General features: G+C 44.9%; 2 protein-coding genes and 1 pseudogene across 3 annotated transcripts; 1 reads left to right on the top strand and 2 right to left on the bottom strand.

Annotated features, from left to right (window-relative positions):
• Window positions 1-2336: 2336 nt before the first annotated feature.
• On the bottom strand, window positions 2337-9437 carry LOC136535779 (very-long-chain aldehyde decarbonylase GL1-5-like). The gene is made up of 9 exons (XM_066528181.1): window positions 9301-9437; window positions 8305-8761; window positions 5341-5560; window positions 4812-5187; window positions 4573-4680; window positions 3397-3597; window positions 3207-3305; window positions 2913-3089; window positions 2337-2828 (listed from the first exon to the last, which is right to left on the bottom strand). The coding sequence occupies exons 1-9, from the start codon at window positions 9358-9360 to the stop codon at window positions 2667-2669; spliced, it is 1860 nt and encodes a 619-aa protein (XP_066384278.1). The 5' UTR covers window positions 9361-9437; the 3' UTR covers window positions 2337-2666.
• A 42951-nt stretch (window positions 9438-52388) lies between these two features.
• Window positions 52389-55296, top strand: LOC136486641 (cyanate hydratase-like; annotated as a pseudogene).
• Window positions 55297-57151: 1855 nt separating this feature from the next.
• Window positions 57152-67535, bottom strand: LOC136535748 (DExH-box ATP-dependent RNA helicase DExH1-like). 2 transcript variants are annotated; one of them, XM_066528132.1, is made up of 16 exons: window positions 67204-67535; window positions 66396-66541; window positions 66078-66177; window positions 65789-65992; window positions 65601-65696; window positions 64869-65144; window positions 63878-64081; window positions 63635-63787; window positions 63306-63398; window positions 62462-62676; window positions 61500-61659; window positions 61137-61410; window positions 60846-61038; window positions 58895-59081; window positions 57973-58341; window positions 57152-57446 (listed from the first exon to the last, which is right to left on the bottom strand). In XM_066528132.1, exons 1-16 carry the CDS (start codon window positions 67507-67509, stop codon window positions 57315-57317), a joined length of 3108 nt encoding a protein of 1035 aa, XP_066384229.1. In that variant the 5' UTR covers window positions 67510-67535; the 3' UTR covers window positions 57152-57314. The 2 variants fall into 2 exon arrangements, with proteins under 2 accessions (XP_066384229.1, XP_066384239.1); XM_066528142.1 differs by having other exon boundaries at window positions 66078-66181; window positions 67204-67340.
• Window positions 67536-72089: the final 4554 nt, after the last annotated feature.

The following is a 72089-nucleotide window of genomic DNA, read 5'->3' as shown; positions in this document are numbered from 1 at the left end:
TCAATAACACTAACCTTGTGTTGAATGATACTACCATTTTGATTCCTACGCTCTTAGGAATTTAGGCATTTTTATGTTTAATTTAATCTAGAAAATCCATAACATATTGGTGACAACATGTATGTGCATGTGTGTGATATTACATACAAATCATAGTGGAAAAGATATTTAATTTAACAAATTCAAGAATAGAATTATACCCAACGAAGGGACCCATGCTCAAGACATCGGCGGCTCCACACGCACTAGTCGACATAGTGTGTTGCTCAATGTCACGGACCACAGTCGATGCAGGATAATGTTCGCAGTGTAGTCCCTCAAACGTCCACCAAGAAGAGGGAATGTGATTGGAAGGAGGAGATAGGGGATGTGAGTAGGTGGAGCGCCGCCTGATCCACCCGTCGCGGCCGGTCACGCTTGCCAAGCGGGAGCGGAGCGGAGTGTCGCTGTGTTGGCGTCGAGCACTCGAGCGTGAGTCATTCCCGGGAGTGGAGCGGAGCGAGCACGCGAGCGACGAGCGTGAGTCGTTCCCGACCACGAGTGGAGATGCGCGAGACCCACACAGTTTGAGGGGGGATTGAGTTGGATTCGCTCCCATCCACGTCTTTCCAAATGCAAATTTTATATTCAAGCCTTGTTTGAATACATGTGTATCTACTTCAATCCACACGTGGAAAGTGAAATGGAATCAATTTCACTAAATTCCATGCATCCCCTTGTGTGGGTTGCCCACCCGGCGTGGATCGGATCCACCGGTGGCGGGGTTTGGCCCCCGAATCCACGTTAATCCCGCCCTATCCAAACGAAGCCTTAAGGCCCGTTCGTTTCACGAGGAATGGCTCTCAGGAAAAATTCCCGCCGGAATTGCTAGTTAATTTATACAAGCTTTGATTAGCTGGAAAAATTCGTGGCCTCATCCACCCCTAACCGAACGAGCCCTTAGGCCTTCCACAGCGTGTGGCCAGAGTGGTGTCTAAAACAGAGAGAGAAAGATGAAGCACCACTCAGCACACTGCAACTACCGATGCCAGCACGGGAAAAGAGGGGAGCGGTGAATGTAGTTACACCGGTGCTATCTCCGTTTTTTAATGGAAGAAAGAGAGAGAGACTGCACTACGGGAAGGAAGAGAAGGAACCGACACTGGCTTTGGTTTTTTAATTAGGCCCATCCCAACCACCGCAACGCATGCTGGATGAGCTCAAGGGCTCTTGATTTGACTGCTATGCAGGGGTTGTTGTACCTCTAGTGATGCTTACACGTTGTAGGATATGCAAAGCGATGCCAAATACTTTGTGTGGGGCCTGTTTTTTATTTAGCACCGCTCCACCATTGTAGAGAGCCTTAGTAGTACGAGTCTCCATAATCTGAGCCGCCCAATGATGATCCAACGTCTCACGTGGACGGAATAGGACGTCACGTGCGTGCACGCGCACACATCCGGGCCCTCTCGACCGAAAGCAGCCCGGGCCAGGCCCGGCGGCCGCTGGCGGCGGCCACCGTGGAGGAGGGGAGATGCCGTGCATCGACAGTTGCCCTCCTCGGCTTCCGTTTCCGGCATCTAGGGCGCCGCTCGTGGAATCCTTCGAGCCGTCTGCGCGGCCTTGCCTGCTCCGCCCGTCGCTGCCGTACACAGTGAGATGTTTTCGCTCTCGGCATTCTCTGTTTTTTTCCCCTGCTATTAGCGAGTTTGTTTGGTCTACTCCTATTAGCTTCACTTCCTCCTTATGAGAAAACCCGAGAAGTACAGCAAGTTCCGATTCAGAAATTTGCTGTGGCAAGGAGAACAGAAAATGACGAAAATTTTAATGTGGAATTTGACAAGGATGAAACGGTAGGGATTTGGAGTTACTATCAGTGACCACCTTCGCAGTACAGTTATTATGTGTTGAAAACCAAAATTAGATGGATGTACTGGCAAGCAGTTGATAAATGGCTAGGATTACAACACTGTGATATGGTTTTCGAAGTTCCCCATTTCAACAAAATCTTATTTGTACGATAAGATATCATAAATCCTTCGTTTCAATGATTACTATGCAGTGCTACAGTATCTTATAGGTTCTACAAGAGCTTATGCGATTCTACTCCATTTCTGTGTCAGCAGAGCATATGTTGGTCATGGTTTATTGCATTTTGTCTTGGGCAATATGGGGTCACTATTTCTGAATATTTATGTGAAAAGGTTGCTACATGCCATCTCTACTTTCTCTGGATCATGAACAAAATGAAGCATTGAACCGGATCTTTCATCTGCATCTCTACATGGAGAGTGAACAACATTTCCCATACCTGTTTCTTGTTGAAATATGCATTGATGCATGGAGAAATACAGATGCAGAATTAATTCATCATTGGTCTTTGAGAGTAGGGTGTGAATAAAGCAGTAAACAGCTAGCAGTAGATCAGAACACTTATAACACTTATATGCTACATCCCATCCCTGCTTATCATTATAGAGATGCAATTTTTTATCCTGCTTCCACAGAATGCTTTTACACTAAAGGAGTTCATCTTAAATTTTAGATAGCGAAGGTCTCAAGTGATAAGAGGCAGAGCATGGGGAATAGAACATCAACATACTACTATGTCTGTAGCATAGTTCTCGTGAGCATATGACATAACTTTCAAGAACTTATTGCGCTGCCTTCCAATTGCAACCGGAGAATCAAACTTGAGCCACAGGGCGGAATCCATGCACAAGAGCACCAGACCACACTTTCTCCATGTCTAGCACGATGTCCCCACACTCATGCTCGTTCCATCCCTCCAATGCATGAACCATTCCAGCAATGCGCCATGCACTCATGACCCTCCTTGGCAGCCAATTCTGCAAAGTTTTCAAATTGGTAGACTCAATGAGATCATGCATTAAAGTGCCTGCAGAGTTACAGTTCAGTGGGACCTCATTTACCTCACAGGAGTGCACATTCTGTAGTGTTTTAGGCACAGCCATTGCAGGAGTTAGCGAGTAGGTGCAGGTGTCCTTGCGTGCCATTCTTGGTGGAAACTGTGAATATGGGATAAACTGGGTCCCTTTCTGTGCCTTAAACTGCTCAGAAGCATCTAGACCTTCCCCAATTAACCACACCTACAAAATTTGAGGCCAACAGGTGATGTTATTTGACAATTGGATTTGATGGCCTTTTATATGACATCTCCTATCCATTTCTTAAGGAAATGTATGACAGTCAGAAGTCTCTTTAACCTTTGCAGTAGTTGTCTTTGAAAACAAAAGGTTCTCAGCTGCATCTTCTGCCATGTTGGGCTTAAGGAAATGATAATCCTGCTTGTTGGTCATTACTACCTGAGCAATATGCGTTGGGATTACATATTAGTGCAAAGTTTATTTATGCAGGTGATTAGCATGAAGCAAATGCGCAATTTTTATTTCTTACCTTGATGTTCTTCCTACATAACGCTGCAGCAACAGCACGAGCAACTTTTGAAATATTTCCTGCGAGAACAACTTGATCTGTGCCTTGAGGAACACTATTCATAACCACTGCAGCAGCTAAGCTGGTGCCATCTACGAGTCTTACCCCCAACTTTGGGTACTTCTGAAGATAAAGTTTTCCATTTCCATTGAGGTTATGTGCCTGTCGACAAATATAATATTGTTAATTATTATTTCTATTCTGCAGTCTGTTGCTAATATAACTCACTACTTGCCTTGCATGTGGATGTTTATTACACTGAATGAGCACTATCATGAGCAAGTGAACAAATGAGAAGAGATTTCATGAGTTTGTGACTCAGATGAATGTTTGTTTAGACTTGAGATAACTATGAGACCATGCTATGGTATTTCTATATAGTTCATTAGCATGTAAGCACCATTGGAACAAGTGCCTATTGCCACCTTTCTGATAATTTTCTTATGGAAAATCATATGGCGCCCATGGGGGCTGGCGCCCTCGTTAGCTAAAGGACTAAAATACCATGTTACAACGTTTCAAAAATCAGGGACGAAGCTAAGAAAAAATTTAGGAGGGGCTAAACAACGACAATTAGCAAGAAAAGAGGTTTAGCAAATCTCAGCCCCTCATATCTGTACATCTACAGCTGAAATTTCAGACGGCGGCTCTACAGGGCTTCACTTGCTCGCGAGCGGTAGGGGGGGCTGGAGCCCCCCTAGCCCCACTGCTGGCTGTAGTACACCTAAAGTTAAGTGTAGCTGCAACAATTCAGATTCAGAAGTGTCAGTGTCAGCACATGATGAACAATGCCTTGTTCATTCCTTGTCTATTTTGTTTCTTGGCATCTAAGATGAATTTCAAACTGAATTGTTGCGGCAATACTTAACTTTATGTACTCTACATACATGATTTTTGAAACATTGCAACATGGTATTTTAGCTAACGAGTTGCAACCTGGGCTCCAAATCTGCACTCTTTTCTTACTGTTAGGTTTTTGCCTATTTCAGCGCATACAACTAAACCATTTTTGTCCAGTTACACTAATAATTTCTTTCCATACTTCCAGATTAATAATGCATATTCATGCGACTTTCATATAAATGAAGGATCATCTTTTTGAGCTGTCTACTTCTAATAACCGAATAAATGGCATACCTGATTAAAGAGTCCGAGGCTAACAACTTTAGCTCCTTGCTTGTCAGCTTCACATATCGCCTTCTCAACCAGGCTATTGATTGCTTCCTTCTCCCAAGTGAATCCATACTGCAGAACAGAGAAAGTTGCTGTTAGATTCTTTTCTGAAACAAGATGATTTTGTTGGCACTGGAGATCCCACTCATTGTTATGAAAAATATCAAGCAGATATCGTATATTGCGTTAACCATGATTCTTACATGGAAATTGTATCTTGGGATGGCCCATGATTGCATTTTGAGTTTCTTCATGACGGTCCTCTCAACAGTAAATGAAGAACCATATGTCCATGTCAGAACCATGGAAAGCCATGACATGGGCCACATCATCCGCACGTACCACCTGGAAGCGTAAGGTCTAGAAGCGTATTCTGCAAACCCGGGCCTCATATGATAGATGGAGTGCAGGCTAGTAAGATGGGTAAGATGAACCACATCTACTGTTTCTTCTTTGCCCTTGAGTGACTTCTCATACAACGTATCTGATGACTTGTCCATGGTGTTATATATGTAGTCATAGAATGGCATGAACAGGGAGTAGTTTGTCCTGAACTGAGTGTGGTGAAGAGAATGAAACCTAAGTCGCAAAAGTTTATTTATATACTCAGAACAACATATGGAATTATGGAAATAACTCAATTTACAAAATATAATTTATTGAGTCAACCCCGCTGCATTGGTTAACAAATCATATCAATTGTGGAGAACAACAGTTATATGAGATACTTACGAGGGTGTGTACATGAGATACTTGAGAGGAGGGAACCATTTGAAGAGCCAATTGGGTACCAATTCAAAGTTGCAGTGACCCATGTTGTTCATGAAGTCGATGTAGATCACGTAGATCTCAAATGCAAGAATGGAAGCAGTTCCATTCAAGGTGCACACAATCAATGGGATCCCGAACAGTAGTTCATATGCCACGAGCTCAGCAAATGGATGGATGACGGCTGCAAAAAAGAACAATATTTGATCTTAATATGCCCTAGTTGCTCCAAAGGGAATAAAAAAGCACCATTAGATGTGCATAAGAGGGCTGTCTGATAATTCTTGTAAGGAATTGATCTGTGATATATGATAATGTTTCAATGTTTAAGTTATCCTTATTGTTGCAGTCTTTCTGCTTTCTAAGGTCAGGGATTATGTATCTTGCTTGGAGAAGGATCATGAACCAGGTTAGGTATATTCCCTCAGAAATCTGTCGATCTCTAAGTCTGACAATGTTTTTATTTGCCATGTGGATCGCTCTAGTCTCCTGTTTGTATGCTGCAGACGTATCTCTCTGTTTTTACATTTCTTTGAGGTGTAGATGCATGCTGTAAGTATGACCTTGTTTGAATTACAGCTTTTCTGTATCAGTTTATCTTAGTGCTTATGGAAACCAATGGAGATAGGAAGAAGAAAAACAGGCTAATATTCATTATTATCTAATAGACTGTGAGTTCTTGTGACATCATTTCCATGGCTAAGGCATGTCTAGTGCAAGTACTTTTCTCTGTTTTTGCACCTTTGAATGAGTGCCATAATAATAGTTTGCAAAACAACTCTGCCATTAATTCTGGTTTACCTACAGTTTCCCTTCAAAGCTTCATCTCTGATAGTTTGAACTACTCAGAAATCAGAACTCAGAAGTACTATTATTTAGGCACTTCTTTTTAAAGAATCATCTTTATTCAGGTGCTCTCACTATGCTGGTTACAAAGACCAACATGAGTTCTCCAATCAGAGCTCCTGTACATATGGTTGAACTCACTACTATGCTTACAGCTGCTGAAGCCTAGCTGCATGCAGAGCTCTGCCACTATACTGAAGGTACACACAACACTCCCAGCTCAACCATCGCCCCGTTCGTTTGAGCTTGTTTGGCTAATAAGCTATGGCTGAAAGTACCGTTGGCTGGTTTGGTGTGAGAGAAAAATACCGTTCGTTGGTTGATAAGCCATGACTTATAAGCCAAATACGACCAAGCGAACATGCTGCATATGTACGCTCTATATTTCTAGATTTTACATGAGAACTAAGAAGTTTCTCTTATATTTCATTTTTTTTAAAAAGAAATGAACTCCTATTTTACAAGTGAGGATATTGTTTTACATTCTTTTTTATTGGAATCAAGACTGACAATTACACCAGAAAGCGATGGTGTCCCTAGAACAGCTTTTAAGAATATTGGTTTCCTTGCTGACAATCTAGAAATGCTATCCACGTACGGATTGTAGAACTGTACTCTTGGGGTTCTATCTGTCCGATGGAGATAGTGATTCGGTGGTAATACGTACATGTACGTGGTGATCGGCACTGCACGCGATCATGTTTCGATACTGTTCGGTTATGGAAGCTGGCATGCAGCAACTGTGCAGCATGGCTTTCGCATGGTCCCGGATTTGCTCGTCCTTAATCGGCCACTGGTCGCTCTCCAGGGCTCAAATTCGGCTTCAAGACGACAGGAGACGTGATGTCGATTGGCAGTACCGTCTCTGGTCAGTAAAAGTTCTTTGACAGGGAAAGCGCATGTTTTTACTGTCCTTTATTTGGAAAGGTCTTTGTTCCAAGCAGGCACCAGACTGGAATGTGACAGTGATGAAAGAAAGAACCAACTTACATGCATGCAACTCTGGATGTCGATGTCCGGGAGGACCGGGACCATGCCAAAGCCATGTTAAGCTCCTAGAACTAGACTCTTTAAAAAATTGTCTACAGGACAGTGATTTTTCATAAAATGTTCTTTAGGACAGGAAAAAAAACTCTTTGTTGTAGTAAAAATGTTCCTATACTTGCTACTCCCTCCGTACTAAAAATAATACAATTCTAACATAGTACTAAGTTAAATCATTATATTATAAATTTGAGTAAGTTTATATTTATGAAAAAAGTATCATTAGATTTATCATGTAATATATTTTAATAGCATATTTATTTATTTGATGTTATAAGGAGCTATTTTATGTTAAAATGAAATAGCTTCACACGAACAGGCCTCCAGCCTAGTTGTTGGTTTGATCTCCTCGGTAGCACCCTAGCATGTCATGTTCGAATCCTCGTGGAGACGAATTTCTGGGTTGGGATAAAAAATAAAAAAAGGTAGGGAGCTCCCTTGCCAACGGTTTAAAAAATAGCTTCACCTAAGGAGCTTTTTAAAACATGTTCTCACAAGGGTGGATGAAAAATGTTTTTCAGCTCTCACTCCCTCTAGTGGACCTTGCGCGGGTTTCTGTGAGAGCATGTTTTAAGAAGCTATAGACATGTAGATCAGTTGTTCTACTAAATGTTAGCTTCAGCTTCACCGGTAGAGTTGCTCGTGGAGTTGAAGGAAGAAAAAAACGACTTCACTAGTGAAGTGGAGATGTGTCAAATAGGGCTAAGTATTGGTGCTCTTTTATATAAAATTTATTGAAACTTCTGATGTTTGACTAAGGATGCATCCTTTTCAGGATGGAGGTAGTATAAAGTTTGTAAGTCAAAATAGAATGATTTTAACCTTCTTTGTTTCGTTCAGAATGTGTGTACTACTCGTCTTGGAGCAAGTTGGAGCAGGAGCTCGCTCTACCAAGGAACCTAGAGACGAAATCCAGGCAGAGTCTGCCACCAGCAAATTTGCCAACTTGCATATGCATGATTATATTACTGGCATCAAATTTGCCGGCGTATTGAAATTTGAAAGTGAGGGGGCGGCTGGCTTGTAGTTGTAGCTTACAGGTGATTGGCTCGGTGACGATGGAGGCGTGGTGGTGGGAGTGGTAGCGGGTGTAGAGGAAGTGGTGGTGCAGCGCGCGGTGGAACAAGTAGTAGATGAGCTCGACGGGGCCGGCGTGCAGCAGCGCGATGAGCACGGCGCCGTCCGCGCGCCACAGCGGCAGGTGCTGCCCGCCGGGCAGGTACATGGCGCCCAGGTACAGGAGGATGCCGCTGAGGAGGATCTGGTCGTCCCAGTTGCGCTCGCGGTCCACCTGCTCGAACTCGATGCCGCGGTCCACGATCTGCCGCCGGCTGCGCGCGTTCTGGAGCCGCGAGACGGTGATCCACACCTGGTTGTGGAGCATCCGGAGGAGCAGCAACGGGAAGATGGCGATGTACCCCAGGTCGGCCGCCTTCCACCCCTTGGTTGCCGCGAGGTAGACGCCGTGCGCCACCCACGGCGCCAGCAGCAGGTACTGCATGCACCAGCAGCGTCAACAACGTGCATGATGCACAAACAAGCGTCAGCCATGACACTGCTCGATCTCGATATTAGTTAACTGTATTCCTTGAAGTAAAGAAAAAGACATAGTATATAGAAAACGAGGCACTCCTTAATGAAATACGCGTGAAGTCGTGTTCTGAAAGAAAAAAAAAGGAAAGAAAACGAAACGCGTCTTTGGATGATATAGCGGCTTCGATGCTCATGAGTCGGCCGGAACATGAGACGCACCGCAGCATAAAACTGTAGGATGCATGGTCTCACAGGTGCATGTATAGCAAGTCCACGCATGCATGTTCCGACACAGTGCATGAACATGGCCATGCATGAACCTGGCTTGGCACTCCGGTGAACAGAGAATGAACTGAACTAGTACTTGCTAATTTAATTTGCTTGAGCTGCCGCTGTGTGCGACTGTGCCATCCATGCACACATCAGCCGAGGACGTTTGCTTGAGCTGGCTGCGGGAGTACGTGAACCGTAGGCAGGATGGAGATGAGGCCGGGGAGCTACCTTGAAGTTGCCGAGCTTCTTCCATGGCCACTCGGTGAAGAGGCCGGGGTTCGTCGCCATTGCGAGCTACCACTGCTTCCTTGTGATTTGTGAACTCCCAGCCACCAGTGAACTGAACTGTCGTCCTTGGACAAGCTCAATTTATAGAGCTGCACGCGCTTGTGAGGGGTTGTTTGGTTCTTTAGTCGTTCCAAAAATTCATGTCACATCGAATGTTTAAATACTAATAAGGAGCATTAAATATAGATTAATTACAAAACCAATTACATAAATAGAGGCTAATTTTCGAAACGAATTTTTTTAAGCCTAATTAATCTGTCATTAGCATATGTTTACTGTAGCATCACGTTGTCAAATCATGGACTAATTAGGCTTGAAAGATTGGTCTCACAAATTAGTCGTAAGTTATGCAATTAGTTTCGTAATTAGTCTATATTTAATACTCCATGCATGTGTCCAAATATTCGATGTGACAGGAATTTTAGGCGTCCCTGTACAAACCAAACACCCCCTGAATGTGGGGAGGGAGAGAACAGTGCCCCTCTGGAAAGTACAATAACTACTACCGCACCCTCATAAACTTCGGCTCATCAATTCTCTCTTGCAAGCCCTTCAGAAAGAATTCGGGGGGAAAAACGCGCCCACACTCAGAATTCAGTCTTATCGTATCAGTACAATCATTCGACTTCATTAGGTTGGCAACGACTGTGTGTGGTGGTGAGGTGTGTGTGCTAGGTGTCCTACCTTTGTGACGTGTCGGCCAGACAATAACGCCAAAGACTTGCATTGCACACTGCAGTGTCATTGACGTCCGAGCTTTGAGGTTTTGGTGCGGTAGGACCATTGGGGGGTGGGGGTGGGGGTGGGGGTGGGGGGTGGGAGAGATGCCATGAGAGAGAGAGAGAGAGAGAGAGAGAGAGCTGCCCTGAGATGTGTGGATGTATAGCACGTCTAGAGAGGACATACAACTAGTCGGCCAAAAACGGCTTCGAGGTGAGGTGAAAACGAATTGCAGCTATATATTCACCGATCATAATGCATTGTGCGCGATGGTAAAAGTTCTAATCGATCGCAAACGAAGGTAGCCGTTGTTCTTTTTTGAGGATCGATCGGATCGGAGCATTTCTTTTTCATACCTCTCACTTTTTTTTTAATTAAACAATATAACAGAACCCTGACTCTGAGAGCAGTAGCAGTGATACAGTCATACAGAGACGTCGTAGTAACTCCAGTGAGATCGTGTAGGACTAGTTGCGACGCAGTGCTGCAATGGCAGGTCTTTATCCCAGCAGCCCCAGCACGGGACTACGGGAGACAGACAGGGACAGTCCATGCCTCTTTTCGCTGCGTCCGTCCAACGTAAATTCACTGCTCTGTGGAAACACTATAAATAAACAAGAGAAATAGTACTGTCAGATGAAAAAGAAAGTACATCTCGTCGTCTAATTCCGACACAACACAAAATCAGCAACCGTGACTCTTCCAAAGCGCTTACATTACCGCCACATAAGGCCTTGTTTAGATTGCAAATTTTTGCAATCTGGATACTGTAGCACGTTTCGTTTGTATTTGACAAACTTTGTTCAATCATGAACTAACTAGGCTCAAAAGATTCGTCTCGTGATTTACAACCAAACTGTGCAATTAGTTATTTTTTTACCTACATTTAATGTTCTATACATGCGTCAAAAAATTGATGTAATGAAGAGAAAGTGAAAAAACTTTGGAATTTAGAGGTGATCTAAACAAGGCCTAAGTATCATGCATCATCAAAAAGCAGGTGGCAGATTCTGGGCACATAAATGAGCTGCTGCGTACACGGACTTCCTTCGATGTTAGTTTGTCCGACCAATGACATGCACCTGTTCTGTATTACTGTATGGTGCAGCAGCTAAGACAGCAATGATCGATATTAGTTGGACAGCTTTCAGGTATATGTCAAATTAATGAACCTTCATTGGCTAGTGCCATGTTGTTTGTCCTCCGTTGCTTGCCCATCAGCATCTTAGCTTAATAAAAGACATGTCTTTATCATTCTAACTCGCACTGAAGTCCCTGTGTCGTATCTGAGTTTAAGGTTTTTAGGTACGAGGGAGTGTAAACTGTTCCAATTTTCTCATCCGTAGTGTTTTTTTTTTTTGCGAATTACATAGTACAATGCAAACACTTACAACGCACGCACACCCACCTCTAAGAACGCACGCACGCACATCTACCCCTATAAGCATCTTCGAAATCTTTGAAAACTGTGCTGGCAAATCCTCGAGGTTGACGAAGTCACCACACTTTATGTCATCAAGTTATTAGCCCATGCGAATATTAGCTTGATCCTTAGACTTAAGTGGTTATATACACAACTCTAGATCCATGGATCATTGCCGGGGGACCCGGCTTCATTACTGGAATCAGGCTGAGCAGAGTGTTATCGACAGACGATACAATTGTGCTTCCTTATCACTATTGGTTATCAGACCCGGCAGTGATAGGAGGATATCCCTGCCAGGTCAAGGCTAGACCCTGCATTGTTAGGATAAAGGTCACTATCGAGTCAAGCTTCTATCCGGCAATGAGAGTATGATACTTGCTGTCGGGTCGGTGCCTTCAACCTGACCATGACCTCAATTTCCCAATTTGTGTTGGTATTTTATTATTGCATTTCAACAAATGTTACTGTCTAATATTTTATATTATTAATACATCACATATATCTCACTACCATCAAGATTATATTACAATTACAACTTTGACTCTCCATCACATGATTTGATAATGTATATATCATAATAGGTGGACTATTACTACCGGATTATGACTTGAACCAGCAGTGATGGCACCATGCCTATCATTGCCGGTTGAAGCCATGAATCGGCAGTGATAGTCCACCTATAACTATCGATTGTCCTATCACTGCTGGTTAAAGTCACGAAATGGCAGTGATACTCTATCATTGTGGGTTCCAAAACAACCGGTAGTAGTCTGGCAGTGATTGCCAGTTCTATAGTAGTGCGTGTTTCATGACCTTTGCATGTGAATGTCTCACTCCCCTTATACCTTGGGAACCTCTCCATATATTGCCACATCTCGCTTGATAAGTGTCTAGCTTCCCTATATTGCTACATCTCGCTTTAATTTGACACCCACATTAACCCTAGCAAAGTAACCTCTCCATATATTGCCACATCTCGCTTGATAAGTGTCTAGCTTCCATATTGCTACATCTCGCTTTAATTTGACACCCACATTAACCCTAGCAAAGACCTCCCTGTAACCTCTATGCCTCCAAGTCAATGTCTTCCATCTTTGGTCTCCTTCTTCCTCCTCTATAACTCTCTTCTAGCCTCCACTCTCCTCTCTCATGAATGTGAGTTTTTTTGAAAGACAATATATGGCAGACATATTTTAAGATTGGCGAAGTCATCACATACATCCAATTGTCAATAGCACGTCTCCAACCATTGGAAAACAATTAGTTGTACGTACAATCAATCATATTAAGTAGGAGGTATGAACCTAGATAGGCTCCACATACTAGAAGCCTAATCAGCTAAGCTATGCTCAATTCTCCTTTATTACGAGAAATTGGAATCAATTTCTCTACGTTTAACAAAATTCCATATCTATCTATTCTTTTAATTTCAAGGCACACCCAACAGGGCAGGTAGGTGGGAATAAATTTGATTTATTTGAAGTAAAAATTAATTTAATCTCCAATAATCCTAGCAAGGACCTCCCTATCACTACCATATGTTCAAAGTCAATGTTGTTCGCCTTCTATGGCCTTCTTCCTCCTCTGTGCCTCTCTATCTATAGCATCCACTCCACTCTCGTTAATGTGAGCTTTGTTTTAGAAACACAGTATAGACAAACAATCATATACAAAAATAGGTCGACATATTTTAAAATTAACAAAGTCACCATAGACTCTTCGTTATAAAAAAGAACATTATCTTAATTATACTATTGAAAGAATAATTACTTGTGCATGCAAGCCACAAGCATTAGTGCTAAGTGGAGACTTGTATCTGATGCATAGGCTCCACCACGAGAAGTCTAACCAGCTAGAGTTTTGACCTTATAATTAATTCTTGATGCCAGTTTAACAAAAAAGAAACTGGTGGTCATATTCTAATTAATTCCATGGCACACTCAACGTAGGGGAAGAATAAATTTGAGTTATTTCAAGTCGAAATCAAATTCTAGAGAAGCAAGAACCGATCGTTCTCAACAAGGTCGCGTCACTTCCATAGTACACGCTGGTTCAATGAACCCATGTGCAGTACAACGGAATTTACCACCGGTCGGTTCGTGGGTCCACGTCGTGGGAAATTATGGATAGCAAGCTTTGCTGCGCATTGGAACCTCACCAATCCCACGAAGCTACAGTTTTCTCCGTTTTTCCATGCCAAACCCATATTCCAATGTAAATATTAATATTTATGATACATAATCGCTGAATATATTTTCATAAAAACTTATTTGAAGATATAAAATATTACTAATATTTTTTACAAACCTAGTCAAATTTTTCCGAGCGATCCTTTTCATGACACGGAGCAGTACAATGCAAATACACTGTTGAAAGGATGATCCATGAGAGCCCACAGCTGTTCGGCAACGGAGCACCAACCACCGAGCTTTCCTACAACGCTAGCAATGGCGATAGAGATGGCCGGAATACGCGTCCAATCGCAAGCCGGAGTACGCGTCCAATCTGCTATTCGTGATCCCAAACACAGCCGTACGTGGGAGACCCAGGACACAGAGTAATGGAGGATGCTGCACTGCTGCGTGCTGCCCAACCGAAACACGAAACCGATGCCAGCATTACATGTTTTTCACTCGCCCGGTCGACGGGTCCAAGAACACAGGTCCAGGAACCATGACCAGTGGCCAAACTCAACCGGTGCCCGTGCTAGTGCTGGGCAGTCCAGTAAATAGTTATAAAATGTGCTCCACGACACAACCTATAGTGCTGCTCGCTAATACAAGTACGTATAATAACTGTGCACTTTGAATCTATGACACCTGGTTTACTACTTTAACAGTATTTTTCAGCGAACAAAACAAATGAGCGTAAGCCAAATTTTAGCGAAACGAAGAGGACCATGCGTCGTCGTCGCTGGTCGGCAAGGCATGCGTATCCATGTGCGTGGAGTTTGCAGCAGACGCAACGCCCCGGCCACAGGCCACTAAGCGAGATTTTCCAGTGCATGCGGACTGCCTATCGTCGCAACGCCATCTGCACTCTGCAATTCTGCAGCGTCACATCAATCAGCACCAAAACAGTAGGAGTATCGTTTTTACTACTATTTCCATGTACTGCTAGTAACAGCTAGATAGCCTACCACCACCGAAATAGTATCTTCGCGTGGAAAGCAAGCTGCGTTCTGTCAGTCATCAGGTGAATTGAGCGCCTAACTCAGATAATTAAACTGAAACTTTTCACATGTGAATTGAGCGCCGAACCGAAAAATCGGACCATCCGTCCACAAAATATCAGCTACAGACTACAGTACGATGCATGATATAACTACTGCAACCAACATGCGGCTAGTTTGCAGCGGCAGCTGCTGTTAGGAGAGCCCTCCTGTGTGAGGACTAGGTGAGGACCGAGCCAGCTCCAGCTTAAGCAGCCGCTGAAAAAAAAAACAACAACAACTTGCCGAATGGGAAAATGGATGGATCCTATCCTACAAGGTGTTCTCTTGGAATACTGTACCTTGTTTCCACAGTAAAACAAAGTGGTGTTGAAGTATAATTGAGGCTACATATACAAAGAAGATGATGTCAAACAAAATTAAGATTTTTCTATACAGACGGCAAAAGTAATAACAAATTGAAAAGAGCACTCGAGTCTACGCTAGGTTTAATCATGACGGACCAAAACGATTCAAAAAAAAGTGGCCGTTATGCACCCAAAAATTACTTGGGCTCTCATGGGTTGTAGACTGTACACCCGGCTTCTCATGGGCAAAACTGCAAGGCTATACAAGTTAAAAAAAAAGGTCCTAATAGCGCCCGGACGTCCGCGTCCGGACGCCGGTGCCTGCTGCTCTATTCACGTGCGTCCACGCGCACGTAGGAGCCCGCGCCCCCTCCACTCGCACGCATGCCGCGTGGGGACCGTCTCGCCGTCCCCATCCGCTTCTGACGTAAGTTTCCCGTACCGCCCCGAACGTCACTAGCATCAGGAAGAGAAGTAAGGGGCGGCGGATGCCCAGACGACGCCCGGAGGAGGAGGAGACACCGATGCAAGGCAGCAGAAAAACGACGAGGGAGATGCAACACCCGATTTTTTTTTGAAACATTGAGATGTAACACTTACAACATATGCCTGAAGGCAGATGAAACACTTGAAACATGCTTCTGAAACACTTGCAGAAAAACACCTGAAAATACTTCAAAACCATTGCAAAACATAAACAATATCCAGATAAAACACTTGTAACATATGTGTGAAACGTATGCAACATCTAGATAAACACACATTTGCAACATGCATGCGAAAACACAGATGAAACATTGAAAACAGACCTTCGCAACATACGTGTACAACCATTCCAACATATGCAACATCTCGATCTACATTTACAACATCCGCATTGTAAGGAAAATGGACCCTTGGCCCATTTACTTTGGATTTTAGTGTTTGATGACCAACACAACCAAATTGGACTAATGAATTTGCAAGTGTTTGTTTAGTAGTTCAATAGGGTGCAAGACGTGACTTGGACGAAGGCGACGTGATAATCCGATGATCAACACCTCAAGCAAGACCTTAGGAGCACAAGAGAAGACCCAAGAGATCAAGCAAAGTCCAAGCATGAAGATTGGAACCAAGCCGTATGCAAGATCGAGAAGAAATGAGCTCACTGTGGTGACCGGGTGCAGGATCGGATGCTGGACAAGCGACCGGACGCTGGGCAAATGGCTCGGCAGACAGGCGATCGGACGCTGGACCGGACGCTGGCGGCAACCGACCGGACGCAGGACAACAATGTTCGATCGATTACAGTAAGGTTCTAGAGTGGCAAATCTGCGACCGGACGCTGGCCAGCGTCCGATCAGTAAACTATCGGCTCAACGGTCGGGATGACCGGACGCGTCCGGTCAGTAGCAGTTTCGCGGGAGTTCGACCCCAACGGCTACTTTCTCAGTGGGACTTATAAATACAACCCCAACCGGCCATTTGAAAGGTGTGGAGCTGAGGAAACATACCAAGGGTGTTGATACACCATTTTAGTGATCTCTACATGCATAGTGCTTAGTGTTTTATTAGGTGATTAGCATAAGTGCTTTGCGAAGTGCTTAGGTTGATTAGACCACCGCTTATGCACTTGCTCTAGGTGTATGCCTAGTGTTTAGTGAGGTTTGCATACCTCTTGCCACCCCATGCTTGCGAGCACAAGTGTTGTACATCGGAGGGGCTTGAAGTCTTGCGAGATCACACCAACCGCGTTTGTGGTGTGGCCACCACCGTGTACCGGAAGGAACAAGGCCCGCGGCGTTTTGGCTGGAAGCTTGATAGTGAAGACGGTGGGGAGCATCCGGGAGAGGCTTGCCGAGAGGCACATCGGAGACCCACTTGCGCGTGGGGAAGGCCCGAGGCTATCCACGGAGTTACCCGACCGGGAGCTTGGCCCTTGCGAGGGATTTCTTGCGAGGGGCTCCAACGAGGATTAGGGGGAAGCTTGCGCGCTTCTCGATACCTCGGTAAAAATACCGGAGTCGTCGACGAGAGTTTGCATATCTCTACCTTGCTCTTTAGCTTCCGCATTTACATTGTTTACTTTACTACGTTTGCGGTAGAGATAGCTATACACTAGCAAAACCATAGTTGCACATCTAGATAGTTTATCTATTGCATAGGTTTTGCTAGGGTTAGAAAAAGAGGCCATAGTTTTAGAGTTAGAATTTTAAGTTGCCTAATTCACCCCCCCCTCTTAGGCATAACAGTCCCTTCAATTAGTATCAGAGACAGGTTGGCTCATATTTGGACCCTTGGCTTAACAGACGTTGAGCCGACGCGATTGTAGAGTGGTTGGGATGGATACCACTAGGCCTCCACAATTTGATGGCACTAACTTCCTTTACTATAAAGCAAGAATGGCTTGCCACCTTGAGGCGGCTAATTTAGATGTATGGAGAGTCACTCGTGATGGGATGAAACCCATTAAGAATCCTGAAAAGCCCACAAAGAGTGATGAAAAAGAAATGTATTTTAATGCTAGAGCTAAGAATTGCTTGTTTGAATCCTTTAGCATGGATGTGTTTAACCAAGTGTTCACCTTAAATACGGCACATGAAATTTGGTTAAAACTCCAAGAGCTCCATGACGGCATAAGTAATGTCCGTGAGCAATAACATTGTCTAGCTAAGCAAAATTATGATTCCTTTGCTATGAATGATGATGAGCTTGTTCGTGATATGTATTCTCGATTAAATCCAATTATCAATGAGCTCCATTCAATAGGATTATTAAAGCTAGATGATGCGGACATCGTGAGGAAGATCATCTCCGTTCTACCACAAAAGAAATATGCAAGCATCATCACCATCCTTCACAACATGGAGAACTTGAGCACCATGACCCCGGGCATTGTCATTGGCAAGCTAGTGGCATTTGAAATGTCACGTAAGATGGGTCAAGGAGAAGCATCTTCATCAAGCAAAGGCAAAGCTCTTGCTTGTAGCGAGAAGAAAAAGATGAAGGGCAAGAAAGTTGAGTCAAGCTCAAGCTCAAGCTCCTCAAGTGAAGAAGAAGAAGATGAGGATGGTGATGATGATGAACAAGAATCAAGTTATGATGATCAATCTTCCTCCTCCACCTCCGACCTTGATGAAGAGTCAATCAAACTTATCAAAAAGGTGGAGAAGATGATCGTAAGGCTCAATGTCAAGGGTGTGCCCATCCAAATTCAAGACCTCGTTTTCACTAATCAAAGAAATGAGCAAAGAAAGATAGGATGCTATGGATGTGGCGAGTTGGGGCACTTTGTGGAAGTTTGTCCAAACAAGCCCACACCCAAGGCAAAGAAGAAGGCGTGCAAGAACAAAGCCCTCACATCAATAAGGTCATGGGATGATTCTTTAAGTGAAGAAGATCATCACAAGAGGCGAGGGCGCAAGCACTCATCATCAAGCTCTTCTCGTGTGTGCCTTATGGCATGAGGTAATGAAAGCTCATCCTCTAGTGAGAGCGATAGTGATGATGATTTGCCTTCTTATAATACAATTGTGCAACAAAATCATAAATATGCTAAAGTTTGCACTAGTCAACAAAAGAAGCTCAAAAATTTAAAAGAAGAGCTAGATAGTTCACAAGAAGCATACAATAATTTGCTTGAACAATATGAAAACTTTGCAAATCTCAATGTTGAACTATCTACTAAAATTGAGCAACTTGAGGCTAGTGCAACAACAAATGCATGCACAATCAATGATGAGCAACTTTTAAAGAAAAATGAAAAATGAAAAGAAAAGTTAGCTAGCTCACAAGAAGCATATAATAGTTTGCTTGCTAAAATGGAAACCATGTGCAAACATTATGATGAGCTAACTAATAAAGTTGCTAATCTTGAAGCCGTTAGCACAACCTCCACCAAGGCATCTAAAAAGAAAAGTTCTATCTTTAACATGTCTAAAAAGGATGCCTCTACTTCTTGTAATGATTTATGTTTAGACTTATCTTTGTGCAACCAAGTTTGTGTTGAGAAAGTTGTTGTAGATACATGCACACAAGAGGTTGCAAAGGAGAATGAGCAACTTAAGAAAGAAGTAGCTCGCCTCACCAAGGACTTGACTCAAGTGAAAGGCAAGGCGAAGCAAACCCAACTTCATCAAGATAACACCGTCAAGGGAGTGAAGAAGCTTGATGAAGAACAAACCGTGGTTTGTTACATGTGCCACAAGGAAGGTCACAAGTCCTATGAGTGCAAGGTGAAGAATGGGGAAGGAGCAAAGAAGAAGGAGAAAAAGCAAACAAGCAAGCTCTCCAACACCTACACCAACAAGGTGGACAAGAAGGCCTCCACACCTTATCTCTTGAAGAAGAAGAAAAATAACAAGGTGGTGGCCATCAAGGTGAACAAGCAAGCCAACAATGGGGTCAAACGCTTTTGGGTGCTAAAGGAAATCATTTCCAACATGAAGAGCACCAAGAAGGTTTGGATCCCTAAAGAGAAGTGAGAAGTCTGTCAGACTTTCGGGGAATTTGGAGACTTGGCAAAGTCTGGGTGCATTTCATGGGGTGCATCATGATGGACAAAGTCATTACCAAGTGGGTTAGTGAATACTATGGACCCAAATTCCCCTTCCCATGTTAGGTAACTAGATGACATTACTCTCAATTGATAGTTCCTTCAAGCAGTATATCTTTCAATTGGTATCTTAAGCATCTAGTTATCTTTTCATACCTATGTTTGCATTTACATGCTTAAATCTTTTGTCATGCATTCAATAGGTAAATCATATGGTAGGCTTGCTCGGTTTCATTATCAACTCTTGGAGCAAACCTACATGGTTTAAAATTGCTTAGAAGCATGGCACATAGCTTGTTTTATTTTTTTTATCTAATATGTGCCAAAGTCCAAATTGTAGATAATCTCTCTCAAATATCATCTTTCAAGTAGTATTTTTGATACTTAAATCAATGTGCACAAATGTTATAAGTATTCAACACTTGTGTGCACAAATTTAGGGGGAGCTTATTCTACAAGTTGGATGCCTTGAGACTAACACTTGTTCAAATAATATCATTTTTTTAAAAAAACCTATCAAATGTAATAGTCTCATTGTAAGGAAATTGGAGTCCCCGAAGTTAAGCATCATTCTTCAATTGGCATTATCATATTGATTTCTTTTCATATTTATATGCTTTCTCCATGCATTATATAGATTAAACTCTCTTGTACAATTAATTGCTAACTATGCATATGCTTTGCTTTCTACCATATGTATGCATATATTTAGGGGGAGCTTAGTCCATATAATGTAAGAGTCAAATCTTGTGATCCATTTCACTTTATACACAAAGGATCATGAAATTTGACCCTCCCTTATGCTACTAATGTCTTCCTTTTCGGTGTTTGATGCCAAAGGGGGAGAATTTGAAGGACCAAAGACAAGCATTTAGTTACAAGTAGTAATGGTCCGAGAAAGGGAGGGAAGTAAATTATGGGTTAGTCTAAGTAATGGGTTAGTCTAAGTAATGGGAGATTTTTTTTGAAAGCTAGGCTTTAATCCATAATATTACATGGGGACATTTGAAAGGGCAAGACAAGCTTTTAAGTAAAGCTTTAATTGGTATCTGTCAATTAGTATCATATAAACTTGCCCTTCGCATTGCATCCTAGCAAGAAGGTAGTTTTTAACTTCCAAAATTCTTATTATTTGCTTGCTTTGGTCGTGTTGGCATCAATCACCAAAAAGGAGGAGATTGTAAGGAAAATGGACCCTTGGCCCATTTACTTTGGATTTTGGTGTTTGATGACCAACACAACCAAATTGGACTAATGAATTTGCAAGTGTTTGTTTAGTAGTTCAATAGGGTGCAAGACGTGACTTGGATGAAGGCGACGTGATGATCCGATGATCAACACCTCAAGCAAGACCTTAGGAGCACAAGAGAAGACCCAAGAGATCAAGCAAAGTCCAAGCATGAAGATTGGAACCAAGCCATATGCAAGATTGAGAAGAAATGAGCTCACTATGGTGACCGGATGTAGGACCGGACGCTGGACAAGCGACCGGACACTAGGCAAGTGGCTCGGTAGACAGGCGACCGGATGCTAGACCAGATGCTAGTGGCAACCGACCGGACGTAGGATAGCAGCGTCTGATCGATTACAGTAAGGTTCCAGAGTGGCAAATCTGCGATCAGACGTGTCCGGTCAGGACAATTCAGCGTCCGGTCAGTAGCAGTTTTGCGGGAGTTCGACCGCAATGGCTACTTTCTCAGTGGGGCTTATAAATACAACCCCCAACCGGCCATTTGAAAGGTGTGGAGCTGAGGAAACATACCAAGGGTGTTGATACACCATTTTAGTGATCTCCACAAGCATAGTGCTTAGTGTTTTATTAGGTGATTAGCATAAGTGCTTTACGAAGTGCTTAAGTTGATTAGACCACCGCTTATGCGCTTGCTCTAGGTGTTTGCCTAGTGTTTAGTGAGGTTTGCATACCTCTTGCCACCCCGTGCTTGCGAGCACAAGTGTTGTACATCGGAGGGGCTTGAAGTCTTGCGAGATCACACCAACCGCGTTTGTGGTGTGGCCGCCACCGTGTACCGGAGGGAACAAGGCCCACGGCATTTTGGCCAGAAGCTTGATAGTGAAGACGGCGGGGAGCATCCGAGAGAGGCTTGCCAAGAGGCACATCGGAGACCCACTTGCGCGTGGGGAAGGCCCGAGGCTATCCACGGAGTTACCCAACCGGGAGCTTGGCCCTTGCGAGGGATTCCTTGCGAGGGGCTCCAACGAGGACTAGGGGGAAGCTTGCGCACTTCTCGATACCTCGGTAAAAATACCGAAGTCATCGACGGGAGTTTGCATATCTCTACCTTGCTCTTTAGCTTCCGCATTTACATTGTTTACTTTACTACGTTTGCGGTAGAGATAGCTATACACTAGCAAAACCATAGTTGCACATCTAGATAGTTTATCTATTGCATAGGTTTTGCTAGGGTTAGAAAAAGAGGCCATAGTTTTGGAGTTAGAATTTTAAGTTGCCTAATTCACCCCCTATTAGGCGTAATGGTCCCTTCACGCATAAAACAATTGCAACATACATATGAAACATACGCTTGCAACATGTGTTTTCAGTACATCGCAACATCTCCTTGTTGCTCGGAAGAATGGAGGCTCGTTGGTGTCTCAAAACATACACTATGAATATGGGATAATGTAAAAAAAACTAGAAATTCTCAAAACATTCTTGTCGAGGAACAATACTAGGGTACTCGAAGAGGAGGGCTAATGGTCATCAGCGTTGATTCATTCAATAGTTAAGAGTGCGACTACAGCTCCAATGGACCCCTAGGTGCGTGGGCTCTGCTTCGCCCAACCTATGAGGGAGGGCTCCGCCTCGCCCGACCCCAAGGTCGTGCACTCTGCCTCGCTCGACTTCTGGGAGAGGGCTCTGCCTCGCCTGACCCCAAGACTGTGGGTCCGCCTTGCCCGACACCAAGGCCACGGGCTCTGCCTCACCTGACCCCAAGGCCGCGGGCTCTGCCTCGCCTGACCTCTGGGGGCGGTGTAAGGAAAATGGACCCTAGGCCCATTTACTTTGGATTTTGGTGTCTGATGACCAATGCAACGAAATTAGACTAATGAATTTGCAAGTAATTGTTTTGTAGTTCAATAGAGTGCAAGACATGACTTAGACGAAGGCGACATGATGATCCCACGATCAACACCATAAGCAAGACCCTAGAAGCACAAGAGAAGACCCAAGATATCAAGCATAGTCCAAGCACGAAGATGGGAACCAAGCCGGACGCAAGATCGTGAAGAAACGAGCTCGATAGAGGTGACCGAACGTGGCCCTTATAGGGACCGAACATGTCCGATTAGTTGCTCGACAACTGCAGGCGTCAGCAGCTGTGACCGGACGCTGAGCGAAGCAGTGATCGGACGCACCGATGACACTATTCTTTGTCATGGCAATGTTTTTAGCGTGCCCAGACGCAGTGGCACTGGACAACTGGACGCACAAAGTACAACATCTGATCGAGTCTAGAGAGGTTCCAGAGTGGCACCAGCGCGACCGGACATGTCCGATCAGGACGACAGCAGCGTCCGGTTAGTAGCAGAAAGCTGGGTTTCTCCCCCAATTGCTACTTTCTCGGTGGGGCTTATAAATAGACCCCCAATCGACCATTTGAGATGTGGAGAGCTAAGGAAACATACCAAGGGTGTTGATACACCATATTAGTGATCTCGACTTGCATAGTGCTTAGTGATTCATTAGGTGATTAGTGTAGGTGCTTTGCGAAGCGCTTAGGTTGATTAGACCACCGCTTATGCGCTTGCTCTAGGTTTAGGCCTAGCGTTTAGTGAGGTTTGCACACCTTTTATCACTCGGTGCTTGCGCGCACCATTATTGTACATCAGAGGGGTTTATACTCTTGCGAGATCACACCAACAATGTTTGTGGTGTGGCCACCACCGTGAACTGAAGGGAACAAGGCCCGCGTGTAGGGTCAAGATGGTGGACTAGAGGGGGGGTGAATAATCTTTTCTAAAATTAATCGCGTCGGCTAACCGAAACAAGTGTGAAATTAAAACGATCGGTCTAGCCAAGACTACACCCCTCTATCTATGTTCTCTAGCACCTTCCAAAGATACTAATCAAGCAACAAAGGTGCCGGGCTAGCTAGAGCTCACGTAACCAATTCTAGGAGCAAGGTCACACAAACCTATGCCACTAGTACTTTAAGCAACAAGGGAGCTCCTACACATGCTAGTAAGCAAAAGCACAAAGTCACCTAATGCTCACTAGCAATGCTCAATAACAAGGCAACCAATGCCAAATTAGAGAGCGAAAATACTTAGCTACACAAACTAAGCAAAGTGACTAACAAGGTTACACAAACCAAATTAGCCACGCAAGGGAGCTACTTCTATGCTACACAAGCAAGAAGGTAACTAGTAAGCTACAGAAGCTAACTAATTACAAGAGCAACTACACAAGCACAATGTATATGAAAGTAATTACAAGCTTGTGTAACGAGGATGCAAACCAATGGGAAGAACAAGGTTGACACGGCAATTTTTCTCCCGAGGTTCACGTGCTTGCCAACAAGCTAGTCCCTGTTGTGTCGACCGCTCACTTAGTGGTTCGGCGGCTAATTGGCATCACCCGCCAAGCCCGCATGTCGGGCACCACAAGAACCTACCCTAAAAGTGAGGGTAGCTCAATGACACGCTCAACTAGAGTTGCTCTTCGTGGCTCTCGCGGGGCGAGCACAATACCCCTCACAAAGCTCTTCTCCGAAGCACCACACAAGCTTCTTGCGGGCTTCGACAGAGACCACCACCAAGCTATCTAGGAGGTGGCAACCTCTAAGAGTAACAAGCACCACTGGCTTGCAACTTGATCACCTAGTGCCACTCGATGCAACCTCACGATGCAATCGCACTAGAATCGCTCTCTCACACAATCGAATGATCACTATCAAGTGTATGTGAGATGGAGGGCTCCCAAGCACTACTACACAAGCCACTCAGGCTCTAGTGTGCTCAGCTACCGGCCCAAGGCTGACCATGGCTTCTATTTATAACCCCATGAACAAATAGAGCTGTTACCCCTTCACTGGGCAAAAGTCAGGACGACCGGACGCTCCGGTCCGATCGAACGGATGCTGGACCTCAACGTCCGGTCATGCAATGCACGCCATGTGTCCCCTTCTTCAAACGCTGTTCATCCGATCTCAACGGTCATCTGACGATCGGACGCACCAGCTTGAACTGACCAGATGCAACAACCCCAGCGTTCGGTCATTTCTAGTAAGGTACCGGACATGACTGAATGCATCCGGTGGGTCATGATCGGACGCAGCACCAGCGTCCGGTCACCTCCAGCAACACTGCTCTGCCTACGTCATCACACGTCACCTTGACTGGATGCATACGGCCAGCGTTCGGTCGATGACCGACGCCTGCACGCTGTCTGTCGCCATTGAACGGACGCTGGAACCCAGCGTCCGGTCACCACGTGACCAGCGTTTGGTGCACTCTATGAGACCCTATATTTTCTGTCTAGTGTGCTAGTGGCACCGTCAGACTATCCGCACTCACTCCGCTAGTGGAGTTTCGAACCCTTCTCACCTCTGTTCCATCGCCGAGTTGATCCACATCAACTCTAACTTCATCTCCTTTGTAAATGTGCCAACACCACCAAGTGTACACCACCATGTGTATGTGTGTTAGCTTTTCACAAACATTTCCCAAAGGATTAGCCACTCAACTTACCACGTCACTTAATCCTAGCGATGATGCAAAGTTAGATCACTCGAGTGGCACTAGCGATGATGCAAAGTTAGATCACTTGAGTGGCACTAGATGTTCGATATGCAAACAAGTTTGCCCCTCTTGATAGTACGGCTATCTATCCTAAACCCGGTCATCAACTTGTCTACACACCTATGACCGGTGAAATGAAATGCCCTAGGTTATACCTTTGCCTTGTGCATTCCATTCCATCTCCTCCAATGTTGATGCAACACATGCATCAACATGATCAACAATGATATGATTCACTTCATATCATCATGTGATCATATTGGTTCATCAATCTTGACTTCACTTGCTTTTCACCATTGCCATCGTCCATCGGCGCCAAGTCTTGCTCAAGCTTCACCGCCACGCGGTCCATCACTCCAAAGCCTCTGACTTGCCCTTCACGCTTGCAACCGGTCCATCAAGCCAAGTCTTGTCTTGATCTTCTCTACCTTGATCACATGACTCAATGTCATGTCTCATGTGCAATGAGCTCCTTCATCATCACATGTGTGAGCTTTGCAACATCTCCAAGCCATTTTCACCTTCATGGCATATGTTGCTCACACATATGTACCTATGGACTAATCACCTGTGTATCTCATATAAACACAATTAGTCCACCTAGGTTGTCACTCAATTACCAAAACCATACAAGGACCTTTCAATCTCCCCCTTTTTGGTAATTGATGACAACTCTACAAAGATATAGAAATTAAGCTCTTTTGGATTTATGTTGCTTGCCCAAGCAATTTTACCATGTGAAAATGATTTTGGACAAGTACCACAAACCTAAGATGGTAGTATTAGCTCCCCCTACATATGTGCTAGAGTGTTTGATTTGAAGGTCACACATATGCATAGATTAAAATTGTGGGAGAGTAATTACTACAAAATGATGCTAAGGTGTATAGAATAAACCTTTGAAGCGTGTACCAATCGGAGTTGCACCTTTAAGTTCATCCTTAGCACCATGGTTAGCTAGATATCACTTGGAAATAAAAGCACTAGATACCTTGTGAGATCAACATTAAAAGCAAGGTACTAGCATTACTTGAAAAGCATACCAAGTGTCTAGCTATCATCCTATGCATGCTAGTTATCAAATCATCATTCAAGTTCTACAACTAGCATACACCACACAAGCATGCATATTGAATTTGAAAGCTTATGCAATGCAAGCAAGCACATGAATATGCACATATCAAATGCAATCAATCAAAGTTTATGAGCTTGCTCCCCCTACTTGTGTGCTTCTCTTGTCCAAGAATTTTGATCCATCTCTTTTCTTCAATGTTGCTCCCTCTTTGTCCATGTCCATGTCCAACCTCTACTTCTTTGAGCTTTTATATCTTATCTCTCCCCCTTGTACAATCTTCTTCAATGTTGCTCCCTTTTTGTCTATGTCCATGTCCAACCTCTACTTCTTTGAGCTTTTATATCTTATCTCTCCCCCTTGTATAATCTCAATCTCAAAGCTTTCATATCTTTGTACAATCTCTCTCCCTTTGTCATCAATTTCCATAAAATATGTGCTTCTCATTGATGCAAAGGTATGCATTTTGGGGTAGATGGTTGAGGCTTGAATCTTGCATTTTTATGGACATCACTTGATTGTTGGAATGACACCACTTGTAGATACCACTTGTGACTTGTACTATTTATATCTTGTGTAGGGCTTCTTGAGATACCACATATAGAATCTTTGATATTGATATCAATTTGTGTGACACCTCCCCCTATGTGATAGCATGGGTCATCCATTTGATACACTTGAGCTCTTGTAGGTGAGGGATGCATTCTTCATTTGATGATCACTTAAAGTTGAGGATCACTTGTGGAACCATTTTCTTGCATGATTGATATTATGTGTAGATGTGATATCACTTGAAAGAATCTTCTAGTATGGAACCACTTGTTGGGTTTTTCAATAAAAACCATTTCTTGAACATTTGCTATCTTCATGAGTACCACTTATAGGATATCACTTGTGAGTTGATCTAGACATCATTTGTAAATTCTTGATAAAATACTTGAGTCTAGATACCATTTGAAACAAACAAACTAGATATCTATTTGCATTGTTGTCTTGTACTTGTACTCTTATCACTATCATGAGCTTCTATGATTGACTTGAACTGAATTGATTTGCCTAAGCTTCCAAGTCCGGTTTTAACCAATGACAAGCTTCTTCACACCTCTTGCAAGGGTTATCTTGCCAATGTTGTACTTGTCACTTGTTAGCAATCCAAATTGAGTCAAGTACTTGGGTTCACTAGCTCATGAACAAATTCATGTACTAACCAATAGATCAAGTAATCATTCAAACAATAGTGGTAGGCTATGAATTTAAGCATTTCATTTGTTATGCATGATCCTATGAAGCATGTACTATATGCACTAACCACATACTAGTAAGGGATGAAATGATCATGCACATTACAATGATACCTTTGCTATGTTGGAGTAGAGGATAGTCACATGGATTCCAATTCATTACTCCAATAGCAATGTGAAGTCCAATTATAAGCTTGGTGAAGACCAATAGATACCATGTTGAATTCCATTATTCACCCATATGAAATGAATACCACTTATGATTAAGTGCACTTTCTTGTTGTGGTTGGCTTGCTTCATCTTTTGATCTTTACTTGCATGAGAGCATCAATGTAAGAATACCACTTGAAATATCATGACTAGCTCTCTTTTGGGTGTTGCTTGCTTTTCTTGATCAACCCCTTTTGATTGCTTCAACTAAGCATCTCAAATGTTCCTCGGATCACCACTTCCATGTTAGCCTTCCAAGTACCACACTTGGTTCACCTACACATAGGCGGCAAGCTCCTACACTAGGGAGAAGTGACATCTCTCCAAGAATCATTCTTGATACTTACTTGAAATGACTTGATTGATTGATCCAAGTGATAGACTTAACTTGGTGTGTAACCTTGATTCCTTCTTTAAGTCCTTTTCTTTCTTCTTGTTTAAGTCCTTTTCTTTCTACCAAATGATTTCTAATCAGTGTTCGCCTAAACGGATTAAACGGCCGTTTAAACGGCCAGTAAACGGTAAACGGTGGTAAACTGTTTTGTTTAGGGGGTAAACGGAAATTAAACGGTTGACCGTTTAAACGGTCAAAAAACGAAAAAAAAACGGCCTAAACGGCCTAAACAAAACGGAGATAAACGGCATTAAACGGGCTAAACAGCTGTTTAAACGGCCGTTTAGGCGAACACGAGGTAAATCTAGTTCAGTTTTGTATGGATAAATTTGTATATTTAAGTTTATTATATTTATAAATGTGTACACTTGATATGTTACATGCATAAATATCTATATTTGGTTCTTTTCACATGCATAAATATATATACATACCAAAATAATTGATTTTTACTCGGATAAATATGTATAAATGCTAGAATACTTGATTTTTTACATGCACATATATAATTATATGTATTTTTTTAATAAAAAGTACAAAACCGTTTAGACCGTTTAACTCCGTTTAAACACCGTGTAAACAGCCTAAACGCTAAACGAAGGGTGACCGTGTAAAGACCGTTTACCGTTTAGGAAAACATTGTTTCTAATAGTCACTAGAACTTAAACTTCAACTTCATCTTGAGTTTGATCTTGATCTTTCAATTTGAGTACCGAATGTGTGCAAAGTACACTCCACAATCAAATAGCCTTGTACTCTTTGCTTGTCATGCTTCTAGATCATCTCAAAACCAAACTTAGGTACCTCAAACACTTGTAAACATGTTTCCAACTTGAGGACCTTTCAATCAAAGTGACTCTAGATCAATCCAACATTTGTCACTTTTCTGACAGATTCTGTACCCTTCAAAGAAATAAGCATATCTCCAAAAGTACAAATCCACATACCACTAAATTTGGGTGCAATACTAACTTACCTAGTAGCTATAAAAATTTTAGCTTCATTTGACTTCTAGATTGATATCAGATTTCAATTCTTCCACCACTGCTACAGCTGAAAATAGCTGCACTATAGCTGACAAGATCTACTTCAAAACCGAAGCATTTCTTATCCAATCCTCATGAAAATTGTATAGAATCTTATACCATAAGTCTAGAGCATGTACACCGATTTTTATGCCAATCCAATAAGTGTTGATTACTCAAACATGGCTAAGATCATAGCTTACTCAGATTTTCAATATAGGACAGATTTCAATCACTTGAGCTATACTTCATCAAATATGAATCAAACTTGAAACTAACTCATTTGAATACTTTCACAAGACATAAATCCATTCAAACCACTTACTAAAAGTCATCTCATGAATTTATCCAACACAAATCAATTCAAGCTTGACTACTAATCAATTATCCATTCAATCAACTCATATGCTCCCAAATGAAATGATCAACAAGAGACATACCTTGGTTAGCTCATGATCATCCAACTAGCAAGCTTCAACTCAAATATTTGCAAGCCACCAAATAATCCAATAAATCATCAACAACTTGAATTGTAGCACTTGTATGATGTAGCACATTTGGACTTCACTCAATTTATCATGGCATTGGGATAATGATCATTACTTAGCAATACTTGGCTCAACTACATGATCAATAAGATGAATATCATTTGAACCAAGCCTCCAATGCCGATGGTTCCTACAAACAATCATCCACTTTTTGATGGTACCCAAACAACTTTGGGTCCTCTCAAGTTAGGTGCAACATACTTAGGCATAGCCTTAGTATGAATAGCGGGATGTTTTGCAATAGCAACCATAGATATACCATCACCATTCTTTCTAATCATATTATTATCAACAATTGAAATAGGCTTAGAAATATCACCTAGGGGACATGAATGTGCCATGTGTCCCCTTTCCCGGCATGAGTAGCACTTTCTCTTTGATTGAGCCTTCTCTTCCTTGCTCATATTGTGCTTCTCATTGCCTTGCCTCTCATGGATTGCTTGAGCCTTCTTCTCAAGCTTGGTAGGACACTTAGAGGCAAAGTGTCCCGTTCTTCCACACTTGAAGCACTTGATGTGAGCATAATCTTTCTTCTCATCTTCATTCTTGCTCATCATCTTGGCTTCTTGAGTTTTCATTAGATGCCTTGCCTTTCCACCCCTTCTTGTTTTCTTCTTCTTTATCATCAAACCATCACCATCTTCATGGTTGATCTTGATTTGGTCTTGGGGTGTCTTCTCTTGCTCAACTTGTGGCTTTGGTTGAGGCTCTTCTAGTTGCTTCACCAATTGCTTGGTTGGGCACATTGAGGTAAGGTGACCCCAAGTGCGGCACTTGAAGCACTTCACATGGCTTAGCCTCTCTTCTTCTTTCTTCAACTTGAGCTTTTCTTCATTGAGGCAACCATTTGCAAGATTTCTCACTTCATGGCACTTGAAGCACATGAAATGAGAGAGCTTCTCTTGTTCTTTCTTCTTCATTTCTCTTTCATATCTTCTCTTGCCCCATCTTTTGCCCTTGATCTTGCTCTTGTTGAAGCCAATGCCACTTGTGTCATTGCAGCTTTCTTGATGATTGACTTTGCTAGTCTTGAAGCCGACTCCACTCTTGTCACCAAAGTTTCTTTGAGTCTTCAACATATGCTCAAAGGTGACTTGAGAGTTGTAGCACCTCTCTAACTTATTGCTCAATTTCTTCACTTGTTCATTGAGCTCATTGTTCTCCTTCAAAAGGTTAGTCTCACAAGACACAAAAGTAGAACAAGCATCTATATATGAAGAGCATGGCATTTCTAATAAATCATCACAAGAGGTGGATACATGCTTCTTGCCTACATCACAAGGGTTAGCAACAATATGTGATTGATTAATTGACCCATGTGATGAGCTCTCATTATTTTTAAGTTTCTTTGTAAACACTTTAATGAGAGAAGCATGTTGTTCTAATAATTCATCATGAGATGCAAGTAGTGTCTCATGATTCAATTTTAGCTCATCATGTGAAGATTTAAAAGCATCAAGTAATTTCTTATGTTCTTCACAAGAATTCTTTAGAAATGAGTTTTTATTTTCTAATTTCATTGTTTTAGCTTTCTCATTTTCTAAAGACATGGTCATGCTAGCAAGTCTACTAACAAGCTCATCATATGAATCAACATGATCAACCACATTATCATTTGATACCTTGGTGTCACCTTGTGACATGAAGCAATGTGGTGATGTAGTTGGAGAGCTTGTAGTAGCATTTTCATCATGGCTTGAGCATGAACCATCATCACCATCAAGTGTGCATGGGGTAGCATCATCACTTGCAACACTTGTGGCGTCATCATCAACCTTGTCAAGTGAACTTGTAGTGGATCAATCATCATCATCACTTGACCATGAGGTGGAGCAATCTTTCACAATCACCACATTGTGATCATGCTCGACACACTCATGCCCCTCCTTCTTAGGCTCATCCTCCTTCTTGAATTTGCCATCATCCCATGTGGAGGAATCGACATAGAAGGCTTGGAGTGCCATCCACATATCATGAGCACTCTCTAAGTCCCACACACGTCTAAAAACATCATCATGTAAAGCACACGTTAAATAATAAAGAGCACGATGATCAAGTTGTAAGCAATCCTCTTGTGCTTGGGTTAGGTTCTCCTTATCCAAAGCATCACAAGAGAAACCAACAACAATGATCCACCATGCCTTGGGACCCAAATAACGGAAATGATCAAGCATATGATGTTTCCACCATGCATAGTGTGTGCCATCAAAAATATGTGTGTCACAAACAAGTTCTAGCCCAAAGTTCGCCATCCTATCGGGTCGGTAAAGACCACAAATGAGAGATTGGGCTCTGATACAACTTGTAGGGTCAAGATGGTGGACTAGAGGGGGGTGAATAGTCTTTTCTAAAATTAATCGTGTCGGCTAACCGAAACAAGTGCGGAATTAAAATGATCGGTCTAGCCAAGACTACACCCCTCTATCTATGTTCTCTAGCACCTTCCAAAGATACTAATCAAGCAATAAAGGTGCCAGGCTAGTTAGAGCTCACATAACCAATTCTAGGAGCAAGGTCACACAAACCTATGCCACTAGTACTTTAAGCAACAAGGGAGCTCCTACACATGCTAGTAAGCAAAAGCACAAAGTCACCTAATGCTCACTAGCAATGCTCAATAACAAGGCAACCAATGCCAAATTAGAGAGCACAAATACTTAGTTACACAAACTAAGCAAAGTGACTAACGAGGTTACACAAACCAAATTAGCCATGCAAGGGAGCTACTTCTATGCTACACAAGCAAGAAGGTAACTAGTAAGCTACAGAAGCTAACTAATTACAAGAACAACTACACAAGCATAATGTATGTGAAAGTAATTATAAGCTTGTGTAACGAGGATGCAAACCAACAAGAAGAACAAGGTTGACACGGTGATTTTTCTCCTGAGGTTCACGTGCTTGCCAACACGCTAGTCCCCGTTGTGTCGACCGCTCACTTGGTGGTTCGGCGGCTAATTGGCATCACCCGCCAAGCCTGCACGTCAGGCACCGCAAGAACCTACCCCAAAAGTGAGGGTAGCTCAATGACATGCTCAACTAGAATTGCTCTTCGCAGCTCCCATGGGGCGAGCATAATACCCCTCACAAAGCTCTTCTCCAGAGCATCGCATAAGCTTCTTGCGGGCTTCGATGGAGACCACCACCAAGCCATCTAGGAGGTGGCAACCTCCAAGAGTAACAAGCACCACCAGCTTGCAACTCAATCACCTAGTGCCACTCGATGCAACCTCACGATGCAATCACACTAGAATCGCTTTCTGACACAATCGAATGATCACTATCAAGTGTATGTGAGATGGAGGGCTCCCAAGCACTACTACACAAGCCACTTAGGCTCTAGTGTGCTTAGTTACCGGCCCAAGGCCAACCATGGCTTCTATTTATAACCCCATGAACAAATAGAGCCGTTACCCCTTCAATGGGCAAAAGTTAGGATGACCAGACACTCTGTTCCGATCGATCGGACGCTGGACCTCAGCGTCCGATCGTGCGATGCACACCACGTGTCCCCTTCTTCAAATGCTGTTCATCCAATCTCAACGGTCATCTAATGATCGGACATACCAGCTTGAACTAACCGGATGCAGCAACCCCAGCATCCGGTTGTTTCCAGTAAGGTACCGGACATTACTGAACATGTCCGGTCGGTCGTGATCGGACACAGCACCAACGTCCTGTCACCTCCAGCAACACTGCTCTGCCTGCGTCATCACACATCACCTTGACCAGATGCATACGGCCAGCATCCGGTCACTTCCAACGCCAGCGTTCGGTCGATGACCGACGCCTACACGCTGTCTATCGCCATTGATCAGACGCTGGAACCTAGTGTCCGGTCACCATGTGACCAGCGTTCGATGCACTCTATGAGACCCTATCTTTTTTGTCTAGTGCGCTGGTGGCACCATCAGACTGTCTGCACTCTATGGGTGGACACTCCACTAGTGGAGTTTTGAACCCTTCTCACCTCCGTTCCATCACCGAATTGATCCACATCAACTCCAACTTCATCTCCTTTGTAAATGTGCCAACACCACCATGTGTATGTGTGTTAGCTTTTCACAAACATTTCCCAAAGGATTAGCCACTCAACTTGCCATGCCACTCAATCCTAGCGATGATGCAAATTTAGATCACTCGAGTGGCACTAGATGTCCGATATGCAAACAAGTTTGCCCCTCTTGATAGTACGGCCATCTATCCTAAACCTGGTCATCAACTTCTCTACACACCTATGACCGGTGAAATGAAATGCCCTAGGTTATACCTTTGCCTTGCGCATTCCATTCCATCTCCTCCAATATTGATGCAACACATGCATCAACATGATCAACAATGATATGATTCACTTCATATCATCATGTGATCATATTGGTTCATCAATCTTGACTTCACTTGCTTTTCACCATTGCCATCGTCCATCGGCGCCAAGTCTTGCTCAAGCTTCACCGCCATGTGGTCCATCACTCCAAAGCCTCCGACTTGCCCTTCATGCTTGCAACCGGTCCATCAAGCCAAGTCTTGTCTTGATCTTCTCTACCTTGATCACATGACTCAATGTCATGTCTCATGTGCAATGAGCTCCTTCATCATCACATGTGTGAGCTTTGCAACATCTCCAAGCCATTTTCACCTTCATGGCATATGTTGCTCACACATATATACCTATGGACTAATCACCTATGTATCTCACATAAACACAATTAGTCCACCTAGGTTGTCACTCAATTACCAAAACCACACAAGGACCTTTCACTGTGGCAGTTTGGTCAGAAGCTTGATAGTGAAGACGGCGGGGAGCATCTAGGAGAGGCTTGCCAGAACGCACGTCGGAGACCCACTTGCACATGGGGAAGGCCCTAGGCTATCCATGGAGTTACCCGACCAGGAGCTTGGCCCCTATGAGGGGCTCCAACAAGGACTAGGGGGAAGCTTGCACACTTCTCGATACCTTAGTAAACATACCGGAGTCATCGATGGGAGTTTGCATATCTCTACCTTACTCTTTAGCTTCCGCATTTATATTGCAATCTTGGTGTGTGCTTTACTTTCCTAGCTTACTAATAGGCTAGTTGATAGGTTTGGAACCTAGGTTGCATAACTCCTTTTTGCGGTAGAGATACCAACACACTACAAAAACTGTAGTTGCACATTTAGATAGTTTATCCTTTTGCATAGGTTTTGCTAAGGTTAGAACAAGAGGCCATAGTTTAGAGTTAGAGTTTTAAGTTACCTAATTCACCCCCCTCTTAGGTGTCATGGTCCCTTTTAGATGGGCTCTGCCTCCTCTGACCCCAAGGCCGTGGGCTCCATCTCGCCCGACCTCTAGGGGTGGGCTCTGCCTCGCCTGACCCCGATGCCATGAGCTCTGCCTCTCCTGACCCCAAGGTCATGAGCTTTGCCTCGCCCAACTCCAAGGCTGTGCGCTCTACCTCGCCTGACCCCTCGGGTGTGGGCTCTATCTCACCCGACAGGGTCCCATACCGCCGCCAACCACTCTAGGTCTAGGTGTATGGGCCTGAGTTAAAACTCTGACACTAGGGAAGAGACTAACACGCCTCGATGTAGACCATGATCATGATGGGCCATACCTGAGGGTTCACACCAAGAACAGCGTCGGGTGTACCAGTGCTGTTCTGCCTACCCCTCGTATGAATACTAACAGGCGTGTTAGTTCACCACGATGTCTGCCAAGATGGAGTGGAGTGCCATGACCAACAGACAACAACTACACATGGCACCAGTGACAGACAGGGTCGCGACATGGCACCGTCCCTGTTGACATCTATAGGGTCGGCGAAATCTGCCTAAAGGAGAAGGACCTGGTGATCCTGAAGGACCTCTTCTCTCTCTCTCTCTTGTTCTCCTCTCTTCCTCCATGGTAACCCATGCTTTCCCTTGGCCTATAAAAGGGAAAGCATGGTGTCCAATGAAGGGGACTCCAATCCGATCGAAATCACCTTGAACCGATCAAAACATGGCACAAGCACATGACCGAGCGGCAACCAAGCTCTCGACACCCGTTCACTCCTTCCATCAAAGCTCAGAGATCCTTTCCCTCTCTTGCCCATTTGTAACCCCTACTACAAACTTTTAGTGCTAGTAACACGAGCAACAGCGATGAACTGGATGTAGGGACATTCTGCCCAAACTAGTATAAACCTCGTGTCCTCTTAGCACACCATCCGAGGCAGACGCATAATATTAGAAATTTACTCATTGGTAGTAACTCGAAACACCAACAGTTGGCATGCCAGGTAGGGGCCTTTTGTGTGTCTCGACATCCACGCCAGGCTTCGGATGGCTAGTCACAACGTCAGCTGGGTCCTGGCTATGCACGTGCGCTTCGGGAGCCTAGACTTCATCATCACAATGGAGGGAGATTTGGTGCAGCCTCCCATCGCTGTCCAACCTCTCCACTTCACCAGCCTTGATGCGATCGCCGAGGCACTTGAGGAGCTATAGTTGCACGCACTGAAGGCTCGCGCCGCCGGGAGCAACCAGCTCCTCGCCTTCGACTACGGGAGGTTAAAGCGCTAGCTCGGCGCCTTCCTAGGACATGACCATCCTAGGAGGACCTGCACCACCTCACCTTCTTGTTCGCCAACTTCATGGTGCAGCTTGCCAGAGTAGAGCCCCTCTCCTCAGAATACCTCATCCAGAGCACCCCAACAATGCTCCCGTTCGGTCTCCGCAACGCTACAGAGACTGTTGGCCACCTTGTGGCACAACGCATGCCTCCATCCCCCATGAACGACGAGTTTGTGGGGATGACCGAATATGTCACATAATCTTTCCATGGCCTCCTCGCAAGAGAAACAGAGTCGCCCTCCACCTCTGACTCTAGCAAGGAGAGCCATCACCCCTCTCATGAATGTTTCATGGTAGGTACCCCCGAGGGACACATCAAAAGCATCCATGAGGAAGAGGCTACCCTAATGAATGACCTCGACGATGAGGTCGAGAGGGATACAGGCCCCCCACCATGCCTGTAGGTGGAGCAGCTAAAGGCCTAGCACCAAGAGCTCAAGGAAGTGTGACTCTAGCTCAAGCAGGAATGCGTGGAGCTCGAGCGAGAGATCGAGCACCATGGAGATGGTGGGCGCGCGCATGCCATGGCCCACGACATGAACTAAAGGATCATCGAGGATGATGAAGCGCTCCCACACTTTGCCTAGGCAAGCTAGAACATCACTGCTGCTACAGCGGCCTTGCTCTAGGGGCTTCCAGGGCTCACGATGCCTGAGGATCATTGGGCCCATCACGACATTCGCACGCTACTCGAGCATGCAGCGGTGCAGCAGGCCGAGAGCACACTATCCCGATGACATGAGCTCGACACCAGCCAGTGCATGCCCTTAGAGCGACCCGACAAGGTTGCCTCAGTCCACCAGGCATCGCAAGGTAGCAGGTCATGCACCACTGTCCTAGTACATGAGCATCTTGGCTGCCACCATGACGCACGCGACACCCTTGACACTCGCAGATGTACCCATGGCGATGCAAAGGAGGGGGCTGACTGTGGCTTCCACTATTGTCATGGCAGATGCTATGATAGCAACGAGGACCGAAGCCCAAGCCCTGGCCTTCTAGGACCTCAGGCCTTCGGCGGCACATCCTCAATGCTGCCTTTCCACCATGGTACCGATCGCTGACCAACATCCCAAAGTACTCTGGAGAAACAAATCCTAGACTATGGCTCAAAGATTATTGGCTTACTTGCCAAGCCGGTGGAGCAGATAATGATGATTTCATTATCCACATCCTTTCATTGTTCTTGGCCAATTCGGCACGAACATGGTTGGAACACCTTCTGCCCAATAGAATCTAGAGTTAGGCGGACTTGAAGGAAATCTTCGTGGGGAACTTCCAAGGCATGTACGCGCGTCTTGAGAACCCCTGGGATCTCAAAAACTATAGACAGAAGTCCAGGGAAACCCTTCGTGGGTACATCCGATGCTTCTCCCGGTAGTGCAACGAGCTACCCAACGTCGCCGACATTGACGTCATAGGGGCCTTCCTGTCTAGGACCACCTATGAGTCCCTAGTTCACAAGCTAAGATGTAAGGGCCCACAAACCACTAAGGAGCTCCTCGACATCGCCACTAGCCATGCCTTGGGTGAGGAGGCGGTTAGAGCGATCTTTGACCGCCTTAAGGGCAAGGCGAAGCAGGATGAGGATGCCAGCAAAGGCACCTCCAACCATCCCAGCAAGAGAAAGAACAAGCAATGGCGTGAGGGCTCACTTGTGGCCACCGCTGACCGCAAGGGGGGTTGGAAACCCATCGAGGGTACCCCAAACCACTTCGAGAAGCTACTTGAAGGGCCATGCCCGAACCATGCCTTCCCCATTAAGCATCTCTACAAGGACTACAACCTCATGAAGTGGTTCTTATCTGAAGGCTCCAATAGGGGGGAGCATAGGGGGGACCCCAAGTCAATCACGGACGATGCCGAGGAGAAGGACCACCGCTTTCCGATACTGGATGGCTGCTTCATGATCTTTAGAGGATCAGCGGCCTACAACTCCAAGAGCCGCCAGAAGCTTGCATGCCACGAGGTCTATATGGCCGAGCTGGCCATGCCTACCTTCCTCTAATGGTCAAAGTCCGCTATAACCTTTGATCGAACCGACCACCCAGAATGTGTCATGTAGCCAGGAAAATATCCGCTCATGGTTGACCCTATCATCGGCATGAAGTGGCTCACCAAGGTACTGATGGATGGAGACAACGGCATCAACATCATGTACGCTGAAACGCTCGATGACATGGGCATCGATCGAGCGCTTGTCCAGTCGACTGGGGTGCCTTTCCATGGCATCGTGCCTAGAATGCAGGCCGTGCCACTCGAGTAGATCAATCTGCCCATCACCTTTGGGGATCCATCCAATTATAGGATAGAGAGCCTCACCTTTGAGGTGGTCGGGTTCCATGGAACCTACCACACCATCCTGGGGCATCCATGCTACACAAAGTTCATGGTCGTCCCCTACTATACCTACCTAAAGCTAAAGATGCTGGGACCATAAGGGGTCATCACCATCGGCACCTCCTTCAGCATGCCTACGAGTGTGAGGTCGAGTGCTATGAACACATCATGACAATCATCGCCTCCAAAGAGCTTATGGCCATTAGGAAGGAGGTCGCCAAACAAGCACCCAACCCCAAGCGGTTAGCTAGGTCTTTTGAGCCTATAGAGGGCGCCAAGGAGGTCCTCGTAGACCCTAGTTGCTCTAAGGGCAAAGTGGTGTGCATTGGCACCATGCTTTCTCCAAATAGGAAAGCACGCTCATCGACTTCCTCTGCGCCAATAGAGACATATTTGTGTGGAAACCCTCGGACATGCCGGGCATTCTAAGAGAAGTTGCCGAGCATGCCTTGAAGGTTAGGTTGGGCTCCAAGCCAGTGAAGCAGTGCCTGCATCGCTTCGATGAGGGGAAGCGTAGGGCCATCGGTGAGGAGATCATGAAGCTTTTAGCGGTCAGGTTCATCAAGAAAGTATACCACACCAAGTGGTTAGCCAATCCTGTTCTTGTACGAAAGAAGAGTGGGAAATGGAGAATGTGTGTTGACTACATGGGTCTCAACAAAGCATGTCCAAAGGATCCATTTCCTTTGCCACACATAGACCAAGTAGTCAACTCAACCTCACTACCTCAGGGTGTGAAACCCTTTGCTTCCTTGATGCGTACTCTGGGTACCATCAAATCATGATGAAAGAGTCCGACCAGCTCGTGACATCTTTCATCACCCCATTGGGTGAACCATTGAGGCTATGTGGATGACATCATGATCAAGTCCAAATGGGCAGACCAGGTCATAGCCGGCCTTGAGCAAACCTTCACAAAACCCTGAGCAAATGATATTAAGCTCAACCCTGAGAAGTGCGTTTTTGAGGTCTCGAGGGGTATGCTGCTGTGTTTCATCATCTCTGAGCATGGCATTGAAGTGAATCCAGAGAAGATCTCGACTATCACAAGGATGGGCCTAATTTAGAACATAAAGGGGGTACAACGAGTTACGGGGTGCCTCGCCACGCTTAGCCACTTCATCTCATGCCTCGGTGAATGAGGCCTCCCCCTCTATCGGCTCCTAAAGAAGGCCAATAGTTTCAAATGGACGCCCAAGGCCCAAGAGGCACTTGACATGGTCAAGCAGCTTCTAACAAAGGCCCCGATCCTGGTCCCCCCAACCATTGAGGAACCACTTCTGCTCTACATCGCGGCCACCATGCAAGTGGTCAGCATTGCCCTAGTAGTAGAGCGAGAAAAAGAGGGACACGCCCTTAAAGTGCAGCGTCCCGTATACTTTATTAGCGAAGTCTTGTCCGATTCTAAGATCTGCTACCCCCAAATCTAGAAGCTCCTGTATGCCATCCTCATCACCAAGAGGAAACTATGCCACTACTTCGAGTCACATCCGGTGATGATCGTGACATCCTCCCCTCTTGGTGAGGTCATCGAAAACTAGGATGCCATGGGAAGAATCATGAAGTGGGCACTTGAGCTGATGGGTCAAGGCATTTTGTATGCCTCCCGGACGACCATCAAGTCCTAAGAGCTGGTTGATTTCATTGTAGAGTGGACCGAGGTCCAAATGCCACCAACGGTCATCGACCAAGAGTACTAGATGATGTACTTCGATGGATCCCTGATGAACAAAGGCGCCGACGTGGGACTAGTCTTCGTTTCGCCCCTCAGGGTATGCATGAGGTACATGGTTCGCCTCCATTTCCCCTCCTCCAACAATGTGTCCGAGTATGAGGCACTCATCAATGGCCTACGCATCGCCATCGAGTTGGGTATCCGATGCTTTGACGTCTAGGGTGACTCCTAGCTGGTCATCGACCAAGTCATGAAGGAGTCGAGCTGCCACAACACCAAGATGGCTACATATTACCAAGAAGTCCTCTAGCTGGAGGACAAGTTTGACATTCTTGAGCTCAACCACATCCCGAGGCGTCTCAATGAGGTAGCTAAGACACTAGCAAAAGTGGTGTCTGGCCAAGAGCCGGTGCCAATTTGCATCTTTGCCAGCGATCAACACAAGCCCTTGGTCCGCTATGAGGAGCCAAAACAAGCTGGTGATGGGCTGCCTGCCCTAGGCTTAGGGGCTAACCAGCCATCGGCTCCATCTGACCCTGAGGTCATGGAGCTGAATGAGGATCTAGGGATATAGCCCAACCCTCTAGCTGATTGGAGGATGCCTTACCTCGACTACCTCCTCTGCGAGGCGTTGCCGATGAATAAGACAGAGGCTCGGTGGCTCACGCATCATGCCAAGTCCTTTGTCATTGTGGATGGTGAACTCTACAAGCAGAGCCACACCAGGACCCTACAGTACTGCATCCCCATCAAGCAAAAGATGCAGTTGCTGAGTGATATCCACGGTGGGGTCTACGGTCACCATGCCGCATCTAGAACCCTGGTCAGAAACACATTCTGACAAGGCTTCTACTAGCCGACTATGGTAGCTGATGCTAAACATATTATGCACACCTACAAAGGTGTCAGTACTATGCTCGACAGACCCACCTGCCGGCCCAAGCACTCCAGACAATCCCCATCACGTTGCCGTTCGTGGTCTAGGGCTCGATCTGGTCGGACCTCTCAAGAGGGCACCCGAGGGCTATACGCACTTGCTTGTCACCATAGACAAGTTTACAAAGTGGGTAGAGGCTCGACCGATCTCCATAATCAGGTCCAAGCAAGCCGTGTTGTTCTTCCTTGACATCATCCATCGCTTTGGGGTCCCAAACTCTATCATCACGGACAACGGCACACAGTTCACCAAAAAGAAGTTCCTCCGATTCTGCGATGAATATCACATCCACATCGATTGGGCTGCCATGGCGCACCCCCGCTTGAATGGGCAGGTCGAGCGCATGAACAGCATGGTCCTACAAGGCCTCAAGCCTAGGATCTTCAACCAGTTGAACAAGTTTGGCAGACGATGGGTCGTGGAACTTCCCATGGTGCTCTAGAGCCTAAAGACGACCCTAGCTGGGCTACCGTCTACACACCATTCTTCATGGTCTAAGGTTCTAAGGCTATCCTCCTAACCAACCTCAACTATGGAGCACCAAGGGTCAGGGCGTGCGATGAATAGGGAGCCGAAGCATCCCTCGAAGATGCCATGGACCAGCTAGATGAAGCATGTGACGTCACCTTCCTTTGCTCGGCCAAATACTAGCAAGTGTTGCACTGGTACCACAGCCATCGAGTGCGGGGAATGGCCTTTAATGCTGGGGACCTAGTGCTCCGCCTCGTCTAGAGCAACAAGAACCGCCACAAGCTCTCTCTGCCATGGGAGGGACCATACATCATCATGGAGGTGCTCTGACCAGGTGCCTACAAGCTCATGACATTGACGATGAAGTCTTTGTCAATGCCTAGAACATCGAGCAGCTACGTCGCTTTTACCCTTAATATACACACACTTTTTCTTATTAGTTTCGCTATCGACTCCTCAATCTTTAGTGGCACCTGACCCTAGCAACAGCAAGGGGTCGAGCCTCACTCAAGGGCTAATAAGAGCATATCTATCTGGTAGACATTCTCTACGCCTAACCCTTTTCTCACGTTGAGACCTAGAAGTGAGGGTCGTAGAAATGAACGATGAGTAAAACTGGTCGGACTACAAGAAACCTATGCCCTAACGGCTATGGCATTTTTTCTCACCAGCGTGATCAGAGTTTTTCTGCACCTCGAGCATTTTAGCCTTAACCAAAGAAAGAGTCAGTATGTGTTTAAGAGTATATCAACCTGGCAAACATTCTCTATGCCCGACCCTCTCTCACGTTGAGACCTAGAAACAAGGGTTGTAGAAATGAATGCTGAGTAACACTGGTTGGACTGCAAGAAACCTACGCCCCAGTGGCTATGGCACCTTTGCTCACCAGCATGATCAGAGTTTATTCACCCACACCCTAGGCTTTATGGCCTTAATGATGGAAGGGGTCGAAACGCATTATTCTTTTGATATGAAAAAGGGGAGCAGGGCTAAAAATCTATTAAGGCCATAATGAAATTTAAGAGCTTGTCCACTTAGTACAAGTTTGCCGCTTGGCGCATCTACCTAACTAATTTCTTAGGGGTGATGATCTCACCCTCTATCTCCACAGGAAATCCCTATGTCAGCGGGTCACACAAGTTGATCGGATAGCTTGGCCGATGTCGAGAGATGGGTAAGGAGCAGTAGAATGCCCCATGTGGGTTATTTTGACTCCATCATGAACGACGGACCCAGATTCCACTCGAACATATCCGATAAGAGCTCCCCAAACCCATCACTCATGCCATCAAGGTAAGTCCTATGCTAGCGGGTCACCCAAGTCGATCGAATGGTTCGGGCCGCTGCCAAGAGATAGGGCAATCCTAATTTATGCATGTTCTCTCTTATTAATTTCGCTATCGAGCCCCCGACCCCAGCAACGGTAGGGGGTTGGGCCTCACTCGGGGGCTGGCAAGAGTGTCTATTCGGTCTACATTCTCTATGCTCGACCCCTTTTCTCACACTAAAACCTAGAGGCAAGGTGTGCGGAAACAAACTCTGAGTAAAACTGGTCGAACTGCAAGAAACCTACGCCCCAGCAGCTACGACATTTTTGTTCACCATCATGATCAGAGTTTTTATCCCCACACCCTGAGCTTTAGCCTCAGCCTTCCTAGGAAGGGTTCAGAGGGGCCCACCTATAGAATCTCCATCGAGGAGAGGCCAGCAGGTCGCCTAAGTTGATCGAATGACTCGGGCTACTGCCAAGAGATGGGTAAGGAGCAGTGGGATGCCCCATGTAGGTTATGCCAACTCCGTCATGAATGATGGATCTAGATCCCACATGGACATATCTGGTAAGAGCTCCCCGAACCCATCACTTGAGCCATCAAGGTAACTTTACCAACCTCCACTTTTCTTTTCTAGTGCACGATCATTCATTCATCCATTCTCATGCATGCATTCATACATTCATGCTTATATTCATACATACATTCATCCCATACATCCAAGCATCGCATATGAAATTATTACATCATAACGCTTTGCGTCGCGTCACAAAGTGGTAGTCATCTCATTTGATATGAGCGGCGATCGATCGAGGTTCGAAGGCTAGCCCACAAAGGGCTCGAGGCCACCTCATGTCAAACAGAGCCTAGGGAGAAAATGCAGATGAGCCTCAGCGGCCTTGCCTAACCCTGCTTAGAAGCGGATAGGGACATCTCAACCTTCTCATTCGATCCTAACCTCAAGCCAAGCCCATAGAATCTCCATCGAGGAGAGGCCAGTGGGCCACCTGAATTGATCTCTAGAATGACTCAGGCATCTGCCAAGAGGCGGGTTAAGGAGCAGTGGAATGCCACATGAGGGCTATGCCAACCCTGTCATGAATGATGGACCCAGATTCTACTCGGACATGCCCATTAGCGAGCTCACCAAGGGCGACACTCGAGCCATCAAGGCAAGTGTCATTAGCTCAACCCCTCTAATTGTGGAAACCATGGATAGGGTGATGCATGAAACTCGGCCAACCCCTACCGAGCCCAATGGGGCTTAGGGGCTCAAGCCTCCTGACCCTAACTAGGGAATCCAACTGACTGGGGTTCAAAGGCCAGCCCACGAAGGGCTCGAGGTCGCCTCACGTCGAATAGAGCTAGAGGAGAAAACACAGATAAGCCCCAGCAGCCTTCGTCTGACCCGCTTAGAAGTGGACAGGGTCATGTCAACCTTCTTGTTCAATCCTAACCTTGAGCTGAGCCCACAAAATCTCCATCGAGGGGAGGCCAGTGGACCACCTGAGTCGCTCTCCGGAACGACTCAGACATCTACCGGGAGGCAGGTTAAGGAGCAGTGGAATGCCACATGAGGGCTATGCTGACCCCATCACGAATGATGGACCCGAATTCCACTCGGACATGCCCATTAGCGAGCTCACCGAGTGCATCACTCGAGCCATCGAGGCAAGTGACATTAGCTCAACCCCTTCGGTTGCAAAAACTACAGATGGGGTGAAGATCACAAAGATGAACCAACCCTCGACCAGACCCCTGCTACGCATAGGGGCTTGAGAAAAGTTGGACTCGTAAGGAGACCAAATGTGCTATCGTAGAACGATGGCTCAGATCCTAGGGATGGGGTACATGCGAAAACTAAGAATAATGTTTATCAAACAAAAGACTCTTTCTCCTGTTAGTTTTGCTATCCTCTCCTCAATCTTTAGTGACACCTGACCTTAGCAACGGCAAGGGGTTGGGTCTCACTCGGGGGATAATAAGGGTACATACATACCCTTTCTAAAACAATCGTCGTGCCCAACCCCTTTCTTGCGTTAAAAAACCTAGTGGCAAGGTTTGCAGAAACAAATGACTAAGTAAGGCTGGTCGGACTACAAGAAACCTACACCCGAGCGGCTACAGCACTCTTGCTTACCAGCATGATCAAAGTTTCCCGCCTACACCTTGAACTCTATGGTCTTAACAAACAGAAGGGTTGGAATGCATTAACCCCTTTTCACACATAAAAAGGAAGAAAAAACAAATTTGTTCACACCAAAATAAAAGAACAGACTTGTTCGAACAAAACATAGGCGTCAAAACTTGTCCAAGTATTACAAAAATAATCGTTCGACCTATCTAACTAACTAGCCCATCCGAGGGAGAACTACGTCTTCTATCCTGTCCACCAGGTCCTATGAAAGGGGAGCCATAGTCGCTTCCATCTCCTCCAGCTCATGGACTTCATAGCTAGGCGTGTAGCCATGGCTCATCACCTCTAGGTCGATGTTGTCTCTATAATGAGAACAAGCAATCATGAAGGACTGATTGACCCTAGCACGAAGACCATTCCTCTTGAGCTAGTGCACTCGAGCCATGATCTCGACGGCATGAGCCATGAGCAAGCTGGTCCCCTTTGACCGCACCACCTAAAGGTCATCGTAGACCACTCTGAGGGCAGCGCTTAGGATACCGAGCTTGTCACTCTCCACCTAAAGATTTCCCCTCACCATGGCAAGGTCCACAACTAGCCCGTAGAAATGCTCTCGACCTCTAGCTTCTTGGTCATTGTGCTTTTGGGCTCGGCCTAGAGGGAGCCAACCTTCTGCTGCGCATCGTCACGCTCTTGGTAGGCCTAGTCGCGCTCTTGGAAAGCCTAGTCACACTCCTTGCAAGCCGCGCCACATTCCAAGTGGAGCCTCTCTGTGGTTTGGAGCAGCTCATCCCTCTCCTTACGTAGCCGAGCGACCATCGCGGCATCTAGGCTCGCCCTCTTCTCTAGGGCCAAGAGCTTCTCCTCGGCCCCCAGCTTTAGATCCCTTTCCTTCTCAACCTTGCCTAGAAGGTCAAGGATTTGCTGGTGGGTCTCGGCGTCCCTCTGGAGCAGCTCATCTCGCTCCTTCCTGACCCTGACGGCTTCTTCTTCATCCTTTCACGACCTCACCGATAGGGCCTTGAACGCCTTCTTGGCCTCATCAGCATCATAATGGGCCTTGACCACCCATGACTGAAGATTGTCCACCTCCTCAATGAGGGGAGTTAGCTCGGCCACCCTCTACTGGGCTGCAACAAGCTAAGTTGTTCCCTCCCCACGTAGCCACGCCTCCTCAATGAGGTGGTCCCAAGCCTCCTTCTGTTGATGAAGGAACTGAGATTTCCCCCGGCTGTGAGCTATGAGGGACTATAGGAAGACGATGGCCATGATACAAACAATAGAAAAAGGAAGATAAGGGCAGGATCAAGCAATACCCAGCCAAATGGAACAACGATGTCACGTAATGCGCCCATAGCGTGGTTTAGGTCTTTGAGCACGGACGCAATCCCCATGTCGAGGCTCTCCCACTCTGTGCTCTCTGCGGCATCATCAAGGGAGAAGAGTGCCGACACCGGATTCTGTGGATCCACCCACTAGAGCAGGGGCTCGCCCCATGCGAGCGAGCCATTGCCTACCGACATTAGGGCCAGGGACGACACCCCACTGGCTCCAAGCACCTCTAACCCCTCTCGCTGTGACATCCCTACTAGGACGCCCCCTCTAATGATGGAAGGGGTCAACGGTGTGGACGCCAAGCTCTCGCCTAGCACCACGACTCCCGGGGACCCCTTGATCGTGTCCCCCTCCGTTCGGCCCACGCTAGGCACCATCGCTTGGGCCGCTGACGGCACGGGTCACGCCGGTGCCTCAGACACTGCTACGATTGTGCCTTGCTGTGACCCATCTATCATGGTCACTGCCACCTCCACCTGTGTCGGTGGGGTCATGACTGGCTATGTCATGCCTGCCACGGTCGGTGTCACGAGCGTGGTCGGTAGCCTCATCTGCTCTGCGCATTGGTAGCGGTATTGTGGCCATCACTGGCTGCTCTGTGACCACCAAAGGCACCCCTTGAGCCCCTGGAATCCACTCATCCCTCCAAGGACATGGGCGCCACCATGGGCAGAGTCCGACCGATTGACAACGAGGTCACACTAGCGCTGCTCCCACATGAAATGGGCCCGACGCTAGCCGATGGCTACCACCTCGATTGGAGGTCAATGCTCTTCTTTGGCGCTAGCATCAAAGGATTCCGCTGTCTACCGACGTAGCAAGGGACAAAAAACATAAGTCACGATGAAATCCGACTAAAGTAGAAAAAACAGAGGAAGTGATAACTCACCTCAGCGCTGTCGGGCAGCAGATGCATTTGGGGGGCGAACCCCCCTGACCCTCGCTCTGCCTCATTGGAACGAGGCCATTTTGAGCCTGCCCCCCGCTCCTAGGCAGAGGGGCTTGCTCCCCTTGGCTCTTGGGGTGGGATGGTGGAGCCGCCTGCCTCCGCTGTCACCTTAGGTGTGACAGTAGAGACACCTGCTTCTATTGGCTCCTGGGGTAGGCCGATGGTATGGCCCGTCTCCGCCAGCTCCCTAGATGTACCCTTCCCTCCATAGAACGAGAAGGGTCCCAACGCCTATAAGGACGAACCAATACCTATCAGCGCATCCTTGTTCTCTAGGTTGTCCTAGTCAATGTCATTGGCTACCTCACTGTTGTCACCATCATCATCATTGTCATCACTATCAGTGTCCTCCCCTCGTTCCTGTGCCTGCATCTTCCACTACTTCTTCCTCTTCTTGTCCTCCTTCACCTTGTTCAGCCGCTCACCCTCGGCATGATTTACCGTCCTCATGACCAAACCTCTTGGCAATGGCACCGGGTGATCCATGAGGATGATGTCCCTCGGCTGGTCCTGCCCCTCTCAAAGTTAGTATCAAGGGGTCAAGAAATCAATTGAAGAGAAGGCAAGAGAAAGGGAAACTTACAAAGACAATATGACTTAGCTCCGGCCGCATCAGAGGATGCCCCATCACCAGGTAAACGAAGTCGAGGGTGGCACTCGCGTCATCCCACAAAGGCTCCATCGTCTCCTTGATGCGTTGTGTGATCTCGGAGTTGGGGAGCATCCCCTCGATGAGCGTCATTCCGTCGAACGATGCCTCGAGCGCCATCGCATATAGCGAGAGCGCGCGCATCATCAATGGCACCACCCTCCTTGCGTGGTAGGCCTCGATGATGCCAGACCCCCTCAGGCCATTCTCCTTTAGGATGTGGATGGTGGCGATGTGGTCTCGAATCTTCTTCTTGTCCTTCTTCAGGACGCCCCATTTCCTCCACGGCTCCGAGGCCTCTTCGATCAGGCATCCGGTGAACTCTGGCAGAGGGGCAATGGCATCGTTCTTGAGGTAGAACCATTGCGAGTGCCACTCCTTGTTGGACATTGAGAGCCACATGGATGGGTACTCACCGACCCGATTGTTCTAAAGTTGAATGCCGGCGCACCCTATCGACATATGCAGCTCCTGCTTGCCGCTTTTCCCCCTCTTCATCTGGAGGGTGACGGCGAAGAAGTATCTCCACAAGTTGAAGTGGGGGCTGATCCCTAGGAATCCCTCGCACAGGCAATGAACGCCGCCATGTGTTGGATCCCGTTGGGATTGAGATGCTACAGCTTGATCTTGTAGTAGTGCAGCAGCCTCCAAATAAATTTATGGGCGGGGGTCATGAACCCACACTCGTGGAAGTGGATGAATGACACCACATAGCCTTTAGGTGGTGACGGCAAATCCTCCTCACTAGGTAGCAGCCAGTCCTCAGCCGAGGTCTGCATGCGGAGAAGACCACGATGGACGAGGCCCTCCATATGCTGGAAGGTAATGTCAGAACGACACCACGGATGCATTGGAGATGCGGGTGGATGGATGTGAGCTCAACAACGACGGAGATGTGGAGGCAGGAAACCTAAGCGATTGGCAGTGGCGGGCGTGGCTATGGAGGCAAGGATGCAATGTATGGAACTCGGGGGGGGGGGCTAACCCTTTGGTTTTATAGGGGCAACGGGTGCGAGGAAATCAACCGTCCACCTAGATCTCTACGCCTGCCACGATCTGCCACCACATCTCACCACGGGATGTGCGCACGCAACCTATGTCTATTCCCTCGGAAAACTCTCTGGACGTTTTGCCTCTTTGGACTGGCCATGACCCATCACAGGTAGAAGAGATACAGAGCTAAAAACACTACTATGGCCCGTCTAGGCCCAGGAGTTCAAAGGTTGGCCCACCGACGGGTTCAACAACCGCTCTGGGCACGTTTAGAGTGAGGGGTGGAAAGGGATGGGCCTACTAGCAGCCAGTACCGAGGCACATGAGCACCATGGGTATTCCGGCTCATGTTCAAGTCTCGACTGGATACGATCCATGGTTTTGCTTCGAAGAAAGTCACAGAGCCCTCGGGACCAGTCGAATGGACCTGAGAACTATATGGATTGACCACTGAGAATCTAGAGTCAGTTACCAGCTGAACCAATCTAGATCCCCGCGAATGGGATGCTGGGGCTCTGCTCAGACTAGCCCATTAACAGCTCACTAAGCACCATGATTCGTCCATAGAGAAATCATGGCATGGCTCGGGCCCTCCATTTTTTGGAAAAAATGCTTGGGGGAAGACAATCATAAAGACATGTCGATCCATGACCTGACCCATGCTATGGGCGGGGCTCGAGGAAATTTGGACTTGCACAGAGACCGAACGCACAATCGTAGAACGACAGACCCCCGTAGGGGTCAAAATCAGGAAAAGACCTTTTTCGACCCACCAAATCTCACGACTATACCCCCGAAGGGTCCGATCTCGATGAAAGGGAATCACCGTCCATAGGTCACGCCGTGGGCGACAAAAGAAGGCCAAGGCCCTTAAGTCCTCTAGTTCAGAAAAAACTTCAAAGGAGTATTCTACTCCTCTACAGGCTCGGGGCTATTATCGGGGATCAATACTAGGGTACCCAAAGAGGAGCTAAGGTCATCAGCGTTGATTCATCCGATAGTTAAGAGTGCGACTACATCTCTAACCGCCCCTAGGTGCGCGGGCTCCGCTTCGCCCGACCTCGCCCAACCCCAAGGTCGTGCAGTCCGTCTCGCCCGACCCTAGGGCCACGGGCTCCGTCTTGCCCGACCCCGAGACCATGGGCTCTGCCTCGCCCGACACCGAGGCCGCGGGCTCCGCCTCGCTCGACCCCTAGGTCGTGGGCTTCACCTCGCCTGACCTCTAGAGGCGGGCTCCGCCTCCCCCAACCTCTAGGGGCAGGCTCTGCCTCGCCCGACCCTTAGGTTTGCACTTTGCCTTGCCGAACCCCTCGGGTGCGGGCTTCGTCTTGCCCGATGGGGTCCTATACCACCGCCAACCACTCTAGGTCCAGGCATATGGGCATGGGTTAAAACTCTGACATCAGGGAAGAGACTAGCACGCCTCGATGTAACCCGCTTTCATGATAGGCCATACCTGAGGGTTCACATCAAGAACAGCGTTGAGCGTACCAGTGCTGTTCTGCCTACCCCTCGTATGAATACTGATAGGCGCGTTAGTTCACCACGACGTCCGCCAGGATGGAGTGGAGCGCCATGACTAGCAGACGATGCCTGCACATGGCACCAGTGACAGACAGGGTCACGACGTGGCGCCATCCCTAATGACATCTACAGGGTCGACAGAATCTGCGTGAAGGAGAAGGACCCGGCGATCATGAAGGACTTCTTTCTCTCTCTCTCTCTCTCTCAATCTCCTCTCTTCCTCTGCTGTAACCCGTTCTTTCCCTTGGTCTATAAAAGAGAAAGCAGGGTGTCCCATAAAGGGGACTCCAATCTAATCGGAATCACCTAGAACCGATCAGAACATGGCACAAGCACACGGCCGAGTAGCAACCGAGCTCTCGACACCCGTTCACTCCTTCCATCAGAGACCTGGGATCCTTTCCCTCTCTTGCCCGTTTGTAACCCCTACTGCAAACTTTCAGTGCTAGTAACACGAGCAACATCGACGAACTAGACGTAGGGACATTCTGTCCGATCCAGTATAAACCTCGTGTCCTCTTAGCACACCATCCGAGCCAGACGTGCAATATTAGAAATTTACTCGTTGGTAGTAACTCGAAACACCGACAGTTCTAATCGATGTCTAAGCATATTTTGGAAACATTTCATAACATAAACACGAGATGCAACTAGCAAGAATGCAACATACATTTAGTGTTAGATGCATCTTGTGCTGGTTGCATCTCATCCTTTTGTCATGGAAAGTTTTTGAAATACATTTAGACATCAATCAAATGTTTTGGGAGCTTTTCACATTTTTCTACTTTCCTAAAGCTAAATGAATACTTTTGAAGCTTCTATAGATATTTTCATGATATCTAAATATTTTATTTGTTCCTTTTAATGTCTAAATCTATTTTTAGAAGACATATTTACCTTTATGGCCCTCAAAATAATATGTCTTATTTCCATGGCCTGTTTTTTCGAACTTAACTATAAATAAACGAAATTCTCTTATTTTTATGTCCTTTCGTCCGTTTCTAGCACATAATGGTGTTAAGTCAAGGGTAAAATGACCATTTTACCCCGGCGAAAAAATAAAGCGCAGAGTTTAGTTCGTCTTTTTGTAGATTTGGAGTAATATTGCGAGGCACGGTTCCTCCCGTAATATTACCAAATCTAAAAAGATAAACTAAACTCTGCACTTTATTTTTTCCGCCAGGGGTAAAATGGTCATTTCCCCTTGGCTTAACAACGTTAAGTGCCAGAAACGACGAAAGGCCATACAGGTAAGAAAATTTCTTTTCCGGGCCTTACAGGTAAGTTCGGAAAAAAAAACAGACCACGAAGGAAGACACATTATTTTGAGGCCCATACAGGTAAATATATCTTTTTAGAATGTGTTTTGGGCTTTTTTAGAAGCTTAGAGTCATTTTTGTTTTAAAAACCTTATCAGGTATTTACTGATTTTTTTTGGAACTAAACATGAAATCGCTTTGAAAACCGATTCTAACGTGGACTTGGAGGCAATTTAAATGGTTTTATTTAAAATGGTGTGACGTAAGTTTGCTTATTCCTACACCGGATAACCAAACGTAAGTTCCATTCGGGACCGAGCTTTTTTCTTCAAATGGGCGGGCTCAACTCCAATTACTCCCATCAATGGATCAGCCCATCTGACACCACGTGAAACGGGCCACAGCCCACCGACACGCCTCGGTTCCCTCGCGCGCGCGCGCGTGTGTGAGAGAGAGGAGTCGTGTCTCAGTTCGCGAGCTCTATCCGGCGAGCGGCAGCCAAGAGCCACACCTGGCCGCTACACGCCGCGCTGCACACATCAGCCGTGCCTCTGCCTCCCTGCCACTTCCCCAGTAACCCACCCACCCCCACCAAGCTGCGGCGCCGCGCCCCCTTCCTCCCTCCGAGCACCTATTGAGCAGCGCGGTGGCCGGTGGGCAGTCGAGCGAGCGCGGAAGGATCGGAATTCGGAAGGGTCGGGCATGGAGGCGAGCGGCGAGAGGGCTGCGGTGGTGCGGCGCCTGATGGAGGCGAAGGAGGAGTCCGGGAAGACCTTCTCGGAAATCGCCGCCGAGACGGGTCTCACCAACGTCTACGTGGCGCAGCTGCTGCGGCGCCAGGCGCATCTCAAGGCCGACACGGTGCCCGCGCTGAGGGCGGCCCTGCCCACGCTCACCGACGACCTCGTCTAACTCATGATGCAGCCGCCCTTCCGGTCCTACAACCCCGACATCGTCCACGAGCCCGCCATTTACAGGTGCGCCGCGCCCCAATCCCCTGTGCAAATGACGACGACGATGCCTCTTGCACTCCTTCGATTTGATCCGGAATGTGATTCGTCAAGTAAGCACAGCGAAATCTTTGTTTAATCGGCTACTCCAAGCGCTATTAGGGTCTAGTTAGAAAGGGATATACTAGTTTTGCTCCAGGACCAGGACTTATTGCGATTTAGCGAAGTTTGAAGTTTGAACTACTCTGTCTCAATCTCAAGGATTTGGGCACAGCTTTCCTAAGTTTAAACAGACTTTTGTCATTTCAGAAGACTGACGCCGATTAAAGACACGAGAGAAGCCAAAAAGGTTACCAAGGCCTGACAACAAAATGCACTTTGCTTAAAACTTGCACTAGTAGTCTTAAGATGTTCTCCGTGTTGAGTTAGGAATTACTGAATTAGTGTAAAAGAATGTCTACAGTCCTCAATGCCTCCCATCCTTGGTTTACAATTTTCAGATTCTGCAAGTTCGCATGTTGAGCTTGGCAGTCTTCAGTACTATTCTTTTAGACAGCCTGATAATAGTTTCAAATTGTAGTTCACTTTGGCCTTGTGGGTTTAGGCTAAAGGTTAACCAAGTTTACAGAAAAATACACCGATATCTATAACATTAAATTTGTGTCATTAAGAGGCTGTTTGGTTCCCAGCCATAATTTGCCATAACTAACCTTAGGCAAGTGTTGCTAGAAAATTTGGAGCCATACTTTGTCATTCCTAATGGAATCTTACTACACTTTTTTACTCTATGACATGTGGAGCACAAAAAAAATCTTATGATCTTACCTAAGTTTAATTGCCAACCAAATACTTGCTGATTTGGTCAAACTTGCCTAAGGTAAAGTACGACAAAGTGTGGTTGGCAACCAATCACCCCCTAAATTCTCCATGAAATATATTCTGGAAGTGCATTTATTTGAACCTATTGATGTCAGTATAATTTTCTAAAAGCTTGGTCAAAGTTAATGAGCTTTGACTTAGGAAAAAGCCAAAGTGAACTATAATTCGAAATGGAGGGAGTAGCTTTTATCCAGAACTTTGTTAGTTTATTCCAGTTTATCAGTACTAACCAGATATGAGAATAACCTTCTTATCAACATTGTTACTATATATTGCACACAGATTGAATGAAGCTGTTATGCATTTTGGAGAGAGCATCAAGGAAATCATCAATGAGGAGTTTGGTTATGGAATGTAAGAGATACCAGTGCTTCATTTATGCATAAATTCCTGTTCCTGGTAATCTGACATGAACTGTTGTGTGATATAGTTAGTAAATCCATTAGTTATGATTACGAGTGGATAATCCTTTAAAAACATGGACACCTGGATTCGTATTCGAGTTTATATGATGTTGCTGTGGTGTTTGCTTGTAGACATTTGTTAGGACTTGGAATTCTTTGAATTTTGTGCAGCTTCATTTAAGCCTGAGCCTGACGAAGCCTCTGTAACCACACACTTGAGTATGTCCAGTTTGCAAATATATTAGTGGGAAACTTAAATCCTGTCCGTGAAGCTCCATTGAATTATCTATCCCTTTTCTAAAAAAAATGAACGATCTATCAAATGTTGAAAAAAAATTATGATCTTTGCGAAAATGACTGTTATCATATTACCATTGCTTCTTATTGCAGCATGTTAGCAATAAATTTCTACTGTTCAGTTGACAAGGTTCAAGGGGCTGACGGAAAAGATCGTGTGGTGGTCACATTTGATGGAAAGTATCTGCCTTACACTGAACAGGTTTGTGTCTTCTTCCTGTTGTTCAGCTGCCACTGTTGCTTGTTAGCTCATGGTGCTGAATTGCTGATCTGCTTGCTACCTGTATAATACCATTTACCAAACATATAGTTCTTTTCAGACAGTTAATATATATGCTACCAATTGAAATTGTACCAAATAAATAATCCTTGAATGGGTTGGCAGGGTAGTGATTTAATTAGAATAATCAACAATATATCCATAATATTATCACCTGACTGGCCCATATGAGCACATACTTATGCCGTTTCACATCTGCAGAAATCTGAACATATGATGTCAAGGCCAACCCGCAAGACATCTTGATATGGCTGGTGACGAGGAGAAACATGATGTAGCTCCCTGGAGCCACCATGTAGTGATACTTACTGCCTTCTGTTTGGGCTCAGAAAGGATTGAGCATGCCCCTTCTTTTTTGTAGTCCAAATGATCAACACAATTAACAGGGTATTGATAACTGTTAAAAGGCACATTAAAGTCATGGTTCTACCATTAGCCTTAAGGGTCTCCGGCAATAATGTAATAGCATGATTGTTGGACTGCATTGAATGATGCTGAGATAAAAAGAGAAAATAAGTGAAACAAACCGAATTCCCCAAAGGAATTTTCTGCCTCTGTAATAGTCCTAGAAAAACATCTATCGTGTATATTCCCAGCAGAAGATATCATTTCCATAGACATGACATTATCACATCACCTGCCATTGCTGGGTACCAAGTCGTTCTTTCATCAGACTTTAGGGTTTAGTGTGGTTGAAAGTATGAAACCCCTAAGCTATCAGTGACCATCGCTGTGGTTGTTGCTGGGCTTAAATTCTGAAAGAAGCATCAAGAGTGTGCCAACACGTAAGAGGTGGGATTTAAGCCATGTTGTGCTTGCCTGGCTCGGCCCTCTTGTGCTTTGTGTCGCTTCAGACCTTGACTTCTAGTCATACATTGGGTTGTGACATGCTGGCACGACAAGTCTTTCCTTTTAGCACAAATAGAGTCCATGGCCCGCCGGCCACCTCTATGCCATGTCGGCCCAAACACGTTCTCATGATATTTTTGCTTGTTTTGTTCGTGTACTCGTAACTTAAAAAAGTATATTTTGTATGCACCATTTTTTACTAAAATAAAAGTTCCAATGATTTTCATACCAAATTGAGGCCCTGTTCGCTTCTCTTATAATCTGTCTTTTTCAGCTTATTTTTTCAACCGAAATAGTGTTTTTCTCTCACAACAAATCAGCCGGAACAGTGTTTCGACTTTTTCAGCGAAGCGAACGGGACCTGGGTAAATATATGATAATAATTGTAGGCAATTGCATTATAGCATTATAGACGTGCTTATATGCCATTTTTGTGTTGTGCCGGTTCAATCACGGTCTAAAATATGGGTCTTGTCATGTCACCCATTCGTGTTGAGATTCTAAGGAAAGCATGACCTAAAATTATTCTCGTCGTGCCATACCAAAAGATTGTGCCACAACCTGACTTCATGTGGCATGGTCCGAATCCCATCTCTACCAACACGTGATTACATAAAACGCAAAAAATACGATAAACAAACAACGATAAGGGTTAGAAAAGTAGATATTCAGAAAAAAAGGTAAAAAGGAACAGCCCCGATTGTTTTTTTAATTGGATATCCTCAATTAACCATCGCTATTTATATTTATTGAGAAGGGAGGGCTTGTTCCATGTTGGATTGAAATAAAAAAAAAAAACAGCATCTCAAATCGACCTAAACCAAACCAAAAAGAACTAGTCCAGAGAAGAGAGCAATGGCCCGACTTGTTCCTACAACCAGGGTGTACGGTCCTCAAACGACACTCAAGCGAGCTATGCCACCCGAGATGTGAAGAAACAAGGTGTCAAGAACTTACAAGATAAGGTGTGTGATGTATGCTAGGATTGATCTTGACACAAAAATTGAGAGGGATATGTGAAGAACTTAAACATGCAGACTTAGATCTCGTGAGCACCATGCTCAAGCCCATCTCTCATGGGGGGGGGGGGGGGGGGGGGGGGGGGGGGGGAGGGATCTGTGGGGAGAGAGGAAAGAGAGATCAAGATTGAAGAGGATAGAAGATAGAAGGATCACTTGAGAGAGGCATTGTAACACAAATGTTTATTTAGTTGTTTGAACAGCCCCATATTATGTCCAAATCCTGGCTCCGCCCCAAATAATTTTAATCCCTCAGGACTGCTTTTGAATAAAATTGACTGGATTATAGCTTTTGGCTATTAGCTTTTGGAATAAGTTTTTAGCTTCTCAACACACCAAAAAACAGTTTCAGCTTTTAATTTAGAGTAAATATTTATCTGCTCAGATACCATGTTTTTAAAAATAACTCAACAGCTAGGCTGAAGCTTAATCAAACAGGCCCTTAAAAGGTTGAGAGCTTCAAGAGGCTAGGCCTTAGAATTTTTTAAGGCACACAAACTGGGTGTTAAAAACAATGAAGCTGCGGGTTCGGTGTCAAATATCAAAATTTGTTGATAAACCTCCTCTGGTGTTATGGCAATGTCTCAAACATCTTAGGAACCAAACTGCAACAGATATTAACAAAAGAATACGCTGGTATCACTTTCGTTTAGTGTGAAACTTGTCCTAATAACGTGTAATATTTGGCATCTAATGGTTGAAATTTTGACTGTGTAACAGTTCTACAGCTGCCGCCACGACACCCTTTCCTTGTGAAAAGATGTCAAGTCCCGGTTCCTCAATCTTTTTCTGAAGGAGTTTGTCCAATTCACCTCTTAATTTCTGTTAAATGCAAATAAGTCCCAAGTTAGAAGAATATATAGCTATATAATCTAATCCTAAACTACTTTATGCGCCGATCAATTTTCGTTGAAGACCAGGGTATAAATCAAGTATGTGCATGCACAGGTACATGTGTTAACTAAAATGAATGGTAGCATCTTACTACATTCACTAGAATGAACTTGGGATACTAAAAATGTCATGATATCAGTAAATGCACACACACAAGAAACTTCACAGTTGGAGGGCAGTGTTTCCAACAGAATAAAGAATTTAGACACTTAGCGAGCACCAACAATATTTTAAACAAAAGGCATAAGGGCGTGTTTGGGTGAGAGGGGTTGCAACAGAATATTTAAGATTCAATTCAAAAGGATTTGAACCTAAATAGACAGTATCCAAACAGGGCCAAGAATTGTAAAGTGCGAGGTACAAAAACAACTTTTTTAGCAAAAATAACACAATCAATTAAAGATATATTTTTTTTCAAAGTTGAGACAATATGTTGGAGCGGAGCTGGCTATACCTGAATCAACTCTATGGTACGCTTTGGAGCCGAGAAATGAAGATAACCCCCAAGCATCTCAATGCCTTCTCCAGTTTTGCTTGGACTAAGCGAACCACCAAAAAGTAGAAGGGCATAGTCCGATATATTTGTCGAGTCCCTTACATAAATGCTAGCAGTCTTCACCTTCTCACTATAAACCAAGAAAGGTAATGGGAATTGGTTTATGAATGCATTGACTGATGATGGATGAATATCCACTTTCCCCACATCTTTGGTGTAGAAAGCAGTCCTCTTGCCTCGCCTTTTGCATTGCACAACATTTGGGTAAAGCCCAGCGCATAAAACAGCGCAAATCATCTCCAGATCATTACCATAGTGGTTATATGCCTGAAGTTATAGCATGGAAGTAAGAAGCCACCCTGAACTATTTCAAAAATGTAGAGAATTATATGTCCCATAATTCACAAATATTTTATAGATTTAGTTATTAGGCAACAATCAAAATATTGTGATATTCAAGTAGGTGGTAACAGAGGATGCACATAATAACACATAAAACACCTAGATGCACCAGGAATTAAAATATCAGAAAATAAGGTTTTGGTCCATGAAAGAGATTCCAGTTGGGGGTGGTTGGGGTGGTGGTGTGTGGGTGGGTGGGGTACGCCTCTGATCCCAAATATAAGTCCGTCTACATTTCTCTCAAATGCACAAAATACAAGTCCATGATACTCCAATGCACTTTTCGCTTCATTCCTTCATGTCTACCTCAGGCATGATATGCCCACTAGTGTTCATGAACTACATGTTTGAAATAAAATAGAAGTGCATGGCAAAACAAGCTAACATAGTTATATAATTAGATCAACTACATGTTTGAAATGAATACAGCTGTACAATTAGATCAATGACATGTTTGAAATGAAAGAGGGCACATAACCTTCACTCCTGTTGTCTTGCTAACAAACCCAATATCAGATAGTAGATCAAAAAATTGATTTCGCATGTCATCCATCATCTTCAGGGTCATGGGGGACAGAAAATTTTCCCAACAGAAAGTGCGCTCTCTACCACTCCTTTTAGCCTCCTTCCATGCTACAAACGCCTTAAGAAGAGCAATGTGGTCACTGGAAAAGAAATTGCAAGAAATTATCAGCCAGACATAAGCAACTTTTGCATGAAATCGGTAATGAATGTCATCGTTGTAACCAGAATAGCTCCCAGCTATCTACACCTGCATGTTTGTCTCTAGCAACCAGTGTCCGAAAAAAACGTCATTAAACGCTCGCTTAGGAACTAGGCACAGAGACCTAGCACGTCGCCTAGGCCATAGGCGTCCAATTAAACATAGCATAACTGTCAGAACCCATGGATGATGAAGGAAGAGAAGAGACGAGATTATGATGGCAAAATGGTTTGTTGTTGTGATTCCATCTATGCTCGATTTCGCTCACCCTCTGTTCAATTTAGCCCATTTTGCTCGATTTCTCCAAAGGGTCATGCGTGGCTGTGTGCAGCCAAAGCAGGGGTGCCACGAAAGGGGGAGAGGACGAGGTGCGCACAGGCGGAGTAGAGGTGGGGTGCATGGAGGAGCAGACAGGGTGAGCGCAGGAGAAGAGGTGGTGCGCCATGGAGAGGTGGAGAGATGGATGGGGGTGCACAGGCAGAGGAGAGGCGGCGTGGCTGCGTGAGAATGGGGATTGTCTACTGACTGGAAATCTGTGGTGATAGGGCATCGCTGGGTGTTATGGTGTTCAGATGGGCTAGTGGGCTTCCTCCCCTAGTGGGCTCAGTGCGCTATTATGGCACAGCTCTTCCTTTTCTATTTATTGTCACATTTATGCAACTATAAATCTCTTGATATGTAGCTAGTGTATAAACGCTTAATCATGTTTAATCTACGTTTAGATGTCCTAGGCGCTAATCAGTGGCTTAGAGTCTAGCTCCTTTTTGAACCTTGCTAGCAATCAAAGGAACTATCCTACAGGTGCTATAAGTGAAGAAGCATCAGCAGTACTCAGTAAAGCATGCTGGCAATATACAAGAATCACTTGGGTTCTGCCCCTTCCTTTCTTTGACATGGTGAATCAAGCAAAGCAGAATTTTGAGCACTCCATGGAAAATTTCATGATTTCATCATAGACGCTGGGAATACTTGGAACCAACACAATGACACTTCCAAATTGTAGGTATTTTGATTGAGTTTGTCCTAGTCAAACTAGTCTAACTTTGACCAAGTTTATTGGAGAATGGATGAACATCTAGCACATCAAAATAGTTTCATTAAACCAAACTTGAAATGTGCATTGATAATACATTTATTTAGTTTTGTAAATACATATTTGACTATAAACTTGGTCAAAGTTAGAGAAGCTTGACTTGGCACAAAACTAAAACAACTTATACAATTTGGAACAGAGAGAGTAATAAGCAGCCCATCCTTGTCTTGGAAGAAAGGCTTCTCTGATGACGTAGATTGATAGATACTTCTAGAACCTTAGGCATGGCTTGGCTAGATAGCCTCCCCTATTATCCTTTGTATCTATACAGCATCTTGTACAGTTTTTTTGTACATACAATAATATAGCTACCACAGTAGGTGTTTACCCTACTGTTCCACTCAAGAAAATGGTACGCCCTCTGTTCCAAATTGTAAGTCATTCTAGCTTTTCTATAGATATGTAGCTTTTACTATGTATCTAGACATAATGTATATCTAGGTGCGTAGAATAAGCTATGAATCTAGAAAAGCTTACTTATTACAATTTGAAATGGAGGGAATAGTAAACAAATTAGAAATACCAACTAATCAGGTACTTCAAAAAACATCCTTATACGTTCCTTCAATCCTTAATATTAATATCAGTGGCAGAATTGTTTACAATAATTACCTGCAGGAGTCACCAGCAAATGATCTTTTGACAGCATCAGCTTCTTCTTTTCTATCTATTGGGAGCACAAATGGATTACGATATGCGAGAGCAGCAGCAATTGTCAATACTGGATCCAAGCACTGGAATACAGATCCCATAAGCAGCATTTTCCCAATGTTTGGGTCCAGTGGGAGAGTACAGAGATGTGTCCCTGCACAAAACCGAAGTAGATTTGAGAGGTTTATGTAAACAGCTGGAATAAAATCAAATAGACACTCTTATATGCAGGTTAACTGAAAATTTTCATACCGAGAGAAGTGAGTTCCTCCGTATCATCCAGTGCACCAATGGTTTTAAGAAGCTCAATTGCATTCTTAACAGAAAGTGGATCTGGTGGCTGCAGTGACTTGGCTAAAAAGGAGGATACTGCTCCAAGCTGTAAGCTTTTGATGGTAAGGCATAGTTCTTGCAAAGGAGTCCTGAGAATTTCAGGCAACTGAAACTGTTGCATTGCATCATGAATGATCTTTGGATAGAGCCGATAGCAAAAGCCTGGCTGAACGCGGCCTGCACGACCTCTCCTCTTTGAACAAAATAAAGAGAGAGAACATCTGTTAATGGACTTTTCATGTCTGCAAAGAACCTAGTTATATATTGTCAGCAGTAAGGTACCTGATGAGCAGAAGCTTTTGATATCCATGACGGAAGAAGGCATGCCAGCTTATTCAAGGCATCATAGCTTGTCTCCTTGGCCTTACCACAATCAATCACATAGACAACATCATCTATAGTGATACTACTCTCCGCAATGTTGGTTGCCAAAACAATTTTTCTGAAATTACAAACAAATCGTTAATAGACAATAAGAAAAGTAAAAGAATCTAAAATTACTCAACAAGAACATCACTGTCTCACCATTTATAAAGAGCTACAATTAGTTCAAATACAGAGAAAACATTCAGAAATCAGAACAAACAGAATAGCTATTTAGCAAAACCCAGAAATAATGAGAAATGAAAAAAGAAAATATTGTAGAGAAGAACAAATACTTTGAAGCAGCACACATTGCTCAAAAGGATACTGGAAGGGACATGGCAGAAGTCAATTCTTGCTTAGTGATAAAAAAAAGAAAGTAGTTTTGTAACTTCAACTCTATCTATGAGCTACATATGCAGCATAACAACATTTTATAATCAAACGTACTAACAATGATAAGGATCACAAACCCAGTAGTCTTCATATAGTGGTGGAAAGATGCCAAAGGTATGCAGATAAAAAAAAAGAAAACCTTGTCTAAAACATTAAGGATATGTAGCATGATCATATCCAGAACACACTGAAGATTCTAGCATGTGTTTGTTTTGGGGACTAGAGGGGATGTGATCTTCCCAGCCTGTGTTCTGGATTACCCCAAGACAGAAGACAACGGCGTCGAAAAGGGATTACCCCATCCGCTTGTTTTCAGGGGATGGGGAGAACCTGAATCTAAGGGGAATATTCCCCTAGGAGACAGACCCATCCCTTGTCGCCCCTCAACCAAACACTTACTGAAAGGGGATTGACCCGTCCCATTCCTCATCATCCCAGGAACCTAACACATAACTATTTTCTCAATGAGTAGCTAAGTGGCTCACCTCATACTAGCTGGTGGTCTGTCAAAAATTTCACGTTGATTCACAGTTGGCATAGAACCATGCAAAGGAAGAACAAGAAATCTATTAGGACTGCCAAGGAAATTATTCCCTTTAATCTTGTCCAGAAGCTTTGAAATTTCATCCCAGCCAGTAAGGAACACAAGGATTGCACCTTCTGCTTCATAACGGCAAATATACTCGATTGTACTTTCCACCTAAAATGTCAACATAGAGGTGTTAGCAGCAACTATTTTTCCTGGATATGGTTGGCAGTGTATTAGGTTTAAATAATAATTCTTGTGCACAAATGTGAACACAGTACAGCCATGCAGTTAACTAATGTGACAAGGAAAAACATGAAATAAATTAACTTGGAACAACAGAAATTACTGTTTAGGCACAGGACAATACTTGGGAACTTATTGACATGGTGCTATGGTAACACCATACTATAATGTATTACGTCAGAGCAAGACTGGATGAAATAACGAAGCAGGAAATCAGAAATGTATCCTCCATGATGAAGAGAAGGGACATCTATGGTTCTCTAATGAATCATGTAAAGCAAAAGGTGAAAAAATTAAGCATGGAGGGTGTACAGAAAGCTTCTTCACCAATTACTCCAGTATTTCTCACAAACATCTGACAAACATACAGTCTATTAACTGTGTGGTGAATGGCCCCATGATATTTTGAACAATAACTATGATGTATATTCACTTGAATGCAATTTTACATGTGTGAAGCAAGTGTAGCAACAAGAATTATACAAAAAAAATGACTTCCAGCTACTTGAGGAATTAATAGATGCATTTCAATTATATAAAAAGTGCACAGTACTTACAAGGCCCAAATCTAGTTCAGCAGCAGACCAAGCTTCAAGGGACTGCCTTGTTGTAATGTTGTAATTTCCATACTCCTTATTAATGTCAATGTTCTGGAAAAAAAAAACACAGTGAGCAACCAAAATGTACTTTGTGTGAAAACTAAGCAAAATGATTTCTGAAAGGATTGTTTTCACATTAGATTTTTTTATCTATCTGTACTTGCAGCTGAAGTGCTGAATCAGTGTGCCACAATGCATATATCATAAGTACACAGCTAGACTAATCCATGCTCATCAGTACTAAATTGACTAATTGAGGGGAAAAGAAGTTCAAAATCGAAGTTTACCTCAAAAACATCAGATAGTGGATCACTCTTAACTGATGAAAACCTCTTTCTCCTTGAACTACCTGCAAAATTATCACGTTCGGAATTGATCCTGTAACGAGTCTTTTCTAGAACATCTTCCAGAAACAACTCAGCAACAGGAAAAGTGAACCCCTGCTCAAAACACCTCAATGTAAATATATAACATCCAGACACAATCAATCATGTCTTCAATTTGATGTTGTTCATGAAACATTACAGTACCGGGATGTGCATCACTGGAGCATCTCCAAAGTACTTGGAAAATAGTTCAGCATTTATAGTTGCACTCATCAGTACAAGGCGAAGATCTGGACGTCTTGGTAGAAGGTCACGCAGTATTATGATGAGAAAATCTTCATTCATGCCACGTTCATGAATTTCGTCAACTAGTAAATGACTCACCCCAATTAAGTCAGGCTCTTGAACCTGCAATTTATATATTGTTTGCAGTAAATTCAAGCCTAACGAAACTAAAATGAAAGCATACAAAAAAAAACAATCGGGTGCATTAAATTGCATCAGCAAGTGTTAAGGTAGGTTGAACTGAGCAAAATATTCCAGCAATGGTATTCCTAGGTATGGAGATCATAAGTCAGGTAACTAAAAGTACATGGGCGTAAATTACAAAATCAGCTACTGCAAGAGATGAGTCACAGTACTAGAGTGCACAGAATATTTTCACTCATAGTTACAAAGAAACTTAGTCCTGCAACTTCTGCAAGAAAGTTTATACTATCAATTCTGGAGCTGCCTCCAAGTAAGTTATTTAGAACAAAACTACCAGTGCTCTACACAACAAAGAGCAACAATCTCTATCCACTACTCCCACCATTCTCGTATACTTGTCCACAGCACATCATGCGCACAGACCAAAGAAATACTAGTTCAAAAAAATCAATGTGAAATGACCATATAACCCTATTAAATCTAATAATATAGCCACTTTTCTTCTACTGGAGCATTTAATCAGGGGTAGAGAGTGGAAATACTAGAATGGCTACACTCTTAATATCCTCAATGACAAGTGTTGTGGAGCGTTTTCTCCCAAAGCCATGGACAAGTATACGAGAATGGAGGGAGTAACAAATAAAGAAAAAGGAAAGATTTACTTCAATTTTAATTCTGAAAGCGGATAAATGAAAACAAGCAGTGATCATGTGGCCAAGTCATCTCAAGATATGAATATGCAAACTATTCTACAATGAAGGCATACCAGTCTTCTAAGCAAAACTCCGGTAGTGCAGAACAGCAACCGTGTTTGTGCAGATCGTTTTGATTCAAGGCGAATCTGGTATCCAACAGCCTTGCCAAGTTCTTCACCTCTCTCAGCAGCTACTCTTGCTGCTACTGAAACGGCAGATATACGGCGGGGTTGAGTACAAATTATGCTGCAATCAGAACCGCGGAGGTTATTTATTTCTTCTTCTAGGATGAACTGTGGAAGCTGGGTTGTTTTACCGCAGCCTGTCTCGCCAGAAATGACCAGAACCTGATACAGGAAAGCTCAACAAGTTAAGAGTGGAAAAAAAGGAACCAAATGGACAAACTAATAAGAGCAATTCGTTCCCAAAAAAAATAAGAGCAATTCTAGAATTATACAGATACACAACCTAAACGTGCAATCAATATCACAGCAAGCATGGATAATCACCACTTGTGTCAGCAGTTGTGCATAAGAAATGCTGAGAACACATGTCAATTATGTGATTATGTCCATCAATTCACAAATTATTTCACATGTCAATTGTGTGATTATGTCCATTACTTTTTGAACAAAGGGGAAACAAATAACCACTAAGAAGAACAGAGCATAAAATGGAAGATGCTGGCTACTAAGGCTATAAACCACGAGTTGTACAGATAGAACGTTCAGATCATAGATACAACAGCAAAAATACAACATTGGAGCAACAGCGAAGTAGAACAAACATTGGAGACAACTTACCTGATTGGCTGCCACCGCTTTCAGAAATTCCTCTCTCATGCTGAATGCAGGTAATTTCTCCCTGAAAGATTGCATTGATCTAGCACTTGCTGTTATCTGAAATAAAATACAGATGGTGGGATCCCTGAAGAATGCTCACGGATATTTTAAGGGAGGGAAACGGAGGGGGCCATGGTCACTGGCAATACCTTCCTTGAATTCTGCAAATCCCTAAGCTGAGAACTGAGCTTTTCTTTATCAATTGGTGCTGCTGGTTCAACAACAGACGAGGACGCGCTAGGCAAAAATTGTCTCATTGAGACGGTAGATGTGCTTGCAGAATTGTTGGTGTTCCACTTTGACCTGGACAAAAGGTCTTCGACTCGCGCCTCTGTCTGATTAGACATCTTAATCTGCCCCAGTAAAAATATAAACAGTGATCAGGAAGATGACACATAAAATCATGTTATTATAAAGTATCAATTGGACGCACAGTACCTCTTTTTGTGTTGACCCATGCCTGTCGTCCAGATCTGCTCGATAATCAGGTAACGGTACCTTGCTGAAAACAAGTGTCTTCCCTCTGTTGTATGCATTACTATCTTCCCCAGGTTAAAATGCAAACCAGGTAAAGTAAAATTTGTCAGCTTTGAAGTGTGGTTCATAGGCAAAACAGTAGGTATCAAATGGTGCAAAATATAGATAGCACTACCCAACTTTAAGAACAGAGATCAAAGCCAGGCATTGCATCTATTCTTGCTAGTGAAGAATGATCATAAAGATGTGAAGTGAAGAACAGGCATCATTGATCCTTACAAGTAAAGCCCTTGTCTCTGAGCCATGTTTGCAAGTATATTCTGTCCATCCCGTCCAAAATTCCGCTTGACTACTAGCTCCTGCTGGGACCCTTCTCTTAATTGCCCAATCTTGTTCCACCATTCATTCTCATCAACCTTTTCCACCTGAAGATTGTGAGCATACAAAACTTTCTAAGTAACTGCTACAAGGCGAGCAAGAACTTATTTGATGTGTACAACAAGTGGAGCAAATTTACTGAAACCATGAATCTCAGGCTAACTGCATAGCACAATAGACAAAGTTTACCAAAGTGAGCAGATAGAAAAGCAGTATGACATGCTCAACCGATATCCCTAACATCAAATTAGAGCAAAATAGGTTATACCAGAAGAGATGTAACCAAATTGTGTTTTATGATGGATCCAACTGGCAGTTCCACCAGTTCAGCAAAGCAAGCAGCAATCAGAGTTTGAAACTGTGGAAATAGGACTACAAAGTGTGGGGAAACTACAGGACTGCACACATTAAATTGGTCGTTAAAACGTCAAAAAATATTAAGGAGATACGGAACTCGGGGTAAAAAGAGCCAAATCAAATCGACCTATAGTATGGACCGGAGGTAATACTATCTAGGAAACTTGATCGATAGTATTAATCAAAGCTGCTGCTAAAGTCAGTAATGCAGAGTTCGGAACATATATAAATTAAAAAAAAAACATAGCATCATCGTGGCATCGCGATCCATGAATTCCGTCAGCAGGGCGGCAACATAGCAACGAAACAACCAATCCCGTCACCACGCCGAGGCACGGGAGAGTGTCCTCACCTCCCCATGCATCTGCCGGAGGCGCTCGGCGCGCCACTCGGGGTCCCACCACCTCTGCTCCCCGCGTCCCCCGCCGCTGCCGCGGCCTCCCCTGCCTCCGCCACCGCCCCGCCCGCGCCCGCGGTGAGAGTTGGGCCCGCCGCCCCCGCGCCCTCCGCGGTACGACATGACAGCTAGGGTCCTGAGCGCACCTAGGGTTTTGAGGGGGGTGGACGCGAAGCGGGAGAGGAGGAACTGGCTGCTGCCGCCGCTGCTGCTGCAAGAGGAGAGGAGGCGGCTGCCGCGGCAGGCAGAAGAGTGGAGCATCCGGGTCGCCCCAAGGAGGAGCGGAAATAAACCGGCAAAAAATATTGGGGAAATTCCTCGTCAGCCATTAAAAAAATCACAATTCCATCACGGAAAAAATTCAGTGAACTTCAACGTTACTGTTTTAACTTTTTTTTTTCTCTCCATGCCACTGTCATTATATAAGTTTTAACGGTGTCAAACTGTAGACGTGAAAAGTTAAAAATACCATTAGGTCTAAATATGTCATTAATTTTTTTTAACATCTTAACGACTTCAAATGAAAAAACTCAAAACTAAAAAATTGTATATCTCGTCGAGATCTATAATTTTCATATAAAAATTATCTTCATTTAATATAGCAAAAAAAATATGATTTTTCTAAGATATATTAATCATATCAAATCATGTCTTTTTGTGGAATTAAATGAAGATAACTTTTATATGAAAATTATAGATCTCAATGACATCTACAACTTTTTAGTTTTGAGTTTTTTCATTTGAAGTCATTAAGATGCTCAAAAAAATTAATGACATATTTAAACCTAAGGGTATTTTCGACTTTTCACAACTGCAGTTTGACACCGTTGGAGTCCAATCTAACGGCAGTGGTATGGAGGACAAAAAAAAAAGTAGAACAGTGATGCTGAAGTCCACTGAACTTTTTCAGTGACTCACAGAGAATTGCGATCTTTTTTAATAGTTCACAAGAAATTTCCTCAAAAATATTGAGAGCCTGTTTGGATACGAACATGGACGCAAGATGCCTGGAGTTCGCCTGTGTGCAGTGTTTGGATGAAAGCCCTCGGAGCTTGACTGACCCAGGCAGTCGTGCAGGCTGCGTAGTTTACCTAGTCTAAACACAAAGTATCTTTATTGATATTAATGGTCACTTGATTAATTTCATAAGATCAAGATTACAGCAGGTTCAAGACACCATAAATTATTGTATATTTGTACAGAAAAATATTATAGTGTAATTCGAAATATAACGTCTGGCTCTGGCATGAGTGTTGTCTTGCCTAATCACCATGATTAGCTAATGGAATAGGAGTCACATAGCGACATTTTTTTACTGTCTAAACACAAAAATAAATTTTTTGTCTTTACTTATCTCTTTCTACTATAATTAAATACATATAGAGATATGTCATTAAAAAAATTAAATTAATATTTTAACAAATAATAGATAATTAACTTAAGTTATTTATTTAGTAAACACATAATAATAGCGTTCATTAATCATATACAAACAATAAAAAAGTAAAATTTCACTTGCATAAACATTCTCAGGCACAGACATCCAACCAAACAGACTTTCTCTAACCTTGCCTCACTAGGCAAAACTCGTTAGCTTTACAGGCAATTTCTAGACAACACTTTTTGCCAAGCAAGTCACCCAACCAAACATGCTCTGAGTGCAAACTGGGTTCTCAACGTCCGATCCGAAATGTGTGGCACACGTGAATCGCTCTTGCTACATGGAACACCCTGTTCGAAGGAACATTTGTACAACAGTCCTCCCATCTCCAGCAGCTCCAAACCTTTCGGTCCTCCACCATGGCTCGGCCTAGGCTCCAGGTCCACTGTACTGCTTTAGCTAGGGTTTAGGCCAGGGTGACGGTTCCTCACCATTCCACTCTTCTCCACCATACATGATAGAGAAAGGGTTTTTTTTGGGTTGATACCATTATAATTTTTAAAGTTTGGACAGACACTATTACTATTTGCCTATTTTAAAATATACCATTATAATTTTTCTCCTCTCACAAGAATACCATGGAATACGTATAGAGATGATTTGAGCCCGCTACAGACGTATATAACAACATGTATTCTCATATGGACTCAAATGGCTTCAGCTTCCGGATACATGAAAGCCCCTCTCTATCACTGACGCGTGGTCCCACCTATCATCTTCTTCATCTTCCTCTTCGTATCCTCCCTTGCTGAGCAACAGCAGCTGCCGTCGATGGAGATGACGCCACCAATGGAGGCACGCGAGGAGCTGAGGTCGCTGCTGCCCCTAGTAGGGGCGCAAGATCGAGCGCGCGAGCCCCTGCTCCTTCTCCACCCACGCCATGCTACTTCTCTAGTCAGCCATGCCTCGCCGCACAACCATTGGAGGCCCACCAGCTAGACCTCACCGGAGCTCCGAGCAGTGCTCGACCTTCGGCCGTCAGCAGGTAGGCGTGCGTCCAAGCGGTGCCCGAGCTTCGGCCGCCCAGTTGGATGTCTTCACGCTCATTGTCGGTGTTTTGAACAAACACCAACTAGTAAAATTATATTTATTACGCGTTAGGCTCGGATGGTGTACTAAAGGACTCAAGGTTTATACTGGTTCGGGCAGAATGTCCCTACGTACAGTTTGTTGCTGCTCGTATTATTAATACCGAAAAAGGTTTGTAGTAAGGGGTACAAACGGTCGAGAGAGGGACAGGTCCTAAATCTCTGATGGAAGGGTCGAAAAGATGCCAAGAGCTCGGTTGCTGCTTGACTGTGTTGTGTGATATGTTGTGTATGAAATTGATCTATCTTTCTAGTGGGGTACCCTGCCCTCCCTTTTATAGACCAAGGGGGAGCAGGGATTACAGATGGGAGAAAGAGAAAAAAACTAGAGGGTAGAGAAGGTCCTTTGAAGGAGCCGGGTCTTCCTTTCCCCTTGTGCCTGTCCTACTATCATGGCAGACCATGTCAGGGATGGTGTGTTCGTTGATCCTTATAGGGTCGTGCCCTAGCCTCATTTAGCAAGTGGGTACGTCTCGTCCTACACCGATGGATGGTGCGGCGTGCCAGGGAGCTGAGCTATGACCCTACGGGGAGTAGACGGGCAAGTGACCATACGTCCATCACTATAGATGATGTGAGTTCCCTTCTGGATTATAGTGATTGTCGTATGCTTATGTTAGGATCCGCGTCCAAGGGCTAACGGCAGCGCCCACAACATTGTAAGACAAAAGTTGGCGCCTACAACACTATCCGAGCTCTGTCAAACTAGAAAGGGCTTAAAGCGCCTATCCCGTCGTATCCTGACAGTACCTTCTCGCAGGTGCGCAAGGTATGGTCCTCAGTACTGCGGTTGACCTGAGTGTCCTGTCCTACCCTATGTCTGTCATTATGAAGGAGCAGGGTGCAGTTGCCGGGTGAGACGGAGCCAGCCCCGAGACGTCGGGCGAGATGGAGCCTGTCCTAGGACGTCGAGCGGGGCAGAGCCAGCCCTCAGCCATTGGGAGAGGCAGAGCCAGCCCTTAGCCATCGAGCGAGGTAGAGTCTGCCTCTGGGGGTCAGGCGAGGTGAGGCCCATCCCTAGTCATCGAGCGAGGTGGAGCCAGCCCTTAGCCACTGGGCGAGGTAGATTCTAGCCCTCGGGGGTCGGACGAGGTGGAGTCCAGCCCTCGAGGGTCAGACGAGGTGGAGTCCAGCCCTCGGGGGTTGGATGAGGCACAGTCATATGGACAAGAACTACAATTGTGTTCTGTTCTGCTTGAGAGCATCAACATTTGATGGTTATTAGCTCTACCTCATTGGGTACTCCAGTATTAGGTCCCCAATAGTAGTCCCCGAGCCCTCGGGTGATTCAGATAAAATCGCCCAGGGAGTGTTTTGATTCTGCCGAAGGGTGCGCGCGAGCGCACCCAACAGGTGTAGCCCCCGAGCCCCGGGTGATCCGGATAGAATTGCCTGAGGAGGTTTTTGATTCGCTAGAGGGTGCGCGTGAGCGCACACGTCGGGTGTAGCCCCCGAGCCCCTAGGTGAATCAGATAGAATCGCCTGGGATTTTTTTTGATTCGCTAGAAGGGTGTGCGCAAGCGCACCCGTCAGGTGTAGCCCTCGAGCTCCTGGGTGATTCGGATAGAATCGTCCGGGGGGTATTTCGGACCCTTCATGGGTATGGCTGTGAGATTTGGTATTTTGACAATTGGATAACTTAAAGGGAACCCTAGTATCCCATTCATGGGGATTCATCTAGGGTTAGCCTGGTTGAGACTCAATCATGGATTGAGAATCCTTGAGGTTCGTGTGCCTGAGTTCTAGCCGCTTGTGGGCCCATCCCTCATTGGGATGGCCGTCGAAACTATTGGGCCAGCCCTCAAACTCCCAATGTTTTCCTAAACGGTAAACGGTCTTTACACGGTCGCCCTTCGTTTAGCGTTTAGGCTGTTTACACGGTGTTTAAACGGAGTTAAACGGTCTAAACGGTTTTGTACTTTTTATTAAAAAAATACATATAATTATATATGTGCATGTAAAAAATCAAGTATTCTAGCATTTATACATATTTATCCGAGTAAAAATCAATTATTTTGGTATGTATATATATTTATGCATGTGAAAAGAACCAAATATAGATATTTATGCATGTAACATATCAAGTGTACACATTTATAAATATAATAAACTTAAGTATACAAATTTATCCATACAAAACTGAACTAGATTTACCTCGTGTTCGCCTAAACGGCCGTTTAAACAGCTGTTTAGCCCGTTTAATGCCGTTTATCTCCGTTTCGTTTAGGCCGTTTAGGCCGTTTTTTTCCGTTTTTTGACCGTTTAAACGGTCAACCGTTTAATTTCCGTTTACCCCCTAAACAAAACAGTTT

This window comes from Miscanthus floridulus, chromosome 1 (assembly GCF_019320115.1).
Source record: "Miscanthus floridulus cultivar M001 chromosome 1, ASM1932011v1, whole genome shotgun sequence".
Classification (NCBI taxonomy): domain Eukaryota; kingdom Viridiplantae; phylum Streptophyta; class Magnoliopsida; order Poales; family Poaceae; genus Miscanthus; species Miscanthus floridulus.
The sequence above is the reverse complement of the archived record's forward strand: the minus strand, read 5'-3'. Positions and strand labels throughout refer to the sequence as shown.

Bases quoted from the DNA above. Each gene is read 5' to 3' on its own strand.
- LOC136535779 (XM_066528181.1), bottom strand. From the start codon at position 9,360: ATGGCGACGAACCCCGGCCTCTTCACCGAGTGGCCATGGAAGAAGCTC. The intron at 5,561-8,304 runs GTAAGCTACAAC...TCTTTTTTGCAG, and splicing joins CGTCACCGAGCCAATCACCT to CCGTCATCCATCCATTTGCT. The intron at 3,306-3,396 runs GTAAGAAATAAA...CATATTGCTCAG, and splicing joins TATGTAGGAAGAACATCAAG to GTAGTAATGACCAACAAGCA.
- LOC136535748 (XM_066528132.1), bottom strand. From the start codon at position 67,509: ATGCTCCACTCTTCTGCCTGCCGCGGCAGCCGCCTCCTCTCCTCTTGC. The intron at 65,697-65,788 runs GTATTGCCAGTG...ATTTTATTTCAG, and splicing joins ATTTGCAGAATTCAAGGAAG to ATAACAGCAAGTGCTAGATC. The intron at 63,788-63,877 runs GTACTGTAATGT...TGTTTTGAGCAG, and splicing joins CTCCAGTGATGCACATCCCG to GGGTTCACTTTTCCTGTTGC.